The sequence below is a fragment of the Benincasa hispida genome, chromosome 5 (assembly GCF_027475165.1).
Source record: "Benincasa hispida cultivar pf3 chromosome 5, pf3_genome.v1.1, whole genome shotgun sequence".
Lineage (NCBI taxonomy): Eukaryota > Viridiplantae > Streptophyta > Magnoliopsida > Cucurbitales > Cucurbitaceae > Benincasa > Benincasa hispida.
In genome coordinates, this window is record NC_143482.1 from 27,031,710 (window position 1) to 27,103,798 (window position 72,089).

The 72,089-nt window shown below is 37.8% G+C and overlaps 1 protein-coding gene and 1 pseudogene across 2 annotated transcripts; one reads left to right on the forward strand and one right to left on the reverse strand.

Moving 5' to 3' along the window:
• Window positions 1-1,232: 1,232 nt before the first annotated feature.
• On the reverse strand, window positions 1,233-48,914 carry LOC120077886 (chromosome-partitioning protein, putative (DUF639)). 2 transcript variants are annotated; one of them, XM_039031984.2, is made up of 12 exons: window positions 48,330-48,814; window positions 46,349-46,577; window positions 43,034-43,181; window positions 41,654-41,749; window positions 32,530-32,687; window positions 25,031-25,196; window positions 4,776-4,912; window positions 3,835-3,894; window positions 3,207-3,741; window positions 2,574-2,686; window positions 1,934-2,189; window positions 1,233-1,793 (listed from the first exon to the last, which is right to left on the reverse strand). In XM_039031984.2, exons 1-12 carry the CDS (start codon window positions 48,514-48,516, stop codon window positions 1,518-1,520), a joined length of 2,361 nt encoding a protein of 786 aa, XP_038887912.1. In that variant the 5' UTR covers window positions 48,517-48,814; the 3' UTR covers window positions 1,233-1,517. The 2 variants fall into 2 exon arrangements, with proteins under 2 accessions (XP_038887912.1, XP_038887911.1); XM_039031983.2 differs by having other exon boundaries at window positions 3,207-3,894; window positions 48,330-48,914.
• Window positions 13,539-25,024, forward strand: LOC120077887 (uncharacterized; annotated as a pseudogene).
• Window positions 48,915-72,089: the final 23,175 nt, after the last annotated feature.

Genomic DNA, 72,089 nt, shown 5'->3' on the forward strand with positions numbered 1-72,089 from the left:
ATTATTTTATGCTATTTATTTGGTTTTATTAAATCAGGAAAAGAATTCAATTTAAATTGTACGCATGCATTTCTATAGTAACGGTCTAGTTTAAGTCCTAGAAAGTTGGGTCGTTACAGGAGACTTTCTGAAAATAAGGTGGTCTAGTTTAAGTCCTAGAGAGCTTGGTCGTTATAGGGGACTTTCTGGCCCTTTGTTGACATCAAATTCGAGTGAAATTACTAAAAACTAACCTCGTGCATGTGGAATGACCTTTCTCGCTCTCGCTCTTGCACTCTAAAAAACGAACCCTGCACACGTAAAATGGCTTTTTCACTCTTGTAGTCTCGCTTTCTTACTCTCACTCTCTCTCGCTTCCTTTTCTCTCACATATCGCTCTCCTTTTTCTTTTTCTCACCGTCTCGCTCTTCAGGACTCGATCTCACTCTGCAACACAAATTAAATGGAGAGAGAAGAAGACAATCGACGCTGCTCGTGTGAACTCGCCAGTCCTAGTGCATGGTTTTGTCGAAGTTGGTCATGCCAAAGAAGGAAACCACATGGAAATAAGAAGATTAAAAAAACAGAGAAATTGAGGGAGGAAGAGAAAAATAGATAAGGGTAAATTTGTAAAATTGCTTGATGAGGTAAGAAAAAGTCGGAATTCTTAAGTTTTAAAAAGTACGGCAAATATCATTTTGGGCTTAAGAATGTGCCTTTTAATCAATTCTCTTTTTTCTTTTCCGTAATGCAAGAAATGTTTTCATAAACCATAACTCTGTTTCTCCTAAATTTTGTCTGAACCTCAAACCATAAATCCAAAACATAACGCCAGTACTAATAAGTCACCAAGAAGAAGATTATTCTTGGCCGCAGCACTGAACTGAACACTGGAAGAGCAATTTGGCAATCTTTCCTGCAGCCAGAGGTCGAAGGTAATATTCAAATATAAGTTCAGTTCACCATGAATTCTCAACAGAAGGAAAAGAAGACATTAGTGACAATAGAAAAAACTTCCACAAGATTCATCTTGAAATCTATGTTCTTGAAGTAAGTCTCTGTATAAACGCATTTTTCGCATGGGCCAAAATGATTTAAACAATAACTAATAAAGGGGGTTTACCTGAAAACATATGCACCATCAGGAAGCCAGAAGGATTTGATCATTTTCCCCAGAGAAATATGAGAATTTCTAGTTCTCTACAGCTTGAACTCTACTGAAGTACATGGTGTTTTCATTTTGATTGAGCAAGTACACAACAATTTTAGAGATTCTTATTGTAATGTTTTCCAGTAGTGGAAATGAACAATCAATCAGAATTTACAGCCTAAGGTAACAAGGATAAAGGGCTTGAGAACTAAATATATTAATCGACACCATCTTTCTTCAACTTGCCAAACAAAAAAAGCACTACCAGCACCCAAGAAAGCAGTTGATTTTCTTTTTCCTTTTCCAAGAAGGAACTTGCATTAGAAACAACCCTATTAGAATACATATTAACAGCTAGTTCTTATACACTATAGAAATTGACACTACTCTACGCTTTTGGTTTTTGTTGCTGCTCAACTTCCTTTTGCTGAGTTGATGATGACTTCAATTCAGCATTATCAAATGGTAAGACAACTACAGGCGCTGCAGGCACAGAATCCCAACGCTCTCTCAAGAATTTCATGAATCTCTTTACAGTTTCCTGTCGAAACTGGAGCTCACGTGTGAAGAGATCAAATATTAGCACAGATAGTACATACTTGAAAGGAACAATAAGGAGGATAATTGCAGATGACAACACCACCAGTGCAACTTCAGTGGTTATCTGGAGAAAGGCATCCAATCAAGCTAATTAATCCCAGAACGAGACTCCCTGTTCATGGGGAAGCTGTTCCACCACTAATGTTCTTCAACTCCACCAGTGGGGGAAAAAAAAAAAAGCTTAAGTTCCACAGTATAACATACCTGAGTCTGACCTGCAAGTACAATTGTACGCATTTTCAGGAGTGACACATTCAGATTCTGCAAAAAGTTTTCTACATCCTGCATGGCGTCTTTTACAGCCATAATTTTTTGAATGGTATTAGAAGGTGGCTGATCACGAATGGTCACTTTTCCAAAAGATCGACCAAGACGACCTTGCTCCTTGAGTCCTTTCAATGTCAGCATTCCAGCGGCCACCATTAGTAATATTGTAGGAAATACAAATGATAGCAAGTTTCTGTTAAATAATCAACATGTCAGCTCCAACAACTAATGATGAAAATAAGAGACGAAGGAAACATAAGCACCAAACCAATTATCCGTTGCTCCATTCATAATATAATAAGTTAAGCAATACAACTTTTATTGTATTGGCAATGCATACACTTCCACTGTGCAAGCCATGCAGCAAACATTATTTTCTGAGATCAAACATTACTAGGTATAAAAATTCCACCAGTATGAAAGATATTAGAAAATACCATGGAAAACCCTATGAAACAAACACACCCTACGTGATATGGGTTTCCAAAACTTTTGGGCAGTTTAAGGGAGCTAGCTATCAATCAAGACAACTGGCAAATAATTGAAGTTTATACATGATATTCCTAAGAAATTATACCTGAAGATAATTGTATATGCAACTGCGATAAAGGAAATGGTCAAGTGTGGCTCCTCCCAACGTCGAAGTTTCTCAAAACTCTTGGCTATCATGGTTACAGGAAGTAAAAGTTCCTGCCAGATGCAAAATAAAAATAAATTTTCACATTCTACCAAATAGACGCCTAAAAGAATGCTCAGAAGATAAATTCCCACGACAAACTACATCATAATGCCATATGGAATATATTAAAAACTAACTTGAAAGAATGCTCGGAAGATAAGTAAAAAAGTATTCCTAAGAACTGCTAAAGAGGGAAAAAGAATGAAAAACATAGTATTTATTAGAGACCTCAAGAGAAAGATGATATAACAATTAATAGATCTTAAAAACCACTGTAAATCCAGGACGATTTTGGACACATTTATGGCCATAGTGGGGATGTCAGCTATCAAGTTTATAAATTATAAAACTGAAGGTACATTGTTTGAAATATGAACTCTTGGTTGTGTGAACTTTCAGTCACCCAAACACAAAAATAAAATAAGTAGAATTGTAAAAATAAGCAAAAAGATTATATGTTGACAAATAAGCAGAACAATGGGAAGTTTGAAGGCGGAGAAGGGGAGATAAGAGGTAATATTGAAACACAACCTTGAAAAGATCAATATTACTAGGTATTCCTTTAATCATTGCCGAATCAATTGTAGCTTGCGTTTTCTCAGCCACTTGGTATCGTTGATTGCAAGTTTCAGCTGCCCTTTCAACTAGGGACATTCCTGCCACGACAAGATTTTTACTTAAGATGACCCCTTCTTTCATTGATGGATTCTTCCAGAATGAGATAGATGTACTCGTATTCCAGGAGGGAGATCTCATCCAATTACGTAAGTAAACACTTCCATCTATGTCAAATATGTGATGACCACCTTCATATACTTCATCTGAAGATCTTGCTGTTTGAACTTCCTGGTTTTCCTCCAAAAGAAAGTTTGTCACCAAGGGCCCACCCCAAATATTTACAGCCAATGTTTGACGGACAACATCACCGTAGGGTGCATTTTGTAAGAATGAAAATGGCACAAGTTTTATTGGATCATCCAATAACTTTCTCATAAACTGAAGGGCCTGAAGTCTAGCTATGCTATTAGTTGCATTAGTCATGGCTCTTTCTTTTCCTTTATGAGCACTATATACATGAAAGCGTGACTCATCATCATCCTCAGGTCCATATTCACGTATAAACTTATGTGAAGCAACAACTTCACTAATAAAAGCATACCAGACATCTCGCCTCATTTCACCTCCCAAGTCAACAAATTCTAAAACCCATGTTTTCATCCTGTAGAATAAAACATGAAAACCCAAGTATAAAGAGAGAATTTTCATTAAATCAACAATATATCTATAAGGTACCTAGAGAAGAATATATAAGTACGGTATTAGTAAGGGATATAAGGGTTGTTTGATAGGAAGTTAGTTAGTGAATCTTGTTATAAATAGGAGGGTAAGTGAGTGAAGGGAGGCGATTTTGTGGAGTGATCTAGGGCTTGATGTGTATATTCAGGAGGGAGGTTCCAAGTGCCTTAATACTTGGTTTACCTTGTAGTTATTTTTTTATATTTCAATATATTCCAGATCTTAATTTGAAAATAACTCTAAGAAAACAAATGAATATCTCCAAAATAAATAAATTTAAAAGTCTATAAGAATTCGAATAGCTACGCTGGATAAAATGATGGGAAAACGTTTTAATGAATTTGGAAACAATTTCCATTTGATTAAAAGAATGTATATATTAATCAAGAAAAAATATAAGTTTCAAAATATTATCAAATTGCAATCTATTAATCATAGTACGGTTAACTCCAGCATATAGATTATATGAATTCCACCTCTCCCCAAGCTGGTGAGAGAACATTGCCCATGTCAAGAAATTCACTTTGTTAACAAAATCTGCTATTATTCCTCTGGTTGAAATGAATGGACTAAAAAGTTGTCCTTCATGACGTATTAATCAACCTCTATGCGGTTGGTTCCATCATGTTGCTTACAATTGTGGCCTTAGTTGATTTTAGATTATCACTGTAAACCTAATGGTTCTTCCAAGATAATTATATGACAACAATATGTTACACTAGAAATATGCAAATGCATTGCAACTAATTTTCCCAGCTTTCATTCAATGTTTGGAAAATAAAAATGAAAAGTCAAGGGACCTACTCTGAGCTGGATGCTACTGAAACAGCAGAGTCGAAAAGAATAGAGCCAAAAGGTCCTACTTTCGCCTTGTCCACCTGCACTCCATCTTTTGTAAGATCCAATCTCATTATATCTTTCTGCCCAAAGATTCCAACTGCCTATACCAATTCAAAAAATGAACGATCAGAATGAGGATTTCTTAAAGATTAGAAATGCTAACAACTTTTTTGGAAAATGCATCCATGATGTCTGATGTATTTCACCCTCAGTTTCTTTTGTTCCAATTTAAGTAGTTTTATGCACATTTTAGAAGGCTGCTTAAGGTATTTATTTAGATAACCTTCACTATTAGATTACTAGTGAATTTGATTAATTTCACTCTTAGATGACTAGTGAGTTTGATTTCACTCTTACATTACTAGTGAGTTTGATTAATTTAACTTTTCTTTGGACAAGATACAAACTTCTCATTCATATGAAAAGATACAAAAATGCTCGAAGGCAACAAGCTTCTGCATAATAGCATATGTTGACTAACATGTTTATCATATTGAGACGCCCATTTTGTTATCAAATAAAGGCTGTTAACAGTGTCTTGGTAATGATCTATTCCTATGTTTGCGCTTAGCTAGAGAATAAGATACGTATAAACATACACACTAGGCATAAGCTAGAAAACACTACAAAAAGGTATAGAAATTTTAAAATAAAAATAAATGATTAAATAAAATTTCCCAGGAAGAAATAAAGGAGCAAGAAAGAGCTAACAGAAATCATTAGAAGGATCGGATGGCAAAAATGATTATCCCTTCTCCCCTAACACATGCAAACCACACAACCAAAAAAAAAAGTAAAGTAGAATGATCTACCATCTCCAGACCCGACAAATGATGGCTAAATCTAAAATAAACGAAGAAGCACAACCACGAATGGGGTGATGCTTCAAGTGGACAAAATATACAGGAGACTGTTACCTAGTTAAAAACCTCTCATAAGTATTTGAGCATGTCCAACAAATCATTTCACAAATTTAGAAACAAAAGCGAAACTTGAAGGGATGGCTTTCCAAGAGTTTTCTTGAGCGTCTTTAAACCCAGAAACTGAAACCCACTATGAAAACCATACTTACAATATCTAATTCTACAACATTTGGCCAACAAGACCTCAACACAAAGCCTCAAAACCTATGCCTACACTAAAGGTCAATCCGCCTTGACACAACCTCCTATCTAACCAAATGAGAACCCCACCCTCATCAACTCCCTCTAAAAGAATGACTCAAATAATCTTCTTCAAACTCTTACAAACAGAATCACCACAATATATATATATATATATAACGCCATCTTAGTTGAGAGAAACAAGAGCCAATTTTGTGGTAAAACAAAAATCATATTTCAGATCTCCACTCCCACTACACCGATCTGGTAGGTTATTGCGGAACCTTGAGATGCCTAAGAAACGCAGGATCTTCATTTAGAAAATGGTACTTGGAGGCTTAAACAACTAGGAAAAGGTTCCAACACAAAATTTTTGAGGTCCTTAGACCAAGTTGGTTCTTATTACAAGAACAGCCCAAAAGGTGTTGATCATTTGTTTTTCCGTTGTTCTGTCCTTTTGTTGCTCGTTCATGACGCTATAAATTGGCTAAAGATCCTAAAATGGAAAAAATACAAACTGAAAACTAAATTGGCATTATGATACTACAACAAGCACCATAAATTTAATGTTTTTTAGGACTTTTATGGAAGGTTGTTTTTTCTATTACATTAGTTATGTGCATCTATACATGGATCTTCACCAAATTTCCAACAAAGGCTGTCAGGAAGATGTAGAAGTGGAAAAGTGACGATGAAAAGGCTGTCAAGAAGATGTAGAAGAGGACAAGTGACCATGAAATGTGAAATGGATGCTGATGTTGTGAGAACAAAGACTTCTCTCACTTGCACTTGCTTCAACTGCTACTTCTCCATCCATTTCTAAATGATTTCTTCTTCCAGATATCCTCAAATCCAGGAGATTGTTCGTACTTCCTTTTTTTAATACCAGTTCTGCATTTGAACTCTCGCTTTCTTTTATCTACTGGTCTTATTTTCTTGGATTGTAGAGAGAAAGATGATGGGGTCTAGTTTCAGGGATTGATAGTCAATTTTCCTTCCATTTGGAATTGCAGAGGGGGTTTCCCCCTTATTTTGTTTGGTGATATTGCTGGTTATTTCACTTAAAAGGGGCTTCGATTGATCTATTCAACCCACCTCGTCAAAAATAGCCTGTTAATCTAGGGGCTTTGTAATTTCTTATGCACCTAGGGTTTCCCATTGTCTATTTATTTGGTCCGTTCCCCTGTATTCTGTGTATCAGAACAATAATAAAAAATAAGTCTATCGTGGTTTTTTCTCCCTATTCTAGGGTTTTCCACGTAAACTGTATGTTCTTTCTCGATTCTCTTTTTCATCATGGTATCAGAGCAAGGGGACGAAACCCTAGCCGTCATCGACAAGAATCAACCACAGTCTTCTTCAGCAGCCTCCATGGTAATCGGTGGAACCACAAACGTTGATATCACAGCAACTATTCAGGCAGCCATCGAGCGTTACCTCCAAGCCGCGCTGCCTCAACTGGTTCCAGCCGCCATTCTTCAGTAGCCGTCGACCGATTTTCACCTGAGATCGGAGTCGAGCCAAGCCGTTCAGTCTCAACAGCCGTTCGATAGCCAGCCGGCCCTTCCATCTCAGATCGGAGCATCGACCAATGACCGGAGTCAGCAGATCGCGCCGAGCCCAGCTGATGATCGATACTAGGAGGTCGCGGCTGGTCCTTCCCGTTCGCAGCTTCCGTCGGTGCCAAGCCCAATCGACGTTCGATACCAGGATTACGCGGCTGGTTTACTTCGGTCGCAGCCTCCGTTCGTGACAGCTTCAGCCGGCGGCCGTTCGCAGCTCCCTTTCACACCAGCCAATGATCGAAGTCGAGTCCTTGCAGCTGACTCCTTCCAATCCCAGCCGTCTGTGACAGTCTCTTTCTGTTGAACAGAATATTCCTGCCGCGCCAAGCAGTAGCGGCGCGGCCTATTACCCTAGTGAGATTCGACGTCGTTTCGCCTATCTCCAACAACAAATTGCAGACTTCGGAACAGTTCTTGGAACAAATCCACAAACAGTTCAACCAGAATTCTCTGCCAACCTACCGATCTATTCTGAGAATCCGGTAAACTCTTTCTCTATTTTACCCAATACGAATTATTTGTCTGGCTCGATGGGAAATTTTGCAGGGTTCATCATGGGAGAAAAGTTGAATGACCAGAATTATTTTTCCTTGTCACAATCAATCAGAATGGCATTGGAAGGGAGACATAAATTTGAGTACGTGACGGGGGAGATACCAAAACCTAAACCAGGTGATCCTCAAGAACGTATCTGGAGAGGGGAAGATTCCTTGTTACGGTCAGTTCTTGTTAACAGTATGAAACCCCAAATTGGCAGACCATTACTTTACGCTGCAACTGCCAAGGATATTTGGGATGCTGTGCAGAAACTTTACTACAAAAGGCAGAATGCGTCACGGCTGTACACTCTATGCAAGCAAGTCCACAATTGCAAACAAGGGACCATGGATGTAACATCTATTTTAATAAACTGACCCTATTATGGCAAGAGATGGACCTGTATCGAGAAATCTTCTGGAATTGCGCACAAGACGGGGCTCAGTATTTCAAGATTGAGGAAGCTAATCGGGTCTATGACTTCTAGCTAGGTTAAACTCTAAATTCGATGTTGTTCGAAGTCGAATATTGGGCCAACGCCCTATACCCTCTCTCATGGAGGTATGTTCAGAAATATGGCTGGAAGAGGACAAATCGAGTGCTATGAACACCCCTCCTGTCTGTGACTTCAACGGATGCTGCTGCTTTTGCTACAAAGTCATCCGACTCTGATGGCGATAAGAAAACCCCTCCTGTCTGTGAGCACTGCAAAAAGTCGTAACATACAAAAGATCAGTGTTGGAAACTACATGGCCGACCTCCAAACAGCAGACGTCGTCAATCACATGACAAGTCAAACCCTAGACGTGCTCTAGTGAGTGACTCCGCAAATGAGAATCCCTAGCATCAATCTCCGGCTGACAATAAGACCAATTTAAGTGCAGTTGGGGTCAGTACTATTACACAGTCGGGTACGATTCAGTCTTTTGGCCTTATTAGTATTAATGGTAAAAAACCTTGGATTGTTGACTCAGGGGCTACAGATCATCTTACTGGCTCCTCTGATCCATTTTTTTCATATTGTCCGAGCACTAGTAATGAACGGATTAGAATTGCAGATGGGTCGTTTGTTCCTGTTGCAAGGAAAGGCCATCTCTCTCCGTTTGAGGGTTTGGTACTATGTGATGTGTTGCATGTTCCTAAGATTTCATATAATTTATTATCTGTCAATAAAATTACAAGAGATCTGAGTTGTTAGGCAGCTTTCTCACCCGACTCTGTTTTATTTCAGGATCTGAGTTCGGGGACGACGATTGGCACTGCCGGCACGATAGAGGGCTCTACTTCCTGACTGATGATACTTCCTCTAAGGATGATTATAGGACCAGTTTCATTTCTTTAAATTTTTCTACTTCTAAGAATGATTTTATGTTGTGGCACTTTCGCTTAGGGCATCCGAATTTTCAATACATGAAATATCTGTTTCTTCATTTGTTTCGCAATATTAATATATCTTCTTTAAACTGTGATGTTTGTATTCGGGCCAAACAGAGTCGTATCTCATTTCATTCTCAGCCTTACAAACCGTCCAGACTCTTCACCCTAGTTCACAGTGACGTCTGGGCCCCTCACCAACTACCACTTCAACAGGAAAATGCTAGTTTGTCACCTTTATAGACGACTACACTCGGCTTACTTGGGTCTTTCTTCTCACTGATAAGTCTGAGGTGTCATTGGTATTCCAGCAATTTTGTACCACTGTGGAAACCCAATTTAATGCAAAAATTGGAATTTTGAGAAATGACAATGGGCGAGAGTTCTTCAACACCTCTTTCCGGGACTTCCTCACTTCTAAAGGGATTAACCACCAAAGCTCGTGTGCCTACACCCCTCAACAGAATGGAGTAGCCGAGAGAAAAAATCGTCATTTAGTGGAAGTCGCTCGTTCTTTGATGTTGTACACCTCTCTTCCATCCTACCTACGGGGGATGTTATTCTTACTGCTGCCACCTAATCAATCGCATGCCTTCTCACATCCTTAACTTTCACAATCCATTGGATTGTTTTAAAGAGTCATATCCAACCACTCGTTTGATCTCAGATGTACCACTCCAAGTATCTGGTTGTGTTGTCTTTGTTCATTCCCATGGTCCAAATCGCACGAAATTCACCTCTCATGCTCAAAAGTGTCTTTGTTGGGTATCCTCTCCACCAACGTGGGTATAAATGTTACCACCCGTCTTCTTGCAAATATTTCATTTGCATGGATATTACCTTTCTTGAGGATCAACCATTCTTCCCCGTTAGTCATCTTCAGGGGAAGAATCCTAGTGAAGAGACTAACTGATCCACATATTGAGTTCCCTTAGAGTCATCTCCTATTCCTGAACATGTCGGTCTTGTCCTTCCTACCAACCAGGTCTCATGGATAACATACTATAGGAAGAATCTCGGGAACGAAACTGCACCACCTGTCGTATCTCCGGCTCTGGTCCATGAGTCAGACTTAACATCAGGTACGTGTGTTCCTAAAACTAATGATATTGATACTTGTGCTAAGACTGATGATTGCAGAGAGGAAAAAGGCAAAGAAGGTGCTGACAGTACTGCCAAGGGAACCATGGCAGATGGAGAGACAGCTGAAAATAATAGTGGTAAGGAAAAAAGTCCAGAAAATGAGAGTGGTACTACGGAAAATGATGATATGGAGGGTACCTCTGAAGGTGAACCCTATATTGAGCAGACAACCAATCACAGTGGGAAACTTAACAGCATGGAAGGTCGTGATGCATTTCTCGATTTCCCTATAGCCTTGAGAAAAGGCACTCGATCATGTACAAAGTACCTTATGCACAGTTACATGACGTACAGTAACCTGTCACTCGAGTTCAAGGCTCTTACCACCAGTCTAGATACAGTGATGGTACCGAGTAGCATACATGTTACGATGGAAGCTCCTAAATGGAAGGCTGTTGGAAGGAAAATTAGGGACGGATGGGGTGCATGCAATGACCACGCGTGCAATCATACGTTAGACATGGCTTAAGCTATGCATTTACGCTCATGCATCTGAGGTCATGTGTCGGAATGATAATGCGTTAATCTGGTATGCAATGACCACGCGTTCCTATTACAAGTTTTCTTACGCTCACGCCAAGTATAACGCGAACGCAAGTTTCTCGGGTAATCCGAGGTCGAACACAGGGACTTGTCACTCAATAATGCTGGTGAAGCAATGCGTTTGAGGCGATGAATAAAAATAAAAAGAGAAAATTTAATGGATATACATACTGCTCCTACTCCTAACTAAACAGATAGAGCAATAGGAGACTTGTAATGAGAATTGGTAGATACACAACCATTAACGCATAGTAAATGTTTATTATCTTAAATCGCCCGAGTAATCCCAGCTTATCACACTAACGCATCGCACACCTCTCGGTGGTCAGTCACATGACTATATCTTTATAGTGCATGGTTGCATCGAGCATGAGATTGTGCCTATCTCTAGGAACAATGCATACTTTGTTTTAGTGCATTCCATCTCTTACCTTCTCAGGCGGTTAGACGCGGCTATTTAACTTATAGACAAGCAATGCAACAACCCATAGACAAGCGTTGCTACAACCTTTCACCAAGCAAAGAGGATTAACTCACTATACTCGCACAACACACACCTCTCGGTGGGTTGCTACATGCATCCTATCTCTAGGCTACACGATTAAGTATGCGATCACCTTTGATAAATAAACACTGAAGATAAACAATGATAAAGATAAAGATGATGAAGAATATGGCATTAAAGGAATCAAGAGATGCATCAATTACAAAATGTCTTAATATCTCAAGCTAAAATGTAATACAATACAGAGGTTAGAAGAGAAATGAAGGACTCTACGTCAAGGCTGCCGGTGGTGCCATGGATGAATGGTGGAGATGTCTCTCTTGAGCTCTATCTCCGGCAAAAGCTTCGGTCGTCACTCGGTCCGGTTTGTGGAGGTGAAGAATTCTCACTGAAAATCTTGCTCAAGCTCTCATCTGTGATCGCAAACCTCTGCCTTGAGGCAAAAGTTCGGATGTCTTGAAATGAAGGTCCAAAAGGCTATTTATAGAGTTTAAACGCCAACAACTATCATGATTGCGTTATGGCTCACTGCTGCTTTTGTCGCGGTATGGGCAATGTCACATCGTCTTATCTTGTTGATACTCCCAAGGTATGCATCCGAGCTTGATTCAGCTAAAATATCAACGTGTTCTATCCATCTTGCGATCGTCCTTCTATTATGGTTGTCACTCCGTGGCCGCAATTGCCAATTGATCACCGCAACTTCCATGCGATGGACGCATTAGATCACCGCATGCATTCGTCTATGCAATAGCTCGGTTTTCAGCGCATGCGTTTGTCTTTGCGTTCGCCTGTCTAGTCTCTCCTTGCTTCTCCAATGGAAGTGTCTCGGTCAAAAGAAGGGATTTCAGTGTCTCAATGGAAGTACACTATTGACTTACTCAAAGAGACAGGTATGATTGGGTGTAAACCTGTTGACACCCTGATAGAGTAAAATTCGAAGCTTAGTAATACAGAGAATAGTGTCCCTGTCAACAAAGAAAGGTATCAGTGATTGGTTGGGAAATTGATCTACTTATTTCACACGAGACTTGATATATCCTATGCAGTAAGCGTTGTCAGTCAGTTTATGCAGGCTCCGTATGAGGAACATATGACAGCAATTAAGCGCATTCTACGATATTTGAAGGGAACTCCTGGTAAGGGCTTGATGTTCAGAAAGTCTAATAAACGATGCGTTGAAGCTTACACCGATTCTGACTGGGCAAGGTCTGTTGTTGATAGAAAGTCGACATCTGGGTATTGCACTTTTGTCGGGGTAATCTGGTGACTTGGAGAAGCAAAAAAATAGGGAGTTGTGACCAGAAGTAGCGCTGAGGCTGAATACAGCGCCATGAGTTTAAGGATATGTGAAGAAATATGGTTGATGAAAGTGTTGTCAGATCTTCATCAAGATAGTGAGCTTCCGATGAAACTGTTTTGTGAGAATAAGGCGGCAATAAGTATTGCAAATAATCCAGTTCAACATGATAGAACCAAACATGTTGAGATTGATAGACATTTCATCAAGGAGAGACTAGACAACGGAAGCATATGCATTCCCTATGTTCCTTCAAGTCAGCAAGTTGCAAATGTGCTCACAAAGGGGTTGCTCAAACAAAGCTTTGATTATTGTGTCAGTAAGTTGGGTCTTATTGATATTTACGCCCCAACTTGAGGGGGAGTGTCGAAAATAGCTTGTTAACCTAGGGGCTTTTTTGTAATTTCTTATGCATCTAGGATTTCCCATTGTCTATTTATTTGGTCTGTTCCCTTGTATTCTGTGAATCAGAACAATAATAAAAAATAAGTCTCTATCGTAGTTTTTTCTCCCTATTCTAGGGTTTTCCACGTAAACTGTGTTTTTTTCTCGATTCTCTTTTTCATCAAACCTAACAGTGAATTTTCAGTTGTTGTCATGGGAAATTGAGGACTGAGTTTCTTAATGTTGAACCCCAGATGACTTTGAAGATTGACAATGTCTTTCCAGCATTTTAGTCAATATTGCATATCCACCCATGTAAATACTGGAAAAATTCAGTTGCAATGGAGGTTGAATCCTGTTCAGGCTGTACCACCACCATCAGGTCTTTTGCCCCTTGATGCAAAAACATTTTCCAGTATCTAAAAAGGATTCTGTGTTCAACCAATTATTAAAAAGAGTAAAGATTCAACTCATACTTTGCTCAGTCAATCAAATACAGTAGATATATTAGGAGGGTCATTTGTGAATTCCACTGTACACTTCTTGGGAAAATTAATTAAATGCAGTACCAAAGATAGAGAATCTGGTCTTTTGCTCTTTGCTCTGACCCAACTCTTAGTAAGGAGCTCCAAGTGCTTGATAGAAGTTAGTTCTCAGTTTCACCCAGTTCTCAACTGAAGAGTGACGATATAGGCTTGAACTCTGGACCAGTAGTTGAGAGTTTGAAGAGTAGGATGGCTTCTCTTGAGAAGTAGGGTGCTCGTTGCACTGTTATGCACTGTCACATCCCTCATTAATGTTATGAAGATGTTTCAAAAGGGTGTCCTGTTACCTTCCTTCACATGGCTGATTGTGTTGCTAGAGAGCTCAAGGAAGCTAAGTTGAAACCACTCGAAGCTGGGCCTGGGAGTCCCTCATGGATTGGAGTTCTTGCAATATAAGCAATTTTACGTTCAGAGTATTATCAGGAGAAACTGCTGAATGAAGGATTTTAGGTGGTTCTTCCAACCAAAACCACTATGAAGCTGTTGATTATTTCCTTTATTGTGAAATTCTCCATGGTATTTATTGTATTATATTTGTTGTATTTTATTCTTTCCTTATTTGTGATTAGGTATTTCTTCTATTTAAGTAATCCTTTCCTCCTAAGAGAAATATGAGAAAATAATATTTTTTTCAACATGATATCAAAGCTATAAAGGTTTTGAAACCCTAAAACCCAAAAAACCCTAATTTTCTGAAAACCTAGAAAAGCCCTACCTTCTATCATTGCCGCTGCCGCCGCCGACGGTCACCTAAAGCACCGCCGAACATCGCTGTCTGGTGCCGAACATCACATCTCTGCCGGATATCCATCCCAAGCGAGCGTTTTTTTTTTTTTTGTATCCCAGCCGTTTTTGTTGCATTTTTTTTAGTTTTGATGCTCGTCCGTAGGTTTTCATTGTCGTCCGACCTAGTTGGCATCGCCAACTGCCTTTCTCTGCCGCTCAATGCCATCCATTGTGTCATCCGCCAGTTGTCTCATCAAGTTGCTGGTTTTGTTTAGCCTCTGTTTGGTGTTTTTTTTAGATCTATTGGTTTTATTTTTGGGTCTTTGTTTCTTCAGTAATATGTCAGACACTAAGGTACCCATCGCTAAAGTTGTGACAATCGTATCCATTCAACTGGTCCCACTGTCCAAATAACCACTACTCGACTTAATGGGAACAATTTTCTTCGTTGGTCCCAAAGTGTTCGGATGTATATTCATGGACAAGGGAAGTTTGGTTACATCACAAGAGAAAAACCGCCCTTAGTCCAGATGACCCTTCATTCACTAGGTGGGATGCTGAAAACTCCATGGTTATGATTGGCTTCTCAATTCCATGGTTGAAGACATCGGTTGTAACTACATTTGTTACTCTATTGCCAAGAAATTATGGGATAGTGTACCTCAGATGTATTCTGATTTAGGCAACCAGTCACAAGTGTTTGAGTTGATCCTAAAATTGGGTGATATACGACAAGGAACTAACTCAGTTACACAATACTTTCACTCCTTAAAAAGAATTTGGCGAACCTTGACCTCTTTGATACGTATAAGTGGAAGTCTACAAAGGACCAAAAGCATTATAGGAAAACTGTTCAAGATGGTCGTATTTACAAATTCCTTGCCAGCCTCAGTGTTGAGTTTGATGAAGTTAGAGGTAGGATACTTGAAAAAACTACTCTTCCGACTATTAATGATGTTTTTTCTAAAGTTCGCAGAGAAGAAAGTCACGGGAACGTTACGATTTTCCAAAAAAAACTATTTATTCAGTTGAATGCTCTGTGTTAGTGATTAAAAATACTGCAATGAAGGCCTCTGATCAATCCAACAAGCCACATGAAAAGCCTCGTGTCTAGTGCGACCATTGCAATAAACTTCGACATGCACGTGAAACTTGTTTGAAGCTTCATGGAAAACCTGCGAATTGGAAAATTTCTAAGCAAAGTGAGCGAAATTCCCATAAGCATACCTTTAATGCTAATGTTGTTGACTCCAACCCCTTTAATAAAGAGCAAATTGATCAAATTCTGAAGCAAATTCTGAAGCTGCTAAAGACCAATTCATCATCTGGTAATTCTAGTGTTTCCTTGGTATAATCAGGTACTTGTCCTCAAGCTCTCTTTCCCTAATTCATCTCCGTGGATTATAGATTCTAGAGCCTCTGATCATATGACTAGTTCCTCGTGTTTATTTGAATCATATTCTCCTGTGTATAACAATGAAAAATTTCGCATTGCCAATGGTAGCTTCACATTTATTGCAGAAAAAGGAACTATTCTTTTGACTACAAAACTTACATTATGTTCTGTCCTTCATGTTCCAAAATTAGCTTGTAATTTGTTGTCTGTTAGTAAAATCTCTAAGGATGCTAACTGGATGTTATCTTTTGTGAAACCCATTGTATCTTTTAGGATCAGGACTCGGGGGATGATTGGATGAGCTAGGATGATTGATGGTCTCTATTACTTTGATGAAGTTTCTGCTATAGTCATAAAAAAGTTCAAGGCTTCAAGTACTGTCTATTCTCCTTCTGTTAAAGAAACTATAATGCTTTGGCATCGTAGATTAGGGCATCCAAATTTCTTCTACTTAAAGTATCTATTTCCTAATTTATTTAAAGGATTTGATTGTTCTGTTTTTCAATGTGAAAGTTGCATTTTTGCCAAACATCATCAATCCACCTATTTTCCTAACCCTTACAAGGCTTCATCACTTTTTTCTTTAATTCATACTGATGTTTGGGGTTCATCTAAAGTCTTTGACTCATAGTGGTAAGCATTGGTTTGTTACCTTTATATATGATCACACTTTTTTAACTTGGCTTTGTTTGTTAACAAAAAAGTCAGAGGTAAAAGAGGTTTTTGTTTAGTTTTACAATATGATTCAGACTCAATTTCAAACTAAAATTCGAATTCTTCACTCTGATAACGACACTAAATATTTCAATGAATAGTTGATCAATTTTTTGCAAGATGAGGGTATTTTTCATCAAGTTACGTGTCATGACACTCCTCAGTAGAATGACATTGCTGAGTGAAAAAATAGACACTTACTTGAAGTTGTTTATGCCCTTATATTCTCTATGAATGTTCCAAAATATTTGTGGTTGATGTCATTCTTATAGTTGCATATCTAATCAATCAAATGTCGTCTAAGGTTTTGAATTTTAGAACTCCTCTGAATCACTTCAATGAGTTTTTTTTTCCTAATAACCGATTGTTCTCTAATTTACCAATTAAATTGTTTAGGTGTACTACTTATGTTCATACTCCTATCTTTTCTCAGACTAAACTTGATCCTCGAGCCACGCAATGCATTTTTGTAGGTTATGTCTCTCCTAAGAAAGCTTACAAATGTTTTGATCCTTTGACCAACAAGTATTTTGAGAGTATGGATGTGTCTTTTTTGGAAAATCAACCATTTTTTGGCTCAAATTCTCTTCGGGGAAGACATCTAACCTTGAAGATAATTTTTGGAACACTTCATCTTTTCCAAACATCAGTAGTCCTGAAATTATGAGTTCTAGTCCTTCGATGCCAATTGTGGAGAGTTTTTCTTCAAGCGGAGAAACAATACAAAATGACTCAACAAGTCGAAATCCTAAACTTCAGGTTTATACTAGAAGAAACTTGACTTAAAGAGATAGAGATCAGATAGCTTATCACGGGACCAATCAAATACTCCGATGAATGATCCTAAAGATCTAGGTATTAGACACTCTAATCCTATTTCTCCTAGTTCATCTCTTCCTAATCCTTTATCTGATGTCTCTGATCTTGATATTCCAATTGCCCATAGGAAAGGTACTCGTAAATGCACCAAATATCCCATTACAAACTATATTTCTTATTATAGATTTCCTAACTGTCATAAAGCCTTCACATCCAAAATAACCAACCTATTTGTTCCAAGGAAAATACAAGAGGCCCTAAATGATTTGAATTGGAAATTAGCAGTGATGGAAGAGATTAATGCGCTGGAACAAAATTGCACATGGAACATAGTCGAACTACCAAAAGATAAGAAAACAGTTAGATGCAAATGGGTGTTCACTGTAAAATGTAAAACTAATGGTAGTATTGAAAGGTAAAAGGCCAAATTGGTTGAAAAAGGGGTTCACTCAGACCTATGAAATTGATTATCAAGAAACATTTGTTCCAGTAGCTAAGCTAAAATTAATTCTATCAAAATTTTGTTGTTTGTTGCCATTAATTTTGATTGACCTCTTTATCAACTTGATGTTAAGAATACCTTGGTCTTGAAGAAGAGGTATTTATGGACTTGCCACCAGATTTTGAGGTGGATCTCGGGGTTAACAAAATGTGCAAAATTAAAAATTGGTAGCTGCAGCTGAAAAAGTGGTAAAAGAAAAAGAAAAGTACTAGAGACTTGTGGGAAGACTCATATACCTCTCTCACACACGTCTTGACATTGCTTTTGCAGCTAGTATGGTACGTCACTTCATGCATGCTCCCGGGTCGGTTCACTTTAAAGCAGTTTATAGAATCTTGAGATATTTGAAAGGTACTCCAGGAAAAGGTATACTATTTAAGAAGCAAAGTCACCTACATGTCGAGGTTTACACTGATGCTGATTGGGCAGGTAGTACGATTGATTGAAGATCCACTTCGGGTTGTTGCTCTTTTGTTAGAGGAAATCTAGTTACTTAGAGAAGTAGCGCTGAAGTAGAATTTAGGGCGTTAGCCCATGGTATTTGTGAGGGATATGGATAAAAAGACTATTGGAAGAATTGAAATTCTCTCAAACAATGCCCATATGCATTTTTTGTGATAACAAGTCAGCAATTTCCATTGCCCACAATCTAGTTCTTCATGATAGGACAAAACATATTGAAGTTGATAAACACTTCATAAAGGAGAATATTGATGCAAGAATAATATGCATTCCCTTTCTTCCGATAACAGAGCAAATTGTAGATATGTTAACTAAAGGTCTTCCAAAGTAGCAATTCAACAAGTTGATTGATAAGTTGGCCATGAATGATATCTTCAAACCAGCTTGAAGGGAGTGTTGATTATTTCCTGTATTGTAAAATTCTCTATTGTATTTATTGTATTATATTTGTTGTATATTATTCTTTCCTTATTTGTAATTGGGTATTTCTTTTATTTACAAAACTCTTTCCTCCTAAGAGAAATATGAGAAAACAATCTTTTTCAGCAAGCATACCGTAATTCCTGCAATTGAGGATCTAAATAGAAAGGACAGAAGGGGCAAGGAATTTACTAGGAATTTGATGTAGCCTAAAGAGATAAAAGGAGAGAAATCTCCAAGAATCAAATCAAAGTCTTTATTAAGAATCAAAAGCTGCCAATATAAGAAGACAATTTCTCTGTTGACAGAGAATTGGAAAGCAATCCCTCCTTGTTCAGAATTGCTTCCAACCAAAATGGATCTATATTAGATCAATGGAATTCTCAAACCCTTTCATAGTCTCTACCCTTTAGAAGACTCTTAAAAGAAGAAGAAATATCAGATTTTCAGAATTTGCTCTTCTTGATATCCAACATAAAGCCCTCAAACAGATCCGACTCTCAAACTTGGTCCTTAGAAGCCAGTGGTTCATTCACGGTAAAATCATTATCTAACCATCTTGCTTTGGCCCCACCTCTTGACATTTGTCTATAAAAAGCTCTATGGAAGACCAATAGCCCTCGAAAAGTGAATATTACAGTATGGATCATGCTTTCTAGAGCCCTAAACTGCGCCTCAGTTTTGCAACACAAGCTGCCTTCCCATTTTCTTTCTCCTAATCAACAACAGGCCGGTCAATCTCCCAGAAATTTTCGCACAACCCAGACGAGAGCTCCCAGCCGCCGCGACTTCGAATGAACTTCCAGCCGCGACTTCGGACCCTAGGGCAGTCGACCACACCAGGTTGCGCGACCAATCGACGGCATTTTCTGACCAGCAACCTCCGGGGATAGGACGGCCAGTCCTCTCTGACTGCAGTGACGCCGGTCTGATTGTTTTTCCGGCGAACTCTCCAGCCGGTCTGACCGGGGCATGTTCTGATGAGATTAAAAGCAGGTTTGTTTTCCTCCAGCAATAGCTCACTGAATTTAGGTTGGTTCTTGGTATAAACTCAAAAATGGTTCAACCGGAATCGTCAAATTTACAGCTAGGCTTTGGGAACCCGGTAAACTCTTTCCATTCTTTACCTGCTACAAAATTATTATCTGGATCAATAGGACACTCTGCAGGGATTATAATTGGAGAAAAGTTGAATAGCGAAAATTAGTTTTCATGGTCTCAATCCATACGAATGGTTCTAGAAGGAAGACAGAAATTTGGCTATCTAACTGGGGAGATAGCCAAACCTGAACCCGGTAGTCCCCACGAGCGTCTTTGGAGAGTAGAAGATTCATTGCTACAGCATGGAACTTCAAATTGGCAGACCGTTACTTTATACAGCGATTGCCAAAGAGATCTGGGATGCAGTACAGCAGTTGTATTCGCAGAAGCAAAATACATCCCGCCTATATACCTTATGCAAACAAATTCATGAATGTAAGAAGGAGCTATGGACGTCACGTCATACTTCAACAAATTGTCCTTGTTATGGCCAGAAATGGACTTATGCCGTGAGATTTTCTGGAGATGTACATATGATGGAATGCAGTATTCCAAACTTAAGGAAGCTGATCGAGTGTACGATTTTCTGGCGGGGTTAAATCCAAAATATGACGATGTTCGCAGCAGGATTTTAGGTCAACGCCCTACACCATCACTAAGAGAGGTGTGCTCTGAAATACGCCTCGAAGAAGACAGGTCTAAGGCCATGAATATTTCAGTTGTTATGTCTCCTGAGGCTGCAGCTTTTGCCACCAAGTCATCTAGATCAAATAGTGACAAGAAACCTCCACCTATCTATGAGCACTGCAAAAAACCATGGCACACGAAAGACCAGTGTTGGAAGCTTCATGGGAAACCTCAAAATTACAAACGACGTCAGTCACAGGACAAGACTGGTTCTGGACGTGCTCTGGCCAGCAACTCGGCAAATGACAAGACTTTGACTCCACCTTAAGTTGACAGTCAGAGTAACTTAAGTGTTGTTGGGGTCAGTGCAATTGCACACTAAGGTATGACTCAGTCTTTTGGCTTTATTAGTATTAATGGTAAACAGCTTTGGATTGTGGATTCTGGAGCAACAGACCATCTAACCGGGTCTTCTGATCATTTTATCTCATATCACCCGAGTGCCGGCAATGAAAAAATTAGAATCGCCGATGGCTCCTTTGCCCCTGTCGCAGGGAAAGGACATCTGTCTCTGTTTGATGGTTTGATATTGCGTGATGTGCTGCATGTTCCTAAAATTTCGTATAACTTACTATCTGTTAGTAAAATTACAAAGGACTTAAACTGTCAGACTGTTTTTTCACCCGACATTGTTTTGTTTCAGGATCTGGGCTCGGGGACGACGATTGGTACTGTCCGGCACGATAGGGGGCTCTATTTCCTGACTGATGAAACTTCCTTTAAGGATGGTTATAGGACTAGTTTTGTTTCTTTGAATTTCTCTGTTGTTGAAACTGATTTTATGTTATGGCATTACCGTCAGGGACATCCTAGTTTTCAATATATGAAGTACCTTTTTCCGCATTTATTTCATAATATTAATATGTCATCCTTACAGTGTGATGTGTGTATCCGGGCTAAACAAAGTCGTGTTTCATTTCACTCTCAACCTTACAAGCCGTCCAAACCATTCAGTCTTATCCATAGTGATGTCTAGGGTCCCTCACCTACCACTACCTCTACAAGCAAACTGTGGTTCGTCACCTTTATTGACGATCACACCAGATTGACCTGGGTCTTCCTTATGACCGATAAGTCTGAGGTGTCCTCCGTTTTCCAACAATTTTATGCGACCGTCGAAACCCAGTTCAACACAAAAATTGTCATTTTACGGAGTGACAACAAGCGTGAATTCATTAATAACTCATTTCGAGACTTCCTGGTATCTAAAGGAATCATCCATCAAAGCTCATGTGCCTATACTCCCCAGCAAAACGGAGTTGCCGAGAGGAAAAATAGACATCTGGTAGAGGTCGCCCGTTCCCTTATGATATCTACCTCTCTTCCTTCCTATTTGTAGGGTGATACTATCCTCACTGCAGCCCACCTTGTCAACTACATGCCTTCCCGTGTCTTGTCCTTCCATACTCCTCTTGAATGTTTCAAAGAATTGTATCCCAACACCCGGTTCGACGTACCTCTGCGGGTGTTTGGGTGTGTTGTCTGTCCATACCCATGTTCCCAATCGTACAAAATCACTCGTGCCCCGAAATGTGTCTTTGTTGGGTATCCTCTCCATCAACGTGGGTACAAGTGTTATCATCCCTCGTCTCGAAAATACTTTGTGTCTATGGATGTCACCTTCCTTGAGGATCAACCGTTTTTTCCCACTAGTCCTCTTCAAGGGGAGTGTCCTAGTGAAGAGACTAACTGGTCCTCGTACTCTATCCCTCTAGAGATGTCGGCTGAACCTGAACATCCTAACCCTATTCTTCCTAGTCCTGTTCTTCCCACTAATCAAGTCCCTTGGATAACCTACTACAGGAAGAATCTCAAGAAGGAAACAGTGCCGCCTGTCGCCTCTCCGGCTCTAGTTCCTGAGTCTGACTCGGTCTCAGTTCCAGGTATGAATATCCCTGTTTGTGATATTGATGATTGTGTTGAGACTGATAATTGTAGAATGGATAGAGATGTAGAGATTGATGCAGATAATGAGAAAATAGAGGGAACTGAGGAGGATGGAGAAACTGATGGAAAAGACAACACTGAAGAAATAACTTTAGCAAATGAGAATGGTGGAAGGGAAGGTGATTGTGTGGGAAATCCTTCTGAAAAAAGATCCATAGATCAGACGGCTGACTGCAGTAAGGAACGTGGAGAAGAGGAGAATCGTGATGCATCTCTTGATCTTCCAATTGCCTCGAGAAAAGGGACTAGGTCATGTACAAAGTTTCCTATGCATAGTTACATGACATATAGTAACCTATCTCCTAAGTTCAAGACTCTTACTACCAGTCTAGATACGGTAATGGTTCCAAGTACTATACAAGTTGCCATGGAAACTCCCGAGTGGAGGGCTGCGATTATGGAAGAAATATGAGTCCTAAAGAAAAATGGAACATGGGAACAGGTTATTCTTCCTGAGGGGCACAAGACGGTTGGATGTAAATGGGTATTTACTGTCAAGTACAAATCCAATGGCTCGATTGACAGATATAAGGCGAGACTGGTTGCCAAAGGCTTTACCCAGACCTTTGGTATTGATTACTCTGAGACATTCTCTCCTGTGACCAAACTCAATACGATCCGGGTGCTATTATCTGTTGTTAATAAAGATTGGCCTTTGCACCAGTTGGATGTGAAGAATGTGTTTCTTAATGGAGAACTCGAAGAAGAAGTCTATATGAGCCCTCCACCCGGCTTCGAACACCAGTTTAACCATCGGGTTTGTCGATTGAAGAAGTCTCTATATGGGTTGAAACAGACGCCAAGAGCCTGGTTTGACAGATTCACCACGTTTGTTAAAGCTCAAGGGTATGATCAGGGGCACTCAGACCACACGTTGTTCACAAAAAGGTCGAGTTCAGGAAAGACTTCAGTACTTATTGTGTATGTAGATGACATTGTTCTGACTGGTGATGATACTGATGAAATCATAAGACTTAAAACGAAGATGGCTGAAGAATTTGAAATTAAAGATCTGGGAAAATTGCGATACTTTCTTAGGATGGAGGTGGTCCGATCGAAAGAGGGTATATCTGTATCACAACGAAAGTATACTCTAGATCTCCTCAAAGAAACAAGAATGACTGGGTGTAAACCTGTAGACTCCCCTGCAGAGTATAATGTCAAACTGAGTAATGTTAATAATGGAGCTCCTGTTAGAAAGAAAGATATCAGCGGTTAGTCGGGAAGTTAATATATTTATCTCACACAAGACCTGATATATCATATGCCGTGAGTGTTGTTAGTCAGTTCATGCAAGCTCCCTATGAAGAACATATGACAGCAGTTGAACGCATCTTACGATATTTAAAGGGCACTCCTGGTAAAGGTCTTCTGTTCAGGAAGTCTAGTAAACGTGGTATAGAAGCATATACAGATTCGGACTGGGCTGGATCTGCTGTTGATAGAAAGTCTATGTCTGGATATTGTACGTTTGTCTGGGGCAATCTGGTCACTTGGAGAAGTAAGAAACAGGGAGTGGTTACCAGGAGTAGTGCAGAAGCCGAATACAGGGCCATGTGTTTGGGGATATGTGAAGAGATCTGGTTGAAGAAAGTATTAACAGATCTTCGACAAGACAGTGAGCTTCCAATGAAGTTGTTTTGCGACAATAAAGCAGCAATAAGTATTGCCAACAATCCGGTCCAGCATGATAGGACTAAACACGTCGAGATTGACAGACATTTCATTAAAGGAAGATTGGACAATGGAAACATATGTATTCCCTACATCCCTTTAAATCAGCAGATTGCAGATGTCCTTACAAAGGGGTTGTTAAGACAGAGTTTTGATTACTGTGTCAACAAGTTGGGTCTGATCGATATTTACGCCCCAACTTGAGGGGGAGTGTCGAAAAAGGGTTTGTTTGCCCTAGGGAAACATTTGTAATTTACTTATGGGCCTAGGGCTTCCTATCTATCTATTTATTTGAGTAGTCTTTCTGTATTTCAATGTAACTTAAAAATAAGATTCAATTGTGGTTTTTTCTCCCTGGCCTAGGGTTTTCCACGTAAATCAGTCTTGTGTTTCTCTTCTTCTATTTTTATTTTTATCAGAAACTAATCCTAATTCTAATCAATCATGGAAGCTAATCCCAATCCTAATCAATTAAAGATTTGACCATAATGGTCTAATTTACTTTAATCGTACTGCATAAGAATTGCACTTCAAGTTCTTCTGGTGAAGGCTGTCAGCTCTGTCATCCTTGCTTCTGATGACATGCGGGATTTTTTTCACTGGGATGATCCCCTTCTTAAAATATGCATTCCAATGGACGCATTAGCAAGGTCCACTATCATTTGGGCCCAGTGTGCTGAATAAGGCATTTGGTCATGATCTTCCTCCTGTCTACACTTATCCAGATTCAATTTGTTGTAAACTTTTTTGCCCTTCGTTATGTGCATCTAGAACTGCATTTATTTTCTATATGCATTGTCAGAAATTAGGTCAACTGAAAAGTAATTAACACCTCGAAATAGACAGCTTTATCGGTAAGAGTAAGTTTTCCTGGCCATGCAATATTATTCTCCCATTTTAAAACAGGTCTCTTCTTGCTGGAACCAATGCATAGGATGTTCTCACCAAGGAACTGTCTGTTATCTCGAACTCGATATAATTTTCGTCCTTCATGGACCCTGCAGCCAAACCAACAGAAATTAAGTTTCAAAAACATATTAAACCTAAGATTCAGTACAATTTAATGCATGCTTAGACCCAAAAAGTAACCATTTTAACAAGAATAGAAAATTAGAAAATTTTTCAACCAAAGTTCTATATTGTACACAAAACAGTTGTTCGGGTTCAATGGTCCATGTCTAGCACTTTCCTACTGATATCATAAATCTTCTTATCTATGTAATTCTTGCTATTTTCCATCAAGGTGCATAGTCCATTGAGGTTAGAAAAGTAAAACATGAAGCTGGATCCGAGTTCATATAGAAAAATTTTCTTTTTAATCATATTCAACAGCATGTCTAGTGTAAGGAACGGTGGATGTTGAAAACGGGAGGAAGAAGAATAGTGGGTGTCAATAAGAGAGAAGCAATCAAGAAAAAATGGACAAGGGGAGAGGAAAAAGGAGAAGGCGCAGAAGACAGGGATTTGGAGAATATGAGGGAAGGCAAGGGAGCAAAGAAGGAGAGTGATGTAGCCTAAAGAGCTAAAAGGAGAGAAATATCCAAGAATCAAATCAAAGTGTTTATTGTGAATCAAAAGTTGCCAATACAAAAAGACAATCTCTCTATTTATAGAGAATTGGAAAGCAATCTAATCCTAATCCAAATCAATCAAAGAAACCAGTCTTAATCCTAATAAAACAAAGAAACTAATCCTAATTCTAATTGATCATGGAAACTAATCCCAATCCTAATCAATTAAGGATTTGTCCATAATATCCTAATTTACTCTAATACCGACTACGTCAGAGAGAGAAAGAGAAGGAAGGAGGAAGGTAGCAACAGTGGAGGGAGATGAAGGGAGGATGCTAAGATGATAGAGATCCAAAAAACGGGCTTACTTGGTTGTAGGGTTGCAGAAAACCCTATTGAACCTAATCTAAGGCTACAAGTAGGAAAAACTGATGAAATAAAGGACAAGGAATGAGATATCAAAGACTTGTTGGAAAATTAATTTATTTGTCTCATACACGTCCTAATATTACATATATTGTGAGCAAGGTTAGTCAGTTTATGCATGTTCTTGGCCCGACTCATTTTGAAACTACCTACAGAAGTTTGAGGTATTTGAAAGGGTCTCCTAGAAAAGGTATTTTATTCAAAAGACATAATCACTTCCAAATACAAGTTTATACTTATGCACATCGGGCAGGAAGTGCTATAGATAAAAGATCTACCTCTGGTTATTGTTCCTTTGTTGGAGGAAATCTGGTCACTTGGAGAAGTAAAAAATAGAATGTGGTGGCCAGACGTTGTGATGAAGCAAAGTTTAGAGCTTTAGCTCATGGAAGCTATAAAGGTATATGGATTAAAAGAATACTTGAAGAATTGAAGTTTTCATTGAAGACACCTATACGAATTTATTGTTAAGTCTGTGACAATAAAGCCACCATCTCTATTGCCCATAATCTAGTTCTACAGGATAGCAACCTCTTTGTGAGCACATCTACAACTTGCTGACTTGAAGGAACATAAGGAATGCATATACTTCCATTGTCCAGTCTTTCCTTGATGAAATGTCTGTCAATCTCAACATGTTTGGTTCTGTCATGCTGAATTGGATTATTTGCAATACTTATTACTGCCTTATTGTCACAAAACAGTTTCATTGGAAGCTCGCTATCTTGATGAAGATCTGACAACACTTTCATCAACCAGATTTCTTCACATATCCCAAAACTCATGGCCCGATATTCAGCCTCAGTGCTACTTCTGGCCACAACTCCCTATTTTTTTGCTTCTCCAAGTCACTAGATTACCCCAAACAAACGTGCAATACCCGGTGTTGACTTTCTATCAACAACAGACCTTTCCCAGTCAGAATCAATGAAAGCTTCAACACAACGTTTATTGGACTTCTTGAACATCAAGCCCTTACTAGGTCTTCCCTTCAAATATCGTAGAATGCGCTCAACTACTGTCATATGTTCCTCAAAATGAGCCTGCATAAACTGACTGACAATGCTAACTGCATAGGATATATCGGGTCTCGTGTGAGATAAGTAGATCAATTTCCCAACTAACCGCTGATACCTCTCTTTGTTGACATGGACACTGTTACCTGTATTACTAAGCTTTGAATTATACTCAACCGGGGTGTCAACTGGTTTACAACCGGTCATTATTGTTTCCTTTAGTAAGTCAATAGTGTACTACCATTGGGACACTGAAATCCTTTCCTTTGATCGAGCTACTTCCATTCCGAGGAAATATCTAAACTTCCCAAGGTCTTTAATCTCGAATTCTTTGGCATCTTTGAGTCTCATAATTTCATCATCATCATCACCAGAAAGCACAATATCATCGACATACACAATGAGAACTACAATCTTCCCTGAAGTTGACTTCTTTGTAAATAGTGTGTGATCTAAGTGCCCTTGGGCATATCCTTGTCCTTTGACAAAGGTGGTAAATTTGTCAAATCAAGCCCTCGGAGACTGTTTCAACCCATATAGAGACTTCCTCAATCGGCATACTTGGTGTTTGAATTGATCCTCAAAACCGGGGGGGAGGACTCATGTAGACTTCCTCTTCAAGTTCCCCATTAAGAAATGCATTCTTTACATCTAATTGATGCAGAGGTCAATCCTTGTTTACTGCAACTGACAGTAATACCCGGATAGTATTAAGCTTAGCTACAGGAGAGAATGTCTCGGAGTAATCCACACCAAAGGTTTGAGTAAAGCCTTTGGCAACCAACCTGGCCTTGTATCGGTCAATCGTTCCATCAGACTTATACTTTATAGTAAAGACCTATTTGTACCCAATCGTCTTGTGCCCTTTAGGTAGAATCACCTGATCCCACGTTTCGTTTTTCTCAAGTGCCCTCATTTCTTCCATGAGGGCAGCCTTCCATTCAGGAGTTCCCATTGCAGCCTGTATGCTACTCGGTACCATCCTTGTATCTAGACTGGTGGTAAAGGACCTAAACTCGGGTGACAGGTTACTGTACGTCATGTAACTGTGCATAGGGTACTTCGTACATGATCGAGTGCCTTTCCTCAGGGCTATCGAGAGATCGAGAGAAGCATCACGATTTTCCATACTGTCAAGTTTCCCACTGTGATTGATCGTTTGCTCAACAGGGATTTCACCTTCAGAGGTCCCTTCATATCATCACCATCTCTGGTATCATTCTCATTTTCCGAAATTGTTTCCTGATCATTATTCTCAGTTGTCTCTCCATCTGCCATGGTGGTGCTATCAGCACCTTCTTTGCCTTTTTCCTCTCTGCAACCGTTAGTCTCAGCACAAGTATCAATATCATTAATTTCAAGAATACACGTACCTGATGTTGGGTCTGATTCATGGACCAGAGCCGGAGATGCATAGGTGCCGTTGTTTCCTTCCTGAGATTCTTCCTATAGTTGTTATTCATAGGACTTGGTTGGTAGGAAGGACAGGGTTGACATATTCAGGAACCGGAGATGACTCTAAGGGAACTTCATATGTGGACCAGTTAGCCTCTTCACTAGAGTTCTCCCCCTGAAGATGGCTAATGGGAAAGAACGATTGATCCTCAAGAAAGGTGATATCCATGGAAACAAAATATTTGTGAGATGACGGGTGGTAACATTTATACCCACGCTGGTGGAGAGGATACTCAACAAAGACACATTTTTTAGCACGAGGGGTGAATTTTGTGCGGTTTGGACCATGGGAATGAACAAAGACAACACAGCCAAATACCCGAAGCGGAACATTGGAGACTAAACAAGTAGTTGGGTATGACTCTTTAAAACAATCCAACGGATTTAGAAAATTGAGGACTCGAGAGGGCATTTGGTTGATTAAGTGGGTGGCAGTGAGAATAGCATCCCCTCATAGGTAAGATGGAAGTGATGTAGACAGCATTAAGGAACGGGCGACTTCCACCAAATGACGATTTTTCCTCTCGGCTACCCCATTCTGCTGAGGAGTGTAAGCACACGAACTTTGGTGGATAATCCCTTTAGAGGTGAGGAAGTCCCGGAAAAAGGCGTTAAAGAACTCCCGCCCATTGTCACTTCTAAGAATTCCAATCTTTGCATTAAATTGGGTTTTCACAGTAGTATAGAATTGCTGGAATATTGACGACACCTCAGACTTATCAGTGAGAAGAAAGACCCAAGTAAGCCGAGTGTGGTCGTCTATAAAAGTGACAAACCAGCGTTTCCTTGTGGAGGTGGTGGTTGGTGAGGGACCTCAGACATCACTATGAACTAAGGTGAAGGTCTAGACGGTTTGTAGGGCTGAGAGTGAAAGGAGACACGACTCTGTTTGGCATGAATACAAACATCACAGTTTAAAGAAGATATATTAATTTTGCGAAATAAATGTAGAAACAAACATTTTATGTATTGAAAATTTGGATGTCTTAAGCGATAATGCCACAACATAAAGTCATTCTCAAAAGTAGAAAAATTTAAAGAAATGAGACTAGTCCTATAATCATTCCTAGAAGAAGCATCATCAGTCAGGAAGTAGAGCCCCCTATCGTGCCGGGCAATGCCAATCATCGTCCCCGAACTCAGATCCTGAAATAGAACAGAGTCGGGTGAAAAAACTGTCTGACAACTCAGATCTCTTATAATTTTACTAATAGACAATAAATTATATGATATCTTAGGAACATGCAACACATCACGCAGTACCAAACCCTCAAACGGAGACAGATGTCCTTTCCCTACAACAGGGGCAAACGACCCATCTGCAATTCTTATCCGTTCATTACTAGCACTCGGACAGTATGAAAGAAATTGATCAGATGAGCCAATAAGATGATCTGTAGCCCCTGAGTCAACAATCCAGGGTTTTTTTTTTTACCATTAATGCTAATAAGGCCAAAAGACTAAATCGTACCTGACTGTGCAATGGCACTAACCCCAACTGTACTTAGATTGGTCTTACTGTCTACTGGAGATTGATGCTGAGGATTCTCATTCGCCGAGTCACTCACTAGGGCACGTCCAGGGTTTGATTTGTCATGTGACTGGCGACGTTTACTATTTGGAGGTCATCCATGTAGCTTCTAACACTGATCTTTTGTATGCCACGGCTTTTGCAGTGTTCATAGACAGGAGTGGGTTTCTTATCGCCGTCAGAGCTGGACGATTTTGTAGCAAAGGCTGCAACCTCAGTTGAAGTGCTAACTGGGTTGTTCATAGCACTCGATCTGTCCTCTTCCAGCCGTATTTTTTAACATACTTTCATGAGAGAGGGTATAGGTCGTTGGCCCAATATTCGACTTCAAACAACATCGAATTTAGAGTTCAATCCAGCTAAGAAGTCATAGACCCGATCAGCTTCTTCAATCGTCAAATACTGAGCCCCATCTTGTGCACAATTCCAAACTATTTCTCGACAAAGATCCATCTCTTGCCACAACAGGGATAGTTTATTAAAATAGGAAGTTACAACCATGGTCCTTTGTTTGCATTCGTGGACCTGCTTGCGTAGAGTGTACAGTCGAGATGCATTCTGCCTTTTTTAGTAAAGCTTCTGCACAACATCCCAAATATCCTTGGCAGTTGCAGCATACAATAATGGTCTGCCAATTTGGGTTTCCAATACTGTTAACAAGAACTGACCGTAACAAGGAGTCTTCCCTTTTTCAGATACGTTCTTGAGGATCACCTGGTTGGGGTTTTAGTATCTCCCCCGTCAAGTACCAAAACTTATGTCTCCCTTCCAGTGTCATTCTGATTGATTGTGACCAGTAAAAATAATTCTGGCCATTCAACTTTTCTCCAATGATGAACCCTGTAGAATTGCCCATTGAGCCAAACAAATAATTCGTATTGGGTAAAACAGAGAAAGAGTTTACCGGATTCTCAGAGTAGAATTCTGGTTGTGGATTCGTGCCAAGAACTGTACCAAAGTCTGCTACTTGCTGTTAGAGATAGGCGAAACAAAGCCGAATCTCACTAGGGCATTGGGTCGCGCCGTTGCAGCTAGGTGCGACTGGACCTTTCTATTCATTGGGGCCCGGTACTGTCACCGGTTGGAAGAAGTTAGCTGAGGGAGCCTAGCCCCGAGCATCAACCGCCGCGGAAGGAGCCGAAGGGAAAGAAGGAACAGAGTCAGCGCGGCTAAACAAGGAACCTTCGAACAGTGGGTTGCTGGAGGAGATCCCGACTGGACGCTGTGACTGAAGGGATTGCGCCGGAACCATCTGAAAATGTCCATCGGCTAGGGTTTGCGCAGGTGGAAGTCGCGATCGAAGGTATCCAGCCGCGACCTCTGGGTACGACTCATCGGTTGGGCTCGACGTGGTCTGTTGAGGAGCGGCTCCAATCGACTGGGCTTCAAGTATCGAACGGCTCTGACCACCGATCGACACTTCGATCTGGGATGGACAACTCGGCTGGCTGCCTTCGAACAGCTACTAGACCTGAACGGCGGCTGGAATAAGATGAGGCAACGCGGCTTGGAGGTAACGCTCGACGACTGCCTAGACTGTTGCTTTGATATCAACGTTTGCGGCTCTACTGATCCCACGGTGACTGCTGAAGAAGACTGTGGTTGATTCTCGTCGATGATGGCTAGGGTTTCGTCCCCTTGCTCTGATACCATGATAAAAAAGAAAACGATAAACGAACACACAGTTTACGTGGAAAACCCTAGAATAGGGAGAAAAAACCGTGATTGAGACATATTTTTTATTATTGGTTTTATATACAGTACAAGAGAACAGGCCAAATAAATAGACAATGGGAAGCCCTAGGGTATAAGAAATTACGAAAAAGTCCCTAGGGTAATATGCTATTTTCGACAAGAACTAACCGACAAAAATTGACACATTGGTAATCAGCATCGGTTTGGGCCCAAAACCAACGTCCACCAACCAATGATCACCTCTCTCAGGAGAAGGAAGTAATCTGATAGAAGACAAAAGATAGTATAAAGAAGCCCATTCAAGAGTCTCCAAGTCATTGAGAAGCAGAAGCCCATTCATGGAAGTATCAACTAATAGTCAAAGTACTTGATCTAAAAGCTTGGTATTTGTTAAACTACCTGGACTAAATTATTTATTTTGAAACTATGACACCAAAATATAAACTAATCTCAAACTATATGATCAAAAGAGAATTATACCTAACAATAATAATGATGATGATAATTAAGCAATTCAATTCAGAATAAGTAAGATTTGTATCTTGTACATGAAATAGATTCTCATGTGTGGTGGACCAAGCAACAAAAAAGCCTATACAATATCTTATTTTCATTTCATTTCACTACTAAAGATAAATAGACCTAAACAAGTGTACCATGGCCAAATAAAAGATTAAGAGAGAATTACGATGCTCACTTGAGCAGTTCATCAACATATTTGAGCCACAAACTCAAAGAAATGCTCTGTTCATCACCCGCAAGGGCCTTGAATAGATTATGTACCGTGGATCGATCTGCAACACCAGAAATAGCTGGTGCAATACGCGTAAACGCCTCTTCTCTAACTAACATCTTCTGCAATACCAAAAGGAACCATTGATATAAAGCTTGCCAATTTGCTCATCAAATAGTGAGTTACTAAATTTTCTAACAATTGTCAAACAAAAAGGTTCATCCCCAGACATAGAGAAATGAGTTAGAAGGCGCATGCACATCATGGACTTTGTCCATTATTACCAGTTACCAAAACTCCGTAGCATCTATAAAATCATATTCCTTCACGTTATCATTGGTATTAAAAAACTATTTTGACACATTACATTCAGTTTAAACTTTAAAGTTATATATGAAATATTCAAGCATCATTTCTTAAAGGATATATTATTCAATAAGATTGCACAAGTTGATTTGGCTAGCTCCAGACAGATCTTGTGATCAATCATTCAAATCTTGATATCATCCTTATTTTGAAATATGACACACATGCTCCAGTTGTTCCTCTCACCCCAAAGATCTCACAAATAAACCTATAGAATAATTATAGAAACTCCTCAAAGTCGAAGTCCAAAGAGAAATATGAAATCTAACCAAGCACCAAACATCTGAGGGGTCCCTCTCTTAATCTTTAAACACATCGTTGTTCCTCTCACCCAAAAGATTCCACAAGATAGCTCACACCCTAGCAAGCCATTAAAATCGGCACTTTTTATGAAAAGGCTATAATCGTATGCCACAAGGTAGTAAACTCAAGGTGAAATTGCTACAACCGTGCAGCCAAAAGGGCTCTAGTCCTAGCTTTTAAATTCCCTAATAATATGCCCCCAAGGTTCATAGGTTTTACCATTGTTATAGTATGTATGATGAAGACTGGAAGAATCTTGGAGCTGAAGTTTGTTAGGAACCAAGGTAATATGGGATGTCTTTGTCCCACATTGGTTAAAATGGGATGACCAATGTGGTACTTAAGTGGCTTGGCTCTCCCATCTCAATAGCTAGCTTTTGGGGTGTGGTTCTCCAAGGTACTTAAGTACCTAACAATAGTATCAGAGTTGGTTGTCGACGTTTTTTAGTGGAACCAACAAAGGGTTTTGACCGGGTGTGGCCGAGTGAAGTACCGCCGGAGTAGCCACCGGGACGTCGGTTTTCCGGGGATGGGGTATTGTTAGGAACCAAGGTAGTATGGGATGCTTTTGTCCCACATTGGTTAGAATGGGATGACCAATGTGGTACTTAAGTGGCTTGGCTCTCCCATCCCAATAGCTAGCTTTTGGGGTGTGGTTCTCCAAGGTACTTAAGTACCTAACAAAGTTTTTATTCATTGCTTGAAATGAGTGATAAGTTCCCTTTAAATAGGCCCAAAAGGAAAGGGCTTGTACACACCTAATTAACTAACTAACCTAACCTCCTTTAAATAGACCCAAAGGAGAAGGGTTTTGTCACACTTATTCTAAAATTAAAACTGAATTTAAAAAGAGAATACAATCTGTCATTTTACAAGAAATATCCAAAATACCTTTTTTACAAGAGATGCCCAAAATACCCTTAATATCCCTACATCAACTCGGCCCCCTTAGAATTAAACTCGTCCTCGAGTTTTAAGTTGAAAGCTTGAACTCATCCGGGGCTTGATAAGGGAAGATGTCTGCAACTTTGAAAATATTGCTTATGTTGAATGAAGATGGGAGGTCGATCTTGTAAGCATTATCACTGTATTTCTCAAGGATAGCAAATGGTCTGAGCTTTTTGTCATTAAGTTTGTTGTATGCTCCTTTTGGCAAGCGGTCCTTTCAAAGATATATCATTACAAGATCTCCGGGCTTGAGTGAAACATGTCTTTTATGACTATCTGCTTGAGCTTTGTATGTGGAGGTTGCTTTCTCTAGGTGGTCAATGACTTCCGAGTGTAGTTCTTGAATACGTTCAGCAAGTCTTTCAGCTTCTTTTCTAATATCTACGTTAGAAGGAAGAGTTGTAAGATCAAAAGTCAAACGAGGGGGTCTAGTGTATACAATCTCAAATGGACACTTGTTGATCTATTCTGCATGTTGTAAACAAACTCCACTTGTGCAAGGTTAGTGTCCCATCGTTTTGGTTGATTTCCACTTAGACATCGAAGCATATTACCCAATGTTCGGTTTGTAACTTATGTTTGACCGTCCGTTTGTGGGTGGCTTGAAGAGCTAAAATTGAGGTTAGTGCCAAAACGTTTCCAGAAACTTTTCCAAAAGGAACTCATAAATTTGACATCTCTATCAGACACAATTGTCTTTTGAATTCCATGAAGCCTGACAATATCTCGAAAGAAAAGATTAGCAATGTTCAAAGCATCATATGTTTTCTTATAAGGTACAAAATGAGTCATTTTGCTAAACCCATCCACAATGACAAATATAGAGTCAAACCCTCTTTGTGTCCTTGGCAACCCTAATATAAAATCCATCGATAAGTACTCCCAAATGTTAGTGGGGATTGGAAGAGGAGTATACAAACCGGTGTTTTGAGTGTGACTTTTGGAGATTTGGCAAGTAAAGCACCTTTTCACTAAATTGTTGACATCTTTGGGAAGCTGAGGCCAGAAAAATTGTGCGGCAAGGGTTTCATAGGTCTTGTCATGGCCTAAATGAGCTGCTAGGCTGCCCGAATGGGCTTCCATGATGATAGCCTCGCGTAGAGATCCTCGTGGGATGCATAACCTATTACCACAAAATAAAAAACAATCCAAAAGATGGTAGTCCTTAGGAGGAGAGTTAGAGAAACATTTATGCCAAATATCATGAAAATCAGGGTCATTCTCATAACAATTTGGTAGATGGTCAAAGGCAATAATTTTACTTTAAAGCATGGTAAGGAGAGATGACTTTCTACTTAAGGCATCAACCACTTTGTTAGTGATTCCAGATGTATGCTTGATGATAAAATCGAATCTTTGTATAAAAGAAATCTATCTAGCATGCATTCGGTTCGTGTTTTTATGAGAATGAAGGAATTTTAAGTAATAATGATCAGTTATTAAAACAAATTTTTTGCCTATAAGATAATGTTCCCATTGATGGAGGGCTCTAACCAATACATAAAGTTCTTGTTCATAGGTGGACCACTGTCTAGCCTCACTTAACTTTTCACTAAAAAAATCTAAAGGATGGGATTCTTGTGAGAGGACAGCCCCTATGCCAATAGAACTTGCATCTACAACTACTTCAAATACTTTACTAAAATCTGGGAGAGTTAAAACCGGTGGGTTAGCTAATTTGTCTTTTAAAGCATTAAAACTATCCTAGTCTCTTCAAACCATGCAAATTTACCTTTCTTTAGGCAACGAGTTAAAAGGGGCAGCTATGGAGCTAAAATTCTTAATAAATTTGCGTTAAAATGATGCTAAACCAAGAAAAGATTGCACCTCTTTGACCAATGTAGTTATTGGCCATTCTTTGATGGCTGCAATTTTTTTAGGATACGCTTGGACATCTTCTTGTCCAATAATGAAGCCAAGAAATTTGATGTTGCTGCATAAGAAGACACATTTCTTAGGATTGATGTATAGAGCATTAGATTCAAGGATAGAGAATACTTCCTGGAGGTGTGTAAGGTGGTCATTGACAGTCTTGTTGTAAATTAGGATGTCATCAAAGTAAATGACCACAAATTTGTTGATGCAAGGTAAAAAATATTTAGCTCATAAGTCTCATAAAAGTGTTAGGTGCATTTAACAGCTAAAAGGGCATTACAAGCCACTCAAATAGTCCTTAGTTAGTTTTGAATGCGGTTTTCCACTCATCCCCGGTCTAATTCTTATTTGGTGGTATCCACTATGTAGATCCACCTTGGAAAATACCTTTGCACCAGCTAATTGGTCAAGTAGGTCCAAAATTCTTGGGATTGGAAATCTATAGTTGATTGTTATCTTATTGACCGTACGACTATCTATGCATAAACGTCAACTACCATCTTTTTTGGGAGCTAAAAGAGTTGGGACAGCACAAGGGCTGAGGCTAGGTTGAATATGTTTCTTATGTAAAAGATCTTGGATAATGGCTTGGAGGGCTTGATACTCACTAGGGCTCATTCGATAGTGGGGCAAGTTGGGTAAAAAAGATCCTGGGATGAAATCTATGTTATGTTGAATGTCCCAGAGTGGAGGTAGGCCACTTGGGACCTTAGTAATGGAGGGAAACTTGTCTAAAAGGTTCTGCATTTTGCTATCCATAGGGGTTGGTAATAAGGCCTTGGGTTTGGCATGGACAAATAAAGCTAGTTTGAATGTGTTTGCATTTGCCCAAGCCTGTTTATAAGGCATGATAGAAAATAAGTTTGCCTTGTGCTTCTCCTTGATGGTATGTTTGCTCATAGGAGTTTTCAAATCAAAAGGTACAAGGACCACCTTTTTACCCATCCATTCAAACTCATATGTGTTGGCATTACCATTATGTTTGGTATGATTATCGTATTGCCAAGGTCTTCCAAGTAGAATGTGACAAGCGTCCATGTCTAGGACATCGCATATGATTTGATCTTTGTAATGTGTTCCAATTGACAATGGAACCATACAAAGTTCATTAACAATAACCTCTCCCCCCTTTTTAATCCATCCTACCTTATAGGGGCTTGGATGGGGATCAACTTTTAGCTTAAGGTGGTGTACAAGTTTTTTAGACACCATATTTTCCAAGCTACCACTATCAATGATAACGTTGCATACCTTCCTGTTGATGATACAACGGGTTCTAAATAACACGTGCCTTTGAGGATTTGTTTCGGTTACCAGAGTCAAGGGGACCTTTTGGATTACACAAGAAAGAATGTCTCCCTCATCCGATTGGGCCACATTGATATCTTCCTCAGAGTAGTCCTCATCTTCTTCATCCTCATGTTCTTCTTGAATTGTGAGGTTCTTTCTTTGGGGACAATCGTTAGAAAGGTATCCCGTTTGACCACACCTAAAGCATTTGCCAAGATTAGGTCTATTATTATTTCTAGAAGAAAAAGTAGGACTTCCCTTAGATTCAACTTCTTTCCCCTTGTTTTTGGTAGGTAGTTCACTGGACTGCCCTTTTGAAGTTTCTGTCATTATATGTGGGTATTTCGATCTTCATTTTAAAGTCATTTCCAATTTGGTTGTCCATGCCAATCTTGATAATAATCTTGATTTCCATACCCCTGTGCTTGTGCAAAAGGAATTTGTTGTTGAAAAAGTGGGTTATTCCCATGAGGTGGATACATCATTCTTGCTCGGTAATGTGGTTGGGGACTAGCCGAGTCTTCATCTTCTAATGAATCAGAATCCAGCCCCAACAAATTTGGTGGCACGGGTCTAGAAGGCAGGCAAACCGACAGATGTTGATGATTATGACAGGATTTGGCAGCCGCACTCCTCTAACTTCAAATCTTTGATGTATTCTTGCTGGTTCTTGAATTCTTGGAGTCTGGTGCTTCTTGATGAGTTCTTGGTTGATTTCAACCATTCTTCCCTTCGTCCAAAGTCAGTTTTTCAATTGCTTGTTGCAAACCCACCATAGAACTTTGCATAGCACTCATATGATCCATAATGCCGTTGACGGTAGTTTAGATTGCCTAATCTTCGGAGTGGAAAAAGATGCCTCCGCATCACTAGAAGAGAGGGGGAGAAGAGTGGGGAGTTTACCGAGCCCTTTACTCGTCATGAGGTCCCTTCACGAGGTCGCTCTGATACCAAATGGTGAAGACTAAAGAGTCTTGGAAAAATCTTGGAAGAATCTTGGAGCTGAAGTTTTTATTCATTGATTAAAATGAGTGATAAGTTCCCTTAAATAGGCCCAAAGGGAAAGGACTTGTACACACCTAATTAGCTAACTAACCTAACCTCCTTTAAATAGACCCAAAGGAGAAGGGTTTTGTCACACCTATTCTAAAATTAAAACTGAATTTAAAAAGAGAATACAATCTGTCATTTTACAAAAAATATCCAAAATACCCTTTTACAAGAAATGTCCAAAATACCCTTAATATCCTTACATCAATGTGTGTGAATAGAGGAGCTTATTAGTCCTCTATTCTTTATTGTAATTTTACTACTCTTAGTTTAGGGCTTCCATATATGCTTATATATATTGAACTCTAATATATAAAATGAGTGTTAAATTCTGTCTTCTTTTGGTCTTACATTATCATGGTATCAGACCTAAGTTTAGGGTTTTAAGATTTTTCTTTTGGAGGTTAAGGTTTGAAGTTTGGGTCACTAAGTTAGACTGGTTGTTTGTCAACACTACCCACATCAAGAGAACGTTGCCATCAAGAGATATATTGTTGTTGTCATTTGTCAGAAACTTCTACATGTGAGCCTGTTAGGAACCCTCCTAACAAGAACAGTACTCAAGAATATAGAGTAAACTCAAGGGCAATTCAATCATAGAAATATATGAAAATGTATTAAAATATGCTATAAACTCACAAACAAAATAACAAGATAAACCCTAGCCTTTCGAGAGGGCTAGTCTCTCCAAAATTTCCGAAAGAAATTCCCACCAAATTCTTCACACCCCCTACCACTCCCACTCCTATTTATAACAATATTCACTAACTAACTTCCTATCTAATTACTCTTATACCCCTTACTAAGACCAATACTAATATTCTCTTAATAGTCCTACTATTTCTATACTAGGAGTCTTACAATACTCCACCCTTCGAAGACACCTGTGTTTCCAAAACATAATCACAAAATTGGGCAATTTTTTTTTTTATAACAAAACATAACCCCAGTAGTTTGCTCTTCAATCTTGGAAAAGGAATTCTTCTCTTCAGCTTTGGAAAGCTATTGAATCCAATCAGTTCCCTTAACTTCAGCCCATAGCCCAGAATCAACGTTCTTTAGCCCATAGAGCAGCCCAAGAAGAGAAGCTCCCTTCTTCCTCAACTTTTGACATGTGTTAGAGCCCCACATTTGGAAGAAAATTGTTCCACTCCAGCAGCATAAAAAATCTGCCCTAAATTACTTCTAGAGCAAAGCAAGACTTGGGCTTCTTTACCAAATCCCAGCCCATAAACCCAACCAAATTTAATGAGCCACTTCTTTTTTTTTTCCCTCCTAGCCCCACCACCTGCCACATCACATCGGTACGGAATAATTTTCCCAAGTATTCACACATTTTGCACCCATTTCCAGCCTTCTTCTCCATCATTCTCCAGCCACTTTCTTCTACACGGACTCTACAGCTTCCCTAAGATTGCTTCTCCAGCCACCAACGCTCAGCACCGTTCGCTACTTCCAACGCCTCTGACCACCGTGCCTCCAATCTCATCGTCCTCCTGTCATCTCCTCTCAACGTGACCAACAACGTTTTTTCGTCATCTTCTTTGTCTCCAACTGCAACACGCCTCCCTCTACCGTTTCAAGAAACATCGTTTCCATCATCGCTAACCCTTGTATTCTCCTCTGATTTTCACGTCCGTAAGTCTCCGTCCGCACCTCTAGTTGTCCGTCACCGTCGAACAACATCCTCACCTCTTCTTCCAAATAATCTCCTCTGTTACGATTCTTCTTCTTCGTCCACTATTGTGCGTCCTTCTCCGCCATTATCAGTAACTCGATTATCGCTTCTTCAATAGTTTGATGGAGTTTATCCGCTTCTTCAATAGTCCTTCGCCATCCAACTTGCCTTTCTGTAAGATTTCCTCTCCTTTTCCATTTTCGCCCGACCCCTCCTCTGAAATTTCCACGTTGGCCATTGATTTTAGGGTTCAATTTTAGTCCCATAACCCTAGAATTACGATTCCATTCCTCTATCAGCCAAAAGGTTGACACGTAGATTATACTAGGGTTAGAATTTTCATTTCCCTCCTATTTTTTCCACTACCACTGCCAATTTCGTTCACTTTCCCTCGTAATATAACCATGGGCCTCCAAAGACTCGCCTAGCCCATACATACAAAGTAAGCCCATAACCTTCGGCTTGACACTCCCTTTCCATTTAAGCGTTTCTCCTGTAAGATTTTGACACATCAGTGGTCCCCGTCTTTCACACGATCGCTCCCTTTCCTCCTTCTCCATCTTCGTCACGACTTCTTCCGCCATGAACAATCCGATTACCCTCATTGCCAGCCACCTTCCCCTTCGTCGTTGGATCTAGCTATTGTCTTCTTTGTTTTTGGATCCACCATCGTCTTGGCTACCTATCGGCCTTCGAATCCGCCCACGTTGTCTTCTTCCGATCTTTGTACGTAGCTCTGCCTCTCTTTGTGGTTTCTTCCTCAAAGAGAAAGTAATCAAGAATATAGAGTAAACTCAAGGGCAATTCAATCATAGAAATATATGAAAATGTATTAAAATATGCTATAAACTCACAAACAAAATAACAAGATAAACCCTAGCCTTTCGAGAGGGCTAGTCTCTCCAAAATTTCCCAAAGGAAATTCCCATCAAATTCTTCACACCCCCTACCACTCCCACTCCTATTTATAACAATACTCACTAACTAACTTCCTATCTAATTACTCTTATACCCCTTACCAATACCAATACTAATATTCTCCTAATAGTCCTACTATTTCTATACTAGGAGTCTCAGCCACACAAGCAATTGAAGAATTCTGTCTTTGTCACCATGTGTTGGGGTGCTAGAACAGCACTCGCCACTCCAGTCACTTGGGATCCTCTCAAGTTTTGATTTGCAGCCTGCCTGTGTGTTTAGATCTAAAAGAACACTCAGTTGTGAGGATATTTGAACAAGTAGTTTCTTGTTGTTTCAGTTTCAGTTCTATTTTTTGTGGTTCAGTTTTTTCTTCAGATTTGGCAATTTAGCTCTATTTTTGTTCCTCCCATTAGCGTGGTTTATCAGTTTTTGCTAGTTTTGACCTATTTGTGTGGTTACCTTGCTCAAATATTAATTAATTTTAGGCTTAGCCTAAAATTGTTAACCTCATGTAAATCACTCATATTCCCAAAGCCTAGCCTATATATAAAGCATGAGATCCTTTTTTGATAACATTGATAAAGTATTCCTTGTTTTGATTATCTCACAACAAGCAAATTCATAAGATGGCATAAAACTTAATATTGAATTAACAACCTGAAAAGAAATTTCCTCTGAAATATTGGTATGCTTGTGATATGGATTTTCCCAAGCAAGCATTGTTATGAATATCAATCTCTGAAATGAGGGTTCCTGCAGAAATAAATAGAATTTATTCATTAAGAAAAAAGAAGGGGGGGAACCATTTTCTTGCTGGTCATCAACAAATACTAATTTAAAAATATCAAAAGAGTTGTTCCTTTTTTCTTTTTTTGGTGCCTTTGGTCTAGTTCCTTGGCAACATCATTCATTGGGAGGTTGTAACCCTATTAGAGCAGAAAGTTCAGCAGTTTTTTTTTTCTTTTTTTCTTTTTATTTTAAACTACGTCAATTGGTATGGGTTCATGATCTTATAGCATGTTGTTGGGTTGTTTGTATACACTATTTCAAAAAGATTAATATGTGACTGATCATTAAAATATGAAAGTTTCTTTTTAAGGAATTAAAACTTTCCATTTATGCGAAGAAAAGTTACAAAATGTGAGAGTTTGAGCAAAAAGGAATGGGTTAAAAAAAATTATTCCGCTAGATGATATAATATTAAATTTATCTTCACCCATCAACTTAAGTTTTTGGGTCAATCGGTGATTTAATATGGTATCAAAGCAAGTGGTTTAGGAGGTCTTATGTTCAAACCTCTGCAATGTTTATTTTCTCCCCAATTAATATTGATTTCCACATTTTGGATATTCTACATATTTCAAGCCCACAAGTGAGGGGAGTATTAGATGATATAATATAAAATTTGTCTTCACCCATCAGCTTAAGTTTTTTAGTTGATCGGTGATTTAACATATTCTAACAAAAGTAAAGGTCAAGAAAAGGAGAAATTGCAAAAGTATTTTAAAATACCACATCAAGAAGCCATTGAATGTTTGATTAAGAAACTCTTACGTCCCAAAAAAAACCTTTTGAATTCACAAATCTAAAGAGTTCTTTCAGTCCAGATCCCAAATTAGAGCTGAGTATACTATTCCAAAAGATTCTTGCTTTCATTTTTGGTCCACATCCTTCCAGAAGATGAGAAAGGTTGTTCTTCATACTGTGATTTTTTGTTTTAACAAGAAATGAAACTTTCCATTGATGAAATGAAATGAAAAGATACTAATGCCCAAAAATTTTGCAAACTCCAGGAGAGAGCGAAGAGAAAAAGAAAAAAATATACAATGGAAGAATAAAATCCAAAACCATATGAGACATAAAACTTGAAAACAATATCCAGCAAGGAGATCAGAAAGAGCACACCAAAAAGAGACCATAAAAACCCAAGAGCAAACAAATTCTAGTTGCATAGCTCCTAAAATTTTCTGTTATAGGAATAGGAAAAAACAAAAAAAAAAAAAAAAAAAAAAAAAAAAAAAAGCAAGAAGCACTTACACTGAGTGAAGGATGAATATTTGAGCTGTCCCTTGACAAGAATCTAAAACAGCAATACTCTACCAAACTGCGAGCATCATTGTAAACAGATTCATGCACAAGAGCTTTAAATATCCTCTGCATTTTCTGCCCAGTCAAGCCATTCATCCTGCATGTCATTACATTTATGAGTCAAATAAATTATCTATATAATTCTTCACAAATACATGAACGGAATACCTAGACAAGACAGGAAACAAAAAATAAACAAATCAGAAACATGAAATCAAACTTTCAAGGCTACTAAGAACCACTCAAATTTCACTTTTTCTTATTGCTAAGTAGAAAAATAGACAAGTTAAAATGGGAAAGAATGAACTGATCTTCTTTCCTTTAAAGTGAAGATATGAGTGAGTGGTGATGCAACTAACATATAAGAAAACAATCTTCAAAACTAGCTAACGATGTATGGTAATGCAACCTAACAGAGAAGAAAATAATCTTCAAGAATATTTCACAAGAGTCTTTGTTATTATTCAGAAAGTCATACACATACAGATTAAATCTTGCTAAAGGATGCTCGCCCAATAACTAAATCATCTAACTAATTAACAAGCCAGCAACTAAAACCAACAAACTCAAATCAACATTACAAGATTATGCCATATAGATTCCCTCCCTCTTAAAAATAATAAATCAGCATTGAGTTTGAAAAATAACAAAGCTGAAAATTCCATATATGAAATCATTTTTTCTATGATTCGAGAATACTTTAACCAAAAATGTTGTCTTCAACTCATCAAATCATCAACACAATGACCTATATAACTTCATTCCTATGAATGGTTGTAAGAAAACCATTGTTTTAGCCATTACTGTTTTGGTTGCTTTGTTTTATATTTTGTTTCATTGTATGTTGAGGCATTCGTCTCTTTTCATTATTTCAATGTCCTTTTAAAGGAGGAAAAAAAAACTAGTAATGTAATCTACAACCTCCTTTTGACATTGTTACCGCAATTGATCCACCTCATCAAAATACTCAAGGGACCCAATTCAATAGATTGACCTCACTTGTAATGGAGCTAGCACCCAGGAAAGCCCAAAGCCTTGGACACAGCATATAGAAGAAAAAGATTAATTAATTCTCCAGAACTTTGGAAAAAAGAAAGGTTGGGCCTATTGAGAAGATATTTACTCAAATGGCCACAGAAAAGGCTAGCCTGGAAAACACCTACTTCTAGTTTTTTAATGGTTGTGGATTATGTTTTGGAGGATAACAAAAAAAAACTTGTGCAACCTGTGCTCTTCAGGCTTTCAAGTTCTAACTCATTTCCTTAGATTTCAATTTTTTTTTTTTTTTTTTTTTTTAAAGAAAAGGAAACAGCTTTCTATTGATGAAATGAAAATGAAAAGAAGCTATTGCTCAAAAGACAATGACACAAAATAAAACAATAATAATACAAACTTAACAAAACATAAGCTATTCAGAAAAAATAAATGCATTCCAATTTAAACATAAGTTTTGAACAGAAAAGCCTGCAAATAACTTAGACATTGAACACCATGATGTAGCTTTAGTCGGAGCTAATTCAAAACACTTGAACCACGAAGAAGAATTGTCTTGAAAGAGCCGTTGGTTATGTTCAAACTAAATTTCAGCAAGAATAGCTTTCACCGTATTTACCCATAAAGATGAGAATTGGGCTTCAAAGGAAGGCCAACCAAAATATTAGCTTTAAAGCAGCCAACATTAGACTCCATATTCATGTTTCTTTCTTCTTCCTCAAACGAATATCATCACTGAATAAATAAAAGGAGCTAAACAACTCCCAAACACTAACAGGTGTATTACAATAAAGCTTTCCAATTGGAAATCAAATAAGAAAGCCTATAGTCATTAAAAAGGTATTTACATTTACACAAACACAAACCATGAAACAAAATCAATAAAACTATCAAAACTTCAGTAAATGTTTCTGAAAATTCTCCCATTCCAACCTCCATCTCGAAGGAAATCAAGAATCTCACAGGGACTCTCTATTGAAGGGTGCCACTTCGATAGCAACTCATGCCACTTTAGTTGGAAGAGAGTCACTCTCCCTAGAGGCCAAAGGGGCCTTGGCTTAGGTAGAATTGGAAAAGAAAATAGAGCTCTTCTCTGAAAATGGCTATAGGTTTTTTTGATGACCCAGATGACTTATGTAACCAATTGATTAGTAGCAAATGTAAATATATGGAAGATAAGTATAGTTCCCGATATGTAACCTGATTCTTATTTGTTTATTCTAGGGTTTCAAATTCAGTTCCCACATTTCCTGATCATCTTTTTTATTTGGCAATATGTGGATTATTTGCTATTTGATCATTGGTTGAAGATTTTTATTATGGAAAGTCCCCGTTTCAGCATTCTTTCATTGGAGTAGAGGAGATCTCGATTTTTCATTGTTGTTAGGCTGCTTTTTCTTCATCCCCTCAGCATTTTGGCAATCCAGCTGTTCTTTCAATGTTTTTTTGTGGTTCTTGTTTTTAGCTCAATTTCTGTCCAGAGTTTGGTTCAGCTCAATTGTTTGTTGGCCTCTTCTTGGTGTGCTCTTTCTAATCTCCTTGTTGGATATTCTTTCAAGTTCTATGCCTCATTTGGTTTTGATTTTGTACTTCCATTGTAATTTTTTTTTCCCTTTGTCCAGTTTGTATCTTTTAAGCATTAGTCTCTTTTCATTTTATCAATAAAAACTTTTGTTTCTGGTTCAAAATAATTAGTCATGTGTGCAGAAGAAAATGTGTGAATGAACAACTGGACCTTCTATTTGCAGTCTTAAGAACTTAAAAGAAAACTTAGTTACCTGGCTTTCTCCGGGTTTCTAGTACAAGAGATTTTAGACATAAGTTTTTGCTTTGGTCTGGTAGAAAATACTTGGATCTGTATATCTACTTCTTTCCATCAATAAAACTGGATGATTCAGCAATTTTAAGTGAAACTGTTTCCCCAAAACAAGGTTTTCATCCTCAAACGAATATGCATGGAACAGAAATGATTTATGTACAAAGTCTTCACACATTACTAGCCTCGTGTACACATTGTTGAATAATAATTCCCAGAGAAATTTCATCCTTTCCCTCCTATTACAATGTTCACAATGACAATTATATGTTTTGATTGTTCGTAAGATCTCAAATTTTTCCCCTTAATCTCTCGGGCAAACCTGCTAGACAATTATACAGTGTAATGTAAAGATGTTCTCCAGTAGGAGGGAACATTAAATGGAAAATAAGTCAATAAGGTATAATATTGTCAATATCTTTAGAACAAATGACCAAATTTTGTAATAATCTGACCTGCTAAATTGCTCAATGGATACAACAGCAGTAGAAGAGAGAAGGCCATTTGGTGTCCTGATATTAACAGTATATTCCGCCATAACTGTATCCTCTATTTCGGTGGTACCATGGGCTCCTGCAGGAATATGATCTTTGTTCTTACTGGTTTTTCCCCGGGAAGATGTGACTTCATTTAAGAAGTTCTGCGTCTTCAGCAGCCATTTGTTTAGGTTTTGTTGCACTGCATCTGTCAGGATATGAGAATACAGCACAGACAGGACAGGGGTTAGGAGGGAGGAGGGGGAAAAAAGCAATACTAAGACAAAAGGCAGTAACAACTAAGCATTGACCTTAATATAACGTTGTGGCACAACCAGAAGGTTTTATGAATCGGTAGTTGTCAAATGATGTTTGTAAACTACACAAGACTTGGATTGAAACAAGCCCCGATGGCTTGGTCTGACAAGTTTAGACAAGTGATACTGCAATGGGGTTTTAAAAATCATTGAAATGATAATTCTCTATTTTTTCTTGTTATGACATCAACTAAGATCTTTATTCTAAGCTAGGTTGATGACATCTTAGTGATAGACTGACGGGAAATGACAATGTTATCATCAACTATTTGTTGAAGAACTTAACAAAAATTTTGCTTTGAAGGAAATCTATCCTACTTCCTTGGTATTTCAGTTCCCTGTGACAACAATGGAATCCATCCCAACCAGACCAAGTATGCACTGAATCTTGTCAAAAGACTGGGCCTATCTCACATTAGCCATGCGCCACCCTGTAGTCAATAAAAAATACTTAACAGCCAATTAGGGAAAAGCAGTGACAAATCCCACATAGAATCAAGGAGCCATTGGAACTCCTCAATACCTTACACACATCAAACTTGAAAATTCGTTTATCATCACCAAATTAAGCCAATTTCTTCATAATTGAACATCCCTCCATTGGAAAGCCGTCAATAACATTAAAGGTACTCTGTTACATGGCTTACGAATTCCCAAGTCTAATGACTTCGCCATTTTTGCCTACTTAGACGTACATTGGTTGTGCTCACCTGATGATCTAAAATCTCTACATGCAAATTTAGTATTCTTTAGGTATTCTTTAATTGCTTCGTCATCCAGAAGCAACATGTTGCTTTTAGGCCCAACACTGAATGAGTATTGTTCTTTGGCCCACAAAGCTACTGAGATCAGCTGGTTTCAGTCCCTCAACAAAATTTAGTTGCTCAAGCTTACATACACCAATTATCGGGTGTGACAACATCAATGCATTCCCTCACTGCAACCCAATTTATCATACCCGGTTAAACATGTGGAACTTGACATACACTTCATTCACGATGAAGTCCTTGACAAATCCTTGGAAGTGCAGCATGTTCCCAACACTGATAACTTCCTAATGGACTAACTGAAGCCTTATCAGAGACCAAGTTCGTGGAGCAGTGCCACAAAGTCGACGTCATTCTTCACCATTTGGTTTGAGGAGGAATGTTAACACGGTGGTCTACAACAGTATCACATTGGTTATATTTATTGAACGCTATCATTTTAATTAATTATGTTAGTGTTGTCCATGGAACACAAGGATGACGCCCTAATAATTTTCTCCTTCTAGATCAAAAAATCTCCTCCCCATAATATCCAAGGTGTGTCACTGATAAATAATACACCCACCATAACAATGAAGAACGCCAAGTGTTTCCATGTCTATTGACTATTAGCATCCAATCTAAAATGTTCTTGTACTCAATCTCAATGCATGAATGTTTTATTCTAGCTCTATAAATGAAATTATAATGAAACAATCTTGTGTTCAAACACAGCAAGGAGTAATTAGCGTCTGCAGAAACTACAATTTCTTTCGCTATGGAGCTACAGAAGTAGTTAATCAAACAGTTATACCAGGAAAATACAGAAAAAGAGAGAAACAAAGTAAATTGAAATCCATAACTGTAAATCCTTATAAAGAATGTTTACAAACTCACTCGCATCAATGTCATTGAGAGGCCATTTATCTCCCATAGACAGACCCACAAGCTTAAACCGATATTTGGGCTCCGGAACATTTCTAGTGAAACACCCAAACTTGCGTTTATCACCATGGTGAGAAATTGAAGGGTCCAATCCTGCGGTAGATGGTTTTAAGTACGTGGAAGGGAGTTTACAGAGCATTTCTGTTTCAATTCAAAGACTCTTCGAATTGGGAATCCATTTTATAGGCGATGGTGAAGTAGAAGAAGAAATTTAACCCCCATTTGAGGATTGTATTGGATGAATTTTAAGGAAAAATGACGTACAGTGACTTGGAACTTGAAGTTATCAGCCGGAGATTTTTTGCTTTGAAAAGAGAGAGAAGAACCTCTAACCCGAAATAGCAAAAACCGGTCGGCCTTACAGATGGCGTTATAGAAGAGCTGCCGTTTGGTTTTACTAGTAACGGATTCGATTTCGAATACTTTCATTTTGTAGTTCTGGATTTGGATTCGACAAAAGACGTATGCAACTCGAATTTCCTTGGAAAATTGACAAAAATTGGACAAATTTAACAGTGTCAAGAGATTTTTGGATGGTTTTCAAAATAGAGAGTTTTGGGACAAATGGGCATATGAAATGTCTACTATGTCCTAAGTGCAAAAATAATTTTTTTATTCTCTATATTAACACACATTTTGTGGGAAAGTTTCGCAAAATGACTCAAAAAAAAACAAAACTTTTCTACTGACTTTTTTCTAAAAACTTGTTTGTTATTGACCTTTTTCCCATGTGAAATATCAGTTTTGCTCTCAATTTTAAATGGTCTTCTCAACAGAAATTTCCTTCTTTACCGATTGGTTCCTTCAACGATTGATGGCATAGATATTCAATGCAACACCTATATTCCACCATAACATTTATTCTCAACCAACTTTCTATCACCAGCATTCAATATTATTGATACCAAGCATGGAAAAAGTAATGGAAGGTCACTCTCAATTATTCACTTTCAGTCGAACACCCCAACTTCTTCTTCCATTGTTCTCTCAATTTTAGGCCAACATTCTCACAGTCAGTTGCTTTCAACTTCGTTCAGTTCATTTTGTCTTGAGTATAGAGCAAGAATTCTCCGAAGAAGATTATTCGTCAAAACCAGAAACGAAGAGAATGTAAGTGCTAACGAAATCCTTTTCTTCCAAGCATTTATTGCCTGTGTTATTCAAGATCACTTGCATAATGTTCGGAGATTGCCTACCATAATATCACAAATCACCCACACTAATGTAAGAGATAGTTTAGTATGATATATACGATCGTTTATAATCATAATAAACAATCACTTAGATAATACTAAACAATTGCACGCTCTACTGTGGCCGATTAACGATACTAGTGTTGGCAATCGCTTATGAGAATGTTGGGCATATTGGGATTGGTGTCCTAATTCTCCTAGAGTCTCGTAGTTTGTAAACATTATACACATTGTTATTGATAAAATAAGAGTTATTTTATTTGCATTTACTCATATCCAATAAACAAAGATCCTTGGTTATTGTATGTAAACTTAAGCATGTATATGAGATATACAAGTGGATCATGCTTTAAGTAATAACCTAAAAGGTTTGTAGTATACGGATTAAAGGAAGGATATCTTATCTTGGTGACACTACAGATACGAGTCGCTTTGTAGAGGTTTACAAGTATTGTGAACTACTACAGATGATTTGATCCTGACCATTCATATGGAGACATGCGAGCAGGGGTGTCCTATAAAAAGAGTTTATATAAGACCGAACCACAAGATGATTAATCTCTTTATATAATGTCGTTGATACTTGAGACTTACATCTCACTTAAACGGCCATAGGTGACATGACCTTAATCCTTAGTATTTTGGGAACTCTTGCCTTTGAGGGTGGTCCTTTGATTAGTATGGGTGAAAGTGGCTAGATTGCCAACTCAACAAGCCTACCATTTTGGGAATTTGTCTGATTAGGGAGCTGGAAACTCAGTTACACAAGATGGAATTCACTCCCTTCCTCGAAGCAGGGGTAAGTAGATAGATTGCTCCCTTAAGGGCTGATTCCAGGTCTTGAACATAGTGGCCACATCCTCTCTTTGGAAGAGAGGACCAAGTCATAGTAGGACTATGACTTATTGTTCATTAGAGGAATCAGTGGTACGTAAGGAGTTGGATATAACTACTGGAGCAAAACAGTAAATTGATCTATGAAGGGTTATCACACTGTTGATTGGTTAATGTGGACACAAAAATATATATGTAGTGGGGAGAGTGCAGCTACCGGTCTTTAGTGGAGTGTCCAGCAGTTAACGGATGGTGGATCTTATGACTAAAAAGTTTAGTAAGTTATTCACGTACCGTTGGAGTTTCAAGCTACAGGTCCATAAGGTCCCCTTAGTAGCTCAATGGATTCAAGTTGAGAATCAGTTCTTGGGGTTAGTTTGAAGTGTTCAAATTAACAAGAGGAAATTCAATTATATATGATATAATTGGTGTGATGTATGACAAATGGAGAATTAATGTAAATATGATTTATATTAAGTACCATAAAATAGAAAAAGAACTATGGTTTGTATGTTTCATGAGATGAATTATTAAAACTATAGGTTAAAAATATAATATGGTAAGTTGGTTATCATATTTATTCATAATATATTAATTATTTGATAATTAAATATTTTTCTCTAATAACCGATTGAGTGGGAGGTTATTGGTGGTTTTATGGTAACCGTGAGATAAAAAGGAAAATTGTTTTCCTAAAATTAGAGGTTGCCTCATTCAGAAAGTAATTCATGGAGGTAAACGATCGTAGCATTGGTTGCTCGATCGCGTGGACGCTAGAGGTAAATGATCGCGTAGAGCATTTGATGCTTATCGTTTAATAAAAGGCACACGCACTAAACGATCGTGTAGTTAGCATGCTTCATCACATAGTCACTGACTACATGATCATCCAGTATGTGATACCTCGTGCTTTCTCAGTGATCATTTAGACGATTGTGCTTCATCGCATCGTTGTCGTTTAGTCGATTGCTTAAGGCTTGCGTTGCAAAATGTGTGTTGCACAATCACGTGCCTTCATGCTTCATTACATAGTCAAGGTACACGATTGTTGCTAAACGATCGTTTAACCTCAGGAAATGTTCGTAAACGATTGAGTAAAGCATTTACTCTCTCGTGTAGGCGATCACAAGGATTTGGTACACGATCAAGGAGACATGTTTCTTCGCCCAGATGGTTCAAGACCCGATTCATCTGTTTGAACTGGATACTTATTGTTATTTGTAATAGTTAGCTTAGTTTTTTAGGATTTGAGGCTAATTATCCTAGTTCATCAAATTTTATTTAATATACATGAGGTGTATGTTGGTTTATATGCCATAGTGTATGACTTATAGATTTAAAACCCACCTTAGATTATACAATTATTCATGCATCATATATTATAAGTGTTATAATATAGTTAAATGCATGATGAAATTACAAGAGAGCATGCACATACATCATGAAATATAAGAGTTATATTTATGCATGCAGTAAGCATATTCATGCATCATCTTTAATTATAAGAGTTATAGTTTAAGGGTATATGGAAACATGTGTGCTTGGTTCATTGCTTGGTTGTATAAGTGTTATATAAAAGTAGCAATGAATGAACAATGCATGGAGCATGACAGTTAGGCTTGTTTACAAGCATTTATGAATGTCTTGTATGTGTTTGTTTCGCATTGTGGGTGGTTTTGGTTGTTTCTGTTATAAGCGTTATAATGGAAATTAAAACTAAAATCAATAAGAAAGAGTTGCATGCGGACTTAGGCAAACTCATATTTTAAAAGGGTTTTATTGGATTGAGATAGACTTAAGTTCAAGGTTCTAATACGATTAAATACCTAAGTTTAATCTTTTAAATCGATTTAGCAGGATTAAGTTGATTGGCATAAGAGATTAAAATTGTATTAAATATATCTATAAGGGACCTTTTGTCTAAGGTGGGTTCTATCTAAGATGGGGTATTTAAGCTGACGAAAATGGAACACCCCTACCTGGGAACCTACCTGAAAAGGTGAATTAGATAGATTTTTTGCATGCATGCGACAGTTGATCAAAGACTTCGTTAAAGAGTTTAATGGATGATGATCAAAACTTGTTCAACTTTCCAAGGTAAGAGTTACTCTTGGTCAAACCTAAAAAGTCACTTAGTTAAAATCCTTAGTCGTGTTTTTCTAAGTAAACTAAACCCTAGGTTATAAAATACTCAGTGGGAGGAAGAGATATATATGATATGTCGATGATTTCACTCACGTTTCTCTCTGAATGTTTACGCCGTGAGATTCATGCTTGGCCTCGTGGTGTCCTAGAAGCATCCCCCTTAGAATGGTGTTTGCATGAGTCAATATCAAGGTGGACGGAGAAAGTATTTATAGTAAGTAGGTGAAGGGTGTGTGTTAACACACCCTACAGTCTTCTTCATTGGTTCGCACCATGAAATCTTCTTGCACTCCCTCGTGGCACTTTGGGAGCATCCCCCTTCGGATGGGTTTTGTGCAATTGGTCAATATCAAGGTGAACTCCAGAAATGGATAGGGTCACTTTAGTTTTTGCCTCAATCAGATTTTTTCCCTTCGGATTGGCTGCTTGGGACGAAACTCTAGGGCCTAAAATGACGGGTCACACTTACGGGAAATTGTTAAGCAAGTTAATGATTTCTTGATCAAATCAATCATGGTTAGTCGTTATAGGAACAAGAGTTGTTCTGGTATTAATGGCTGGTTGAGAATGTCTCAATTCAGAGGAGGGATAAATTGACCACCCTTCGGCGACTTTTGTCCTAAACCTTTGAAGCGTCATTGCGAAACTAAATGTCACACAGGGTTCATTTTAGTTTTGCTAAACCGTATTGGATGTTGTTATGTTTTTCAACGAGTATTTGCTAAAATTTAATGTAGGTTAATGTGTTTCTTTTTCAGCAACATGAATGTTTTTCCGCTAAATGCCTCTAGTTTGACCGATTTCATGCAGTGGAAAGAGTCCATTAAAACATATTTCGTAGTAAACGACCTCGAGTTTGTCATGGTTGAGGAATGTCCTCAAGTCCCGACACTTTATGCACCGCGAAGTGTTCGTAATGCATATGAGGTGTGGATGAAGGCTAACTTGTTGGCCTGACTTCACATATTGGCTAGCATACCTGATGCTTTGGCCAAAAGGGTTGAGAACATGGTCATTGCACGTGAGATCATGGACTCGTTGTAAGGATTGTTTCAATGTCAGTTCTTACTTTTTTAGTACAAAGGGATGGATGACAAAGAAACCAGTAGTGTCAGTTCCCAAGATAACCTCTAGTTAGAGAAAGCAAGTGTTGCTGACTCTGATGAAGTTCATCGACAAGAAGTGTTCTCTTACACGAAACTTGGAGCTTATTTAGGTTCTGATACTGATCCCACTACTCTCCAGAAGAGGAAGAGTCTAAAGACAGTAAATGTGATTATTGGTCTTGGAGACGTGTTTGGTAGAGAATTTTGATCTGTTTGGATACTTGATTCAGGTGTTACCAACCATGTTAGTTCTTCCTACCAAGGATTTAGTTCTAGGAAAACATTGCCACGGGGAGAGTTGACTCTTCGAGTCGGTACTGGTGAGGTAGTTTCAGCTGTTGCTGTGGGTAGGCTGAAGTTATTTTTGGACAAGAAACATTATCTGTTATTGGATAATGTTTTTGTAGTTTTTCATATCAAGAGAAACTTAATCTCGGTTTCTTGTTTCATTGAACAAGGCTATGTCATCTCCTTTTCTGAAAGTAGAGTGTGTTATTTTCAAGAATGGTATGGAGATTGGTTTTAGTTCAATGGAAAATAACTTATATGTACTAAGGCAAGCCTTGTTTAATATTGAAATGTTCAGTACGATGACAACAGCTAAAAGACCAAAGGTTTCTCTTAAGGAAAACGCCCATCTTTGGCATCTATGGTTAGGTCACATCAACCTCAGTAGGATTGTGAGTTTGGTGAAATATGGACTTCTAAAGAGTTTAGAAGAAAATTCTTTGTCGGTGTGTGAATCATGCCTTGAAGGCAAGATGACCAAACGACCTTTTACTGGAAAAGGTTATAGAGCCAAGGAAGCCTTAGAGCTTGTACATTTGACCTCTTTGGTCCGATGAGTGTTAGAGCTCAAGGTGGGCATAAATATTTCATCTCTTTCATAGATGATTATTCAAGGTACGGGTATCTCTATCTAATGCAACGTAAGTCTGAAGCTTTTGACAAGTTCAAGGAGTATAAGGCTGAAGTTGAAAACTTGTTAGGTAAGAAGATAAAAACACTACGCCTTGATCGTGGTGGAGAGTATATGGACCTCGAATTCCATAACTATATGATAGAACATGGAATTACATCCCAACTCTTGGCCCCAGGTACACCTTAACAGAATGGTGTATCAGAAAGGAGAAACAGAACCTTGTTGGACATGGTTCGTTCTATGATGAGTTATGCTAATCTTCCAGACTCGTTTTGGGGATTTGTAATGGAGACTACATGCTACATTTTGAACAATGTTCCCTCGAAAAGTGTTTCTAAAACACCTTTTGAGCTATGGACAGGCCATAAAGGTAATTTACGCCACTTCAGGATTTAGGGATATCCAACCCACATGCTTGTGGCTAACCCAAAGAAGTTGGAACCGCGTTCAAAAGTTTGCCTCTTTGTAGGTTACCCCAAAGAAATGAGGGGTGGATACTTCTATGATTCAAGTGAAAACAAAGTGTTTGTTCAACAAATGCTATCTTCTTAGAAGAAGACCATATTAGGGATCATAAACCACGAAGTAAGCTTGTTTCAAGTGAGACTTCTAGTGAGACTACTGAGGGTTCAACAAGAGTTATTGAAGAGGCCGATAGATCAACAAGAGTTGTTGATGTCGGTACATCTAATCAACCATCTCAAGAGTTGAGATTGCCTCAACGTAGTGGGAGGATTATGAACCCACCAGATCGCTACATGGGTTTGACTAAAGCCCAGAACATCATTTCTGATGATGGGGTCGAGGATCCATTGTTTTATAAGTAAGTAATGGAAAATGTTAACAAAGATGAGTGGATTAAAGCCATGAACCAGGAAACGAAGTCTATGTACTTCAATAATGTCTGGGAACTTGTGGATCAGCCTAATGGGGTAAAACCTATATGGTGTAAGTAGATCTACAAGAGAAAATGAGGTGTAGATGGCAAGGTGCAAACCTTTAAGGCTAGATTCGTGGAAAAGAGTTATGCCCAGGTCGAGAGAGTGGACTATGAGGAAACTTTCTCACCTGTTGTCATGTTGAAGTCTATCAGGATACTTCTGTCCATAGCCATATTTTATGATTATGAGATATGCCAAATGGACATCAAGACTTCCTTTCTGAATGGTAATCTTGAGGAGACCATCTACATGACTCAACCAGAGGGATTCATAGTTCCAGATCAAGAGCAAAGAGTTTGAAAGCTTAATAGGTCCATTTATGGATTAAAATAAGCATCTAGATCGTGGAACATTAGATTTGACAGTGCGGTCAAATCGTTTGGCTTTAATCATAATGTTGATGAGCTTTGTGTTTACAAGAAAATCATCAACAACTCAGTAGCTTTCCTGGTACTGTAAGTGGATGATATTCTACTCATTGGAAATAATGTAGGCTTTCTGACTAACATCAAAACATGGCTAGCTACCCAATTCCAAATGAAAGATTTGGGAGAGGTTCAGTATGTTCTAGGGATCCAGATCATTCAGGATCGTAAGAACAAGAGGTTAGCCTTATCTCAGGCACCGTACATTGATCAAATATTGATCAGGTACAGGATGCAGAATTCCAAGAGGGGTTTATTACCCTTTAGGCATGGAATTGTTTTGTCTAAGAATCAATATCCTAAGACACCTCAAGAGGTTAAGAAGATGAAATGGATTCCCTATGCTTTAGCTGTTGAAAGCTTAATGTATGCAATGTTATGTACCAGACCTAACATTCGCTATGCAGTAGGGATTGTCAGTCATTATCAGTCCAATCCAGGATTAGATCACTGAACGGTAGTCAAAACGATCCTCAAGTATCTTCGGAGAACGAGGTACTACGTGCTTGTGTATGGAAATAAGGATTTGATCCTTACAGGATACATAGACTCTGATTTACAGACTGATCGAGATTCTCGAAAATCGACATTAGGATCAGTGTTCACTCTAAATGGAGGGGTTGTAGTTTGGCCAAGCATTAAGCAAGGATGTATCGCGGACTCCACTATGGAAGCCAAATACGTAGCCGCTTGTGAAGCAACTAAGGAGGCTGTTTGGCTAAAGAAATTCCTAACATATTTGTAAGTTGTTCCAAATATATATTTGTCGATCACTCTCTATTGTGATAACAGTGGGGCTGTGGTAAATTCAAAGGAACCTCAGAGTCATCATAAAAGCAAGCATATAGAATGGAAATATCATTTGATCAGGGAGATTGTGCATCGTGGTGATGTGATAGTCACGAAGATCGTGTCGGAGCACAATGATACTGATCCGTTTACAAAGGCTCTCACGGCTAAAGTGTTTGAGGGTCATCTGGAGAGTCTAGGTCTACGGGACATGTGACATCTTGCCTAGGGCAAGTAGGAGATGATACTGGAGTATAGAGTATGCCCTAGTTTATTGTATATTGTACTTGTTTTTTCATGTATTGTATATTAGTCTCCTGGGAAATTAGGACGAGTGGGAGATATAAACACTTTCACTTGATAACTTTTTCCGTGAGTTACTTTTCGAATGAGGCAACCTCTAGTTTTAAGAAAACAATTTTCTTTTTTATCTCATAGTTACCATAAAACCACCAATAACCTCCCACTCAATCGGTTATTAGAGAAAAAGATTTAATTATCAAATAATTAATATATTATAAATAAATATGATAACCAACTTACCATATTATATTTATAACCTATAGTTTTAATATTTCATCTCATGAAACATATACACCATAGTTCTTTTTCTATTTTATGGTACTTAATGTAAATCATATTTACAGTAATCCTCCACATGATGTATCTCATACATCACACCAATTATATCATATATAATTGAATTTCCTATTATTAATTTAAACACTTCAAACTAACCCTAAGAACTGATTCTCAATCTGAATCCATTGAGCTACCAAGGGGACCTTAGGGACCTGTAGCTTAAAGCTCCAACAGTACGTGAGTAACTGACTAAACTCTTTAATCACGGGATCCACCATCCATTAACTGTCGAGCACTTCACTAAAGACCGACAGCTGCACTCTTCTCACTATAGATATATTTTTGTGTCCATCGGATATAACCAATCAACAGTACGTGGATGATGGATACTTGGGAGGGTTGGTTGATCTTCATTCACGTACGTGAATCCCATAGTGGAAGCATTTAATCGCCTTTTCCCTTAATTCTTGTTACAAAATAAATATAGAACATAGAAGAAAAACTAAACAAGCTTTTTACAAGAATGAAGGGAAGAAGAATAATACCTTTGAAGAATCTCTTCAACATCTCTTCTCTCAATCTTGGAAAAAATACAACACGATAAAAAAACAGTGTGAAACAACCACCTGTCTTCCTCTACTATTCTTTTTGGACAAGGATGATGGTGGGATCCCTTTTAGAAATCAAGGGAAGGGAAGTGAGTTTTTGGCAGAGAACTCTTCTCTGTAGTATATGAGAACAAGGGAGTGAGAGAGATAAGCCAGTAGGAAAATTTTCTGCAGAGACAAAACCGATATTTTCAATCTATCTTGCAAAATGTAGACTCTGCATATTTAATACGTGTAGGGAGTTGTAACTCCCCTCACCCCATTACTCCATTCCCCAGGGAAGTTAATTAATTGATATTAATTAAACCCATTTAATTAAAATGAATTAATTATTAATAATTTAAATAAATTAAATTAAATTAAATTAAACCCATTTTAATTAATCTAATTAAATACCATCTATTTAAATTAATGTACATATAGTCTAATGTACATAATCTCTCTCAACCTATAGTCTTAATATGAATCTCAATTCAGATTAATTTTAAACTATAGCTAAATATAAATCTAATTCATATTAAATTAATATTTGAATCTTATTCAAATATTATCATTCTCATATTATGTAATTTAATTTGAATCTTTCAACATTAACTATATATTATAGTGTATTAATATATATTATATTAATTGTATCATATACAATTTAATTCCCTTAAAATAATTTGAACTTTTCACATTTCTTCCACTTTAAAATCCTTGTTGAATCCATTTATGAGCTAGAAGAGGGACCTATGGGCCTATAGTTATAAGCTTCAATGATACATGATTAATTAATTGACCAACACTTGGTCTTCTTCTTCCTCGAAGTAATGTGCATCTCCATGCTTTGAAGCTTCATCACGAGCGACTCAAACTGATTTAAACACTTTGAATTATAGACTCGATAGTAAGTTAATATGCTAAAAACACAGGGCCCTTACAATTAACTTTGAAAATGTAAAAGAAATTAATAACCAGAGGCAACCATCCCAGAAACGCCATTAATCCACATACACAAACACATTTAATGCTTAAACATAATGTAGACATGCTTAATACCCACTAAGAATGTAAATGCAATTCTATACAACAATGGATTTGGAATATCAGAACCTAGCTCTGATACCAATTAAAGGAACTTTTATCAAAGAGAACCCATGAGCGGAAGCAAGATCTTTCCAAACCTATTGTGACATAATTAAATGCATTCACAAACATACAAACTAGTTATGCATTTTCTAACAAATTACAACATGCTTTAGTAATCAAAACTAAAAGGAACGAGAGACATACCTTTGAAGAACGTTTCTTCTAAAGATCTTTTGCTCTCGTGAAGAACTGGAACAACAATCTCTCGTTGTCACTTAGATCACGAACAATCTTCTCCACGAACAAGCAACCTCTTAGCCACCACCACTCGACAACCTTGGTATTCTCAGAGTGAGAATCCAGGAGGTGTGGGCTCTGTTGGATTTGGTAGAGGGATGGAGGAAACAACGATCAAACTATACGATCAAGCAAATGGGAGAATGAACTATCTATCGTATAGACTTTGATGTGTGATTGTTTAGTAAATCTCACTAAGTACATGATCGTTTAGAAAAAACACACTTGATTGTTTATACGATGGTTTAGTGAATCTCACTTGGCACGCAATCGCTTAATAAATCATGTTGGATTGTCTACACGATCGTTTAGTAAAAAGCTCTTTACATGATCGTTTAAGCTCTCGCTTAGAAGGCTATCGTGTAGTCTCTAGTCAGCTAAATGATTAGTAAAAGCTCTTAAAGAAGTCATTTCTTTCAAAATGAAAACATTTTTCATTTTATCCTTCAGTTATTAAAACTTAACATAACCTCCCACTTTCACGCACGGTTAAAGGAGAAACCACCCACAATTATCATATAATTGTTTTAACTAAAATAAATATAATAACTAACTTATCATATTATATTTATAACTTATAGTTTTAATATCACATCATATGATCATTTAAACCGTAGTTCCTTTCTTCTTTATTCAATATAAATCATATTTATATCAAAATCCTTCATTTAATATATCTTATATATCATATCAACTATATCACATATAAATGAACCTGTTTAATTACATCATATATAATTAAACTCCCTCTTGTTAATTTAAACACTTCAAACTTGTTGGGAATGTCCTAGAACTCACAGTTTGTAAATTTTGTTAAACATTCTATTTATCAATAAAATATTATTATTGAGTATCTTATTCAATAAAGTTGTTGATTTTGCATTCTATTATGAAAATCCAATAAATATATCCATGGCTATAGTATGAATATTTTAATTTTATATGGTGGCATAAACAGGATCAAGTTAATAGTATATAACCTAAATGGTCTATAAGTATATGGATGAAATTGGGTATCTCATCCTGGTAACACTATTGGATGCAACCTATTTGGTATATTGATACAAATGATGTGATCCATAAATCATTTATGTTGAGACATGTGAGTGGGGGCATCATATGCAATGAGTCTACATAAGACTGGACCTCGAAGTAGTCACTTTTCTTTATAACGACTGTTTACTGTTAAAACTGACTATTTCAAACTAAAAGGACCTAGGATAACACGATCTTAATCCTGAGCTAACTATGAACTCCTATTTATTTTGGGATTATCCTTTGATCTACATAGGTGAGGGTAGTCTAACAGCAATGCTCAATAAGCCTTCCATTTTGCGGATAAGACCGGGTAAATAGCTGGGGACATAGCTATGCAAGATGGAATTTACTCATACCCGACTTAGGGTTAGCAGATAGGTTGTTCTCTTAAGCACTAATGCATAGTCTTAAACAACGGGGCCCCACCCTCTCTTGGTAGAGAGGGATATGGTTTATAAATGGTTTATAAATCAGTTGTTCAATAGAAGGTCAGTGGGAGCTTAAGGTGCAAGATGTATTTTCAGAGGTAAAATTGTAATTTTGACCCAGCTATAAATACGAACAACCTGTGAAGGATCGTCTTAGTGATTATGATAAAAATGGACAGAAATATATCTAGAGTGAGGAGAATGCAACTATCGAGCTATAGTGGTATGTCTTGATGATTAACGAATAGTAATTAATTTGGATTAAAAAGTTTAACCAATTAATTACAAATCGTTGGAGCTCATGATCTGTAGGTCCATTAGGTCCCTCTACTAACTCATAAATTGGAATAACAAATTTAGTATTAATTGGATGAATTTTAGAATTAGGGTTATGAATTTGAAATGTTCATATTCAATTTTAGGGTTTTCAATTGATTGTATTTGATACAATTAAAACCGTTTAATTTAGTTGATATTAAACGAAATTGGAGAATCAATTAATATTTAAATATGAAATTGAATCATATTGATGAAATTGATATTTTATTAATTTAATATTGAGTTATTAAATTAATTAAAAGTTTTAATTATAAAATTGAAAATTGAATTTAGTCTTAGTAAATAATTAATTTTCAATTAATTATATAAAACTAATTAAATAAAATTGTTTTATTTAATTTTAATTTTTAGTTTTAAAAATCAATTTTTAGGGTTAGTGGATTTTTCCAATTTTTGAAAAAATCCACTAACCATTTGGGTGGTTTGTCACCCAATTCCACCTCCAAGCTCCAAGGAGCTGCCCTCCATGCAAATCACTTTCCCTGCATGAAAACATGTTATATAATGAGTCTACATGCATGGATTTGAGGTAGATTTGCTGGAAATATTGACTGAAGTGCAGGAATTCTAAAAACCCTCACAAACCACCAAAATTCCTCTCCAATTCAGCTAGATTTGAGTGTTTCCACCACATATCCCTTCTTGAGCTTTGTAGAGAAGATCTTGGTGGTGGTCTTGTTGAAGTTTCAAGCTCAATTTCAGAGTATCTTAACTGAATTCGTAGTATTAGTCTTCAAAGGTAATGTTATCTTCAAACCCTCATTGAATGTCACTTGAGTAGCATGTTTAAAACTCAAATTAAGTGTAGTTAGATTGCTTATTGATTATGATTTGTTTCACTACATGTTAGATTACTCCTTTAAAACTAACCCAAAAATTGTTTCTCAATTTGAATCCATTGAGCTACTAAGGGGACCTTATGGATCTGTAGCTTGAAACTCCAACGGTATGTGAATAGCTGACTAAACTCTTTAATCACGAGATCCACCATCTGTTAACTGTCGGACACTTCACTAAAGAACGACAGCTGCACTCTTCTCACTATAGATATATTTTTGTGTCCATCAGATATAACCAATCAACAGTACGATAACCCTTCACGGATACTCGTAAGTACAGCTGGGCCAATTTATCGTTTTTCCCATGTAGTTACATTTAACTTCTTAAGTACCATTGATCCCTGTAATGAACAATAAATCATAGTCCAACTAAGATTAAACCCCTTTCGGGCCAGGAGAAAGTGTGTGGCGCCACATCGTTCAAGCCCCAGAATCAGCCCTTACGGGAGCAATCTATCTACTTACCCCTGCTTAGAGAAATGAGTGAATTCCATCTTGTGTAGCTGAGTTCCCAGCTCCCCAATCAGATGAATCCCCAAAGTGGTAGGTTTGAGTCGTCAATCTGGCCACTTGCACCCATGCAAATCAAAGGACTACCCTCATAGGCAGGAGTTCCCAACTCACTCAGGATTAAGGTCATGTTACCTATGGTCATCCTAGTGAAATGAAAGTCTCTGTCATGAACGACGTTATATAACAAGACTAAACACTTTGTGGTCCGGTCTTATACAAACTCCTTTGTATAGGACACCCCCGCTCGCATATCTCCACATGAATTATCAGGATCAGACCATCTATAGCACTTTACAACACTTGTAACATCTACAAAGCGGGTCGTATCCGTAGTGTCACTAGGATAAGGTTTTCGTCCTTTATCCATATACTACAGACCATTTAGGTTATCACTTAAGACATGATCCACTTGTATGTCTCCACATACATGCTTAAGTTACAACGACAACCAAGGATCTTAGTTTATTAGTTTATGGTAAATGCAAATAAAATATCTCATATTTCATAGACAACAGTGAAGAAAATATCTCATATTATTACATCACAATCGTTTGTTCATACAGGTGTTTACAAACCACAGGACCCTACAAGATTTAAGACATCAACCCCAACATAAGTATCACTGATCCTCTAATAAACAATTCCGTTTATGGTCCAAGCATAAAAAAAAGTTCCTCTTGAGCTAGTGAGAGGGTGATATCTCATTGTTTAAGTTTCAGAGTCAACACTTAAGAAGACAATCTGTTTACCTTCAATAAAGTCGGAAAGGAGTAAATTCCATCTTGTGAAGCTATGTTCCCAACTCCTCACTCGATATCTTCTCCAAAATGGTAGGCATGTTGAGTCGGCAGCTAAGGCCACTCTCACTCATACAAATCAAATAACGACGCTCATGAGAAGGAGTTCATAACTTACTCAGGATTGAGATTGAGTTACATGGTTATCGTTTGAAATATAAATCTATGTATAGGATATTTCATGTATAGGATACCCCTACTTACATATAATCATATGAATGATTTGGATCACATTGTTTGTAACACTTACAAGAGTTGTAACATTTACAAAGTGGGTCGTATCCATAGTATTATGAGGATGAGGTACCCAACCTAACTCATATACTATTGTAACGACCCGACCTTTTAAGATCTCTAATTGGGTCGTTACTCATAAATACACTTTTAAAACCCAAACATTTTGACCATTGAGGAATATAACTTTATCGAAATAGTAAAGATAATTTACAAAATAAAGTATAAAATTAATAAATAACAAATAAGTAAAACCTTTGTTCAGGGCTAGTAGATTTTCTAAAAAAAAGTTGTTGATTACTCGGAAATGGTTAAAATTTTTTACCAAAAAGCTTTTAAATAGCTTGAAAACATAAATTAAGAGGAAGCAATTTCATGTCCTATATGGCACGATCATGGATTCTTCTTGTCATTTGTCGTTCTATCCTTTTCTTTACATGAAAACAAACGTAGATAAAAGAGTGAGTATAAAATTACCTAGTAAGTGATCCACTACTAGACTCACTAACTGTATATGTTAGCCTTCATATCAAGAAAAAGGTGTGCATCACGAACATAGGCATAGGCATAAGGGGCGAACCTGAAGCCACACTTTCATAGGAAGTGACTTTGAAGAATAACCAAAATCATAAGCATAGGTGGCAATCCCATAAGGATGCCGAAACATACATATGGAATGTACACAGTCCAATAGAAGTGCTAATAGTCACCACAAGTCTATCATGTAACATACAACGTCCAAATTCACATCAAACCATAATATATTATAATAATCATAGTAACATAACTCATGATTTTCTAGAACAGTCTCAACAGTCATCCATCAGTCAATCATGGTAGAACATTCCATCATAATAGAAACATCTTTTAAGTGTATTCACAGTCTTAGCATTAACTTGGGGTTCGATGGCGAACCGGTAGTAAATCACTTATCTCAATAAACGAAGCAATCCAACCCTCTTAGCTTAAGAAACTTCTTGGCCCAAATCATAACCAATAACTAAAATTAAATTTGATAACATGGGCAAATCCCAATTTTGCAACTTACTTTAGAGAGACATAACACCTTACCCAAATTGTTCCTTGACCCCCAAATCTGAAGGAACCCAGTTAAAGGTTCTTGAGCGAAAGCGGATCGTCCCAATTTTCCAATTTTCATAGAAATTATATTTTATAATGAATGAATAAAAAATATGTATTTAAAATTAATTTACAGCATGCTCAAATACAAAATACAGAAGAATAAACGGGTTTGAAAACCTTACATTTGAAGACCAATCTTCAATAGAATTCCCTCGAACAATAGAAACTACCACAGTGGCTACCTCAGTATTCTCTGGGATGAAAACCCAGGAGTTTGTGGACTCTAGCTATTTTGGTAGAGAGGAAAAAAATGAGAGAGGAGAATGAGGAAACAGAGGGGAAAATCTCAAAACTTTATTGATAGAAAAAAAAGTGATGATCCTCTGTGTGAAAAACACAAGAGTGAAGATGACTCCCCCAGAACCACCCCACTAACGTGGTGGAGAGAAAAAGGGAGGGAGTTACAACTCCTTTTCATAATTATTAAAAAAAAAAAAAAGTAAGTTAAAAGAATAAAAAAATATATAATTTAATAAATTATTTAATATATATTTATATAATAACTACCTTATCATATAATATATATTAAACTATATGTTATATCAAATATCACATATAACCTATAGTTTCTATATTGTATCAAATACAATATTACATATAGTTTCAATTTTCTCTCACCAATGACTTTTAATATAAATCACATTTATATTAAATTTTAACTATATGAATCCAGTTAATTAATATTTGAATCATATTCAAATATTTATTTCCTCTCAAATATACTTTATATTATAATTTATCAAATACATTATAGTAATCATATATAAATAAAATAAAATTAATCATATCATATATAATTAATTTTCTCAATTAATTTGAACAATTCAAATTAATCCATAAACTAGTTCTCATTAATTCTCGTTGAGCTACCGAGGGGACTTCATGGACATGTAGCTTGAAGCTCTAACGGTACGTGAACAATTAATTAAACTACTTTAATTAATCACTCACCATTTGTTAACTATCGGGCACTCTACTAAAGACCGACAACTGCACTATTTGCATTATAGATATATTTCTATGTCTATTGGATATAATCAATCAACAATACGATGATCCTTCACAAATTTCTCGTAAGTACAACTAGGCCAAAATTATCGTTTTGCCCCTGTAGTTATATATAACTCCTTAAGTACCACTGATCCTTCTAATGACCAATAAATCATAGTCCAACTATGATTAAATCCCTCTCGGGCCAGGAGAAGGTGTTGCATCACATTGTTCAAGCCCCAGAATTGGCCCTTAAGGAAGTAATTTATCTACTTACCTTGACATTGGGGAAGGATGAGTTTCTTCTTATGTAGCTGTGTTCTCAGCTCCCCAAACAGACGAATCCCCAAAATGGTAGGCTTATTGAGTCGACGATCTGTCCACTCTCACACATATAAATCAAATGACCGCCTTCGTAGGCAAAAGTTCACAACTCACTCAGGATTCAGATCATGTTACCTATGGACATCCTGTCAAAATGTAAGTCTCTATTATAAATGATTTTATATACTGAGACTAAACATTTTGTGGTCCAGTCTTATACAAACTCCTTTGTATAGAATATCCCTGCTCACATGTCTTCACATGAATGATCAGGATCAGATCATTTGTAGCACTTTATAATGATTGTAACATCTATAAAGCGGGCCATACTCATAGTGTCACCAGGACAAGGTATCCAACCATATCCATCTACTACAGACCATTTAGGTTATCACTTAAACATGATCCACTTATATGTATCTACATACACGTTTAAGGTACAAGATAACCTTGGATAGGTTTATCGGTTTGTGGTTAATGCAAGTAAAATTGAAATAATATATTTTATTAAATAAATAAGATATTTGTATATTACAATTACAAACTATAGGACCCTACGAGATTTAGGGCATCAACCCCAACAATCTCCCATTTGACGTAAAGCTAGTAGGGTGTATGATATAAAAGTCAAAACTAATATACAAAGTACACAAACAATAAACTAGGGCATAACACGCCCAGTACAAATCTTCCACTTGCCCTAGTCTAAACGTGGCCTATCCCATAGAACCATACTCTACCAAACGCCTTAGTCATGAGGGCATTTGTAAATGGATCAACAACGTGTGGTCTGAATCTATGTTCATGATAATCATGTCCCCTCGATGCACAATCTCTCGGATGAGATGATACTTTCACTCCATGTGCTTCCCGTGCTTGTGACTCCTAGGCTCTTGGGAATTAACCACAACACAACTATTATCACAATAAATTTTGATGGGCATGTCTGGAACGACTTCCAGATCAATCAAGAATTTCTTAAGCCAAAAAGCTTCCTTAAAAAGCTTCACAAGCCTCTACATACTCAGCTTCCATGGTGGAGTCAGCAATACACCATTTTTGTGCTTCTTTAGACTACTGCTCCTACATTAAGAGTGAATACTGATTCAAATGTGGATTTCCTAGAATCCTTATCAGTCTGGAAATCAGAGACCATATATCCTGTAAGGATCAGATCCTTAGGGCCATACACAAGCATGTAGTCCCTTGTTCTCCATAGATACTTGTGGATATTCTTATCGGCGGTCTAGTGATCAAATCCTAGATTAGACTAATATCTAGTGATTATCCCTACCGCATAGTAGATGTTAGGTCTAGTACATAACATCACATACATTAGGCTGCCAACAACTGATGCATAAGGGATCAGTATCATTTTCTCAACCTCTTGAGGTGTCTTAGGACATTGTTCCTTAGACAATATAATTCCATGCCTCAAAGGTAATAAACCTCTCATAGAGTTCTACATCAAATACTTGACAATCATTTTGTCAATATACAATGATTGAGACAGATCTAACATTTTATTATTTTAATCTCTAAACATCTGAATTCCTAGAATAATCTGAGCCTCTCCCAAATATTTCATTTGGATTGGATCGCTTGCCAGTTCTTAACTTCAGTCCGTAGACCTACATAATTTCCAATGAGTAGGATATTGTCTACATACAATACGAGAAAAGCTACTGAACTGTTAATGATCTTCTTGTATACACAAAGCTTATCAACATTCTGATCAAAGCCATAAGATTTGATCGCAGTGTCAAACCTTATATTCCAAGATCGAGAAGCCTGCTTCAGTCCATATATGGACCGAATAAGCCTGCAAACCATTTGCTCTTGACCTTGGGTTACAAATCCCTCGAGTTGCTCCATATAATTGGCCTCTTCAAGATTGCCATTCAGAAAGGCAGTCTTGACGTCCATTTGCCAAATCTCATAGTCATAATATTAGGCAATGGATAGAAGGATCCGGATAGACTTCAAGATGGCAACAGATGAGAAAGTATCCTCATAGTTGACTCCCTCAACTTGGGTATAACCCTTTGCCACTAGTCTAGCTTTGAAGGTTTACACCTTCCCATCAGCACCCCATCTTCTCTTGTAGATCCATTTGCAACCTATAGGTTTAACCTCATCAGGTTGATCTATAAGATCTCAAACCGAATTGAAGTACATCGACTCCATTTCAAGAGCTGTAGTTTTGATCCAATCATCTTTGTCAACATTCTCTAATGCCTTCTTGTAAGACAATGGATCCTCAGCATCTCTGTCAGCTACCATAGCTAGGATTTTCGTTAAACCCATATAACGGACAGACGGGTTCATAACCCTCCCACTACATCGAGACTTTCTCAACACTTGAGGTGGATTTGACCTATTAGATTATTCAACTTCAACAACTCTTCTTGAGATTTCAATTTCTTCAACAACTCTTATTGAAGGTTCATTAGATTCCTTGGAAAGTTTATTTAACACAATCTTACTGCGAGACTTGTTGTCCCTTATGTGGTCTTCTTCTAGAAAAGTAGCATTTCTCGACACAAATACTTTATTTTTCTTAGGGTCGAAGAAGTAACCACCTATCGTTCCTCTGGGGTAGCCTACAAATAGGCATAGTTTTGAACAAGGTTCTAGTTTCTTGGGATTTGCCTCAAGCACATGTATTGGGCAACCCTAGATTCTGAAATGATGTAAACTAGCTTTATGACCATTTTATAAACTCCGAAGGTGTTCTAATAACACTCTTGGATGGAACACAATTCAAAACATACGTTGTAGTCTGTACTGCATAACCCCAAAATGGATCAGGTAAGGAAACGTAACTCATCATGGACTGAACCACGTCTAACAGGGTTCAGTTTCTCCTTTCTGATACGTTATTTTGTTGAGGTGTACCAGGTGCTGAGAGTTGGGATATAATTTTATGCTCTATCAAATAGTTGTGGAATGTAAGATCCAAATACTCTCCACCTCGATCAGATCGAAATGTCTTAATTGTTCTATTTAATGCATTTTCAACTTCGGTCTTAAATTCTTTGAACTTTTCAAAGGATTCAGACTTATGTTGCATTAAATAAACATACCCATATCTTGAATAATCATCAATAAAGGTGATGAAATATTCACACCCGCCTCTTGCTTTTACATTCATCGAACCATAAAGGTCTGAATGAACTAGCTCTAAGGGTTCTTGGGCCATGTGACCTTCTCTAGTAAAAGATCTTTTAGTCATTTTGTCTTCAAGACACAACTCACACACCGGTAAAGAATTTTCTTCTAACTTAGAAGTCCATTCCTCACCAACCTCTCAATCCTATTAAGATTGATATATCCTAATCTCAGGTGCTAAAGTTGGGCATTTTCTTTAGGAGAAATTCTAAGTCTTTTATTTTGAGTTACGCAATTTTAAACATTTCAGTGTTATAGAGGGTTTTAGTTGCTAACGGTCTTAGCACATAAAGATTGTTTTCCAACTTTGCGGAACAAATATTAATACCATTCTTTGAAATAAACACTTTATTGATAGAGAAATGAATACAATATAATTGTTCTAACAAACATTTCACAAAAATTAAGTTTCTCTTCAAAACAGGAACTACATATACATTTTCTAGTAAAATATATTTATTCTGTAAAGTCAGTTGGAGACCTCCCATTGCCACAGCTGAGACGATGGGCCCAGTTCCAACTCGCATCGTCCTCTCGCTAGCTTTCAATTGCTGCCAGGAACTAATTCCCTGAAATGAAGAACAAACGTGGTTAGTGGCAATTGAATCAATTATCCTAGTCGAACCATCATTCTCCACTAAACAAGTTTCCAAAATAAGCAAATCATATTTACCTTGCTTGACCTTCTTCTTTCCTACCAAGGATTTGGGACAATTCCTCTTCCAATGTCCCTCTGGTTGTAATGGAAACAAATTCTCTTTGCAACATTACCTTTCTTGTCCTTTTGGGCAGCAGCTGGTGGGTTAGCTTTCCCTTTTCCACCTTTCTTATTCTTCTTCAACTTTTTGGTGTCGAAGAAGAATGCATAGACTACGTCCCAGAGGTCAAACCTCTGTGGAACTTCTTAGAGGATGAAGCAACATATGTTTCATCCTTCTGTTCCTTGGTTTTCATCACGGACTGGAAGTTCTGTAGCTCGTTGAGCTAGGTGATCAGGTTGTAGTCAATCTTATTCATAACAACATTGCTATAGAACTGTAGGAAACTTTCAGGTAAAGATTCCAGAATGAAGCTAACCCGATTGGCTTCATCGATGATGGACTCATTCATCTCTGCCACATTGAAGTGGACCATCATGTTGAGAACATGTTCTCGAACAAATTCCTCTTCTTGCATATGGGCATTGAAGATGTGTTTGAGAGCACTGTGCATGATCTGTGCAAACGGTTGTCTGAACATTCCCCTCAGGGACTCCATGATCTCACGGGCTGTGAATATGGGCTCATGATTTTTGGCCAAGACTTTGGAAAGACTTGCTAAGATATATGCTCGGGCCTTCTTGTTTGCCCGTGTTCATCACTCGTGTGCTTCTCAAACATTTTGAGCATCATTTGGAGTTGGAATGGGAGGACAGTCCTCCATTAAGACAAAACGGAGGTCATCGATGATTAGGATTGTGTTGATCGTGTTTTTCCAAGATATTTAATTTTTGCCCATTAATTTGTCAATGGTGAGTAAATTAAGAGTTGCGAATGTCATTATGGATAAGATTGTTGAAACCATATAAATTATCTATATTATTCTATTTGTATTAAACCACCTAGAAAAAAACCAACCAATTTTAGCAAGATAATCTTATGTACCCTAAGTAATATTTATTTTGCAATGATATTTCAGTGAGGTAGGACAAAAGCTACCGTGGGTGATCAGGTGTTCCTTCGCTAAAATGAGACAATATCAACTAATAGACAGAACAACTTCGTATTACTGTAACCATCAATCACCATTGTTCAGTCTAAAATTTGTTAAACTCGCTTAACATTTCTTGTAAATGTAACCTCTCATTTTAGATTCTAAAGTTTTGTCTCAATGAGCCAACTGTATGGAAAAATTGATTGGGGCATGAAACTAAAGTAACCCTATCCATTTATGGAGTTTGAATAAAGTGTCATGCAAAAATGTCATCCATAAGGGGACGCTCAAGGTGCCATGAGGCCGTGCATGAAACTTTACTTCAAACTAATGAGAGAGATTAAGGGATGTGTTGTCAGACGTCCCACTCCCACTTACTATAAACACTCTCTACATTCACTTTGATATTGATCTATACAAAAACCATCCATAGGGGGACACTCAAGGTGCCTGGAGGTCGAGTATAGATCTTACGGTGTGAACTTTTAGGGAGAAACGTGAAGAGGAAAAATGAAATATCATATCCTCCATTTTCTTCCCATTGAGTGTTTTACCTAGGATTAATTAACTTAGGAAGATCTAGCTATTGATTTTAACTAAGTGATTTTTTAATTTACCTAAAAACAACACTTGCTTTGGATAAACAATTTTGTATTAAGGTTCATCAAACACTTTAACAAACGTTAACAAATAATTGCATGCTTGTAACAAAACTATCTAATTCACCTTTTCAGGTAAGTTCCCAGGTAGGGGTGTTTGTTGGGAATGGTGTCTTAAATCTCCTTGTAATCTCGTAGTTTGTAAACTTTGTATAAACATATTGTTGTTAAAAAACTAAGTGTTATTTTATAAGCATATACTCAATCTAATAAACTAAGACCCGAGATTATTTCATGTAACATAATCTTGTTTAAATAATATCCTAAGCAGTCTGTAGTAAATGGATAAGGCTGGGTACCTTATCCTAGTGACACTATGGATACGACCTGCTTTATAGGTATTACAAGTGTTGTAAAGTGCTACAAATGATCTGATCCTGATCCTTCATGTGGAGACATGCGAACGTGGGTATACTATACAAAGAGTTTATATAAAACTGGACTACAAAATGATTAGTCTCTTTATATAACGATGTTAATAATAGAAACTTACATTTCACTAGGATAACCAGAGGTGACATGACATGAATCCTGAGTGAGTTGTGAACTCTTGCTCATGAAGGTGGCCCTTTAATTTGTATGAGTGAGAGTGGCTAGATTGCTAACTCAACAAGCCTACCATTTTAGGGATT

Coding starts and splice junctions, on each gene's coding strand:
- LOC120077886 (XM_039031983.2), bottom strand. CDS start 48,516: ATGCTCTGTAAACTCCCTTCCACGTACTTAAAACCATCTACCGCAGGA. Junction 2,190..2,573: donor GCATATACAATTATCTTCAG/GTATAATTTCTT, acceptor ATTATTTAACAG/AAACTTGCTATCATTTGTAT. Junction 1,794..1,933: donor TACTTGCAGGTCAGACTCAG/GTATGTTATACT, acceptor GCCTTTCTCCAG/ATAACCACTGAAGTTGCACT.